The sequence below is a fragment of the Misgurnus anguillicaudatus genome, chromosome 9, assembly GCF_027580225.2.
Source record: "Misgurnus anguillicaudatus chromosome 9, ASM2758022v2, whole genome shotgun sequence".
In the NCBI taxonomy this organism is placed as follows: Eukaryota; Metazoa; Chordata; class Actinopteri; order Cypriniformes; family Cobitidae; genus Misgurnus; species Misgurnus anguillicaudatus.
Genome location: NC_073345.2, coordinates 11253827 through 11325915, shown reverse-complemented (window position 1 = coordinate 11325915; position 72089 = coordinate 11253827). Strand labels below are relative to the sequence as shown.

Sequence of the window (72089 nt, the reverse complement as noted above, 5' to 3'; positions counted from 1 at the left end):
AAAATTAGCCCATGATTTACTCACCCTCAATCAACCCAAGATACATATTAGCCGATATATCGGGCCGATATTTGCTCGTTTTATGTGTATCGGCATCGGTGAACATGGCAGCTGATGAAACAAAAATCAGTATCGGCACTGAAAAATCCATATCGGTCGATCCCTAATACATATGTCCATTAGGAGTTATTTTAGTAAATGTCCTTGGTCTTCCAAGCTTATAATGGTAGAAAACAGGAATCAGGGAACAACTTTTGTCTTTAAACCCCAGATAAGAGCATTCATCCTTTACAGAGGTAATCCACATGGCTCCAACGAGATAATAAAGGTCTTCTGCATATAATCAATGCAATTTTGTATATCCATATTTCAAACTTTATAAAAAAAAAAAAAATAACTACCTTCCGGTATTGACGCCATCTTGGAGTCAGCACAGTGAATCTCGTGATTCCAAGATGGTTTGTCTGAAAGGTAATTGACCTGTATGTCTTGAATTGCTTGAGGGTGAGTAAATCATGGGGTCATTTTGATATTTGGCTGGAGTATCGCTTTAAATCAATATATGTAAATGTAGATATTTTATAGATATTAACTTGTAGGTTAATAATTCCTTAATCCAAGTTGAAAGTGTTGAATATGTTTGGAAATAATGCTTATATAATTTTCGTACTATGGTAAGAAGAAATATAAAGTAATTAAAGTATTAGAAAGTAAATATTGACAATAAACAGTTAATGATACAATAAAATAAACACAAAGAAACAAATTACAAGCAAAGACACAAAATACAAAACAAATATTATAATTTAAAAAAAGTAATCAAATGTAAAATACAACTATAAAATTATGGCATAGTCCTCACTATGATTTTTTAGAAATCGACAAACACATTACTATGATGATTAAAGCAACTCTGTAATAAAAGTTCCTTCATTTTGTCTTTTATTTTTAATTTTAGCATTGATGTGCATTTGACGTCACTCTTTCTTAACTTAAATATAAAAAAATCTGAAATTCATCAACAATGCTTAGTGTCTCAAAATGTATTATGGCCATGAGCTAGCTTAAATAAAGTTTTTCGATTTTGGCATCGAAAAAACATCAATGGTAGGAGAACATTTAACAGTTTATGATTTCCTCCCCAAATCCCTAACATCAGCTGACAGGCGAGCAAACGCCTCTTGTCACAGGATACAGAATTAATCATAGCAAATGTTATTGTGGATGAGAGCGAGGCTAAGCGCATAGCCAGATGGACGTCACAGTGGCACTGGGAACTCACGGCAAACCGCCCCCAACCTGCATCCACAAAGCTAACGTCAAACCCTGCCTATCCAGTACTCCTCACTTTAACAAATCAAATTGTGTGTTTATTTGAACAACTACAATATGAAATTGGCGAGCAAAATAGGATTAAAATTTGTTAAAGTAAAGGTTGGGGGTATTTGAAGAAAACAAAGTCACAAAAATGCTAAAATCAATTGTGCGAGGTAACTTGGGGTGACTGAGATTCATAAAGATTGTCTGATAAATAATTTTCCGAAGGAAAATTGCTAAAGATAAAATACTTTTTGCAATGACATTCAGATTTAAAGCTCAACTCTCCTCCCCTGTCTCAGATAGTTGAGCTTTCAACCAACACCCACACTAAGCAAATCATTTCCTATAAATCCCTGAGCTTTATCCACTTACAGGAGCCTGGTCCCTGTCAGAGACGTAAATATACATTTTCAAATGGATTAAAGCACATTTCTGGTCACAGATTTCATTTGCAGCCATCATGATATTTTGGAATATAATTCACCACAAAACTGAAACTGTAACTGAATTTTACTAAATTAGTGATGCATATGATTTCCAAAAGTTAAATAATTGTACGCTAGTTGTCCAGGTTGATATATTCCAATAGACTGAACGATCGCATTACGTTACGCTTATACTGTCTGGGACTGAGACTCAATATGTTTTTTACATCTCAAATTCAGAACGTGCTGACTACCATAGTTTCCCTCCATCAATCAGATTATGACTTCCGGAATGATCACCGTAGTGCTGAAACAGGATCTTTGTGCGAACGGTTTTTGAGATCGTTCATAGAGTTCCTGTGATTACAGAATAACTCTAAAAATAGATCCAATCTCAGTAATGCAATGATGTCCACATACAGGTGCTGCAAACAAAGCTATGGACAATTTAATAATGTAGCTCACTTTCTGCAAATCAACTTATTGAAAATCCATTCTGGGACCAATCTGTGACACATGACAGTTATTTCAATGACATTTTCTATTTACGTCTGTGCCACGTAAACAAAACTAGTGATAGTCCGATATATTGCCCACTATTTGAAATTTTATAATTATCGGCATATGTGATAATTATAAAAAACTCATCTCTTTTGCACAGAGGTTAACAACTATAAAATCCTTGTACTGTAACACTTTACAATTAGGTTACATTTGTTAACATTAGTAAATGCCTTAGCTAACATGAACTAACAATGATCAATATAGTTTTTCAACATTTACTAACCTTTGTTAATGTTAGTTAATGACAATACAGCTATTCATGTTAGTTCATGGTGCATTACTTTTAACTATTTAAATATATTAGTAAATGCAGGGTTCCAACACCTTAATTAACTTCAAAATTAAGGACCTTTCAAGGACTTTCCAGGTCCAATATCCTTAAATTCAAGGACTAAATGTGGGGACACATTTCAAGTGAAAGGTTATATCGTGTTACCTTTTAAGATACATTGTTACAGTTCCCTTTCGAGGGAACTCGCGTTGCGTCACTGCGGTGACACTTTGGGGACGCCTCCAGGGGTAAGTGCGTCTGAACGTGTAAATCAAATTCAACCAATAGTGAGGCTTAATGACAAAGACAGGGTGACGCGGGAGACAGGAAGTATATCGCTATCTGAAATATTGCCAAAGACGGCGTTACAGGGACGCAGGAAGTATGGCGAGGAAGACGCAGCGTCTCGTGCCCTTCTCAGGGAACAACAGTTACATATGTAACACGAGACGTTTTCATGTGTCAAATACAAAAAAGCATTTTGGTATGAATCATCAACATTCACATACAGAAGATATAAGCATTTAAAGCAAACAGTGTAGCACGTGTGCTTAAAACGTGACGTCTAGAATTTTTATGATATCCTACACTACACAGGGAATAATATGGATTTTTTTCTAGAAAACTTCTTGCATAAAAAACATTCAAGCACTTTCAATGACCTATAGTATGTATATTATCAAAAACTTCCCTGGGCCTTGAATTTTTTTCCCAGATTCACAAACTTTCAAGGATTTCAAGGACCCGTGGGAACCCTGTAAATAACATGAACTAACATTAATAAATGCTGTAGAAGTATTGTTCATTGTTAATTCATGTTAGCTAATGCATAAACTAACAAATAATAATTTGATGTACATTTTAGAATATAAAATTAAGATATGAATAAAGTCAATATAATGAACAAACATCTGAAGTGGGCTAAATGGGTACACTAACATTACAACTTTATTGTAAAGTGTTATCAATAACCTTTAATAAAAAATATTTCAAATTTATTTGGCTAATAATCAGGAGCTTATAACACTTGTTCAATGTTAGATGTAGGAAGTAAAATGTATTTTGAACAAAGTTAATTATTGCCAGGAATCCGTGTACGGTGTATTGGTTAAACTGGAAATTAAACAAGCACAAATATTGACAGGCAAAGGTGACAAGTATCAGTCGACTGTTCACTGCTAATATTAATCCAGCTAACAAAACTGAAACGAATGGAAGAATCAGTGCCAAAGAGGTTTTGATTTTAGGAGCTGCCAGTCAGGAGAGAAACTGGGAAACCTATTTTAGCAGAAGAGTTTCCTGATGGGAAGCTCCAGCAGGTTAGAGAACCCAGCGGGACCTCCTCTCTGAAAGCTTATTTCTGTCTGATCAGATTCTGGATGAATCTTTCTTTTAAATATCAAATCATCATTTGATTAAATCAGTCCTCAATGGCTTTTTGGTGCTTTCAAGCTTTTTAAGAAAGATTAAACCTTTTTATTATCAAACGTACAGCAAACTTGGCTAATGCATTACCAGTAGACAGGTTTTACGGTTACAAGCTCCTCCGTGAGTTCAAAGACTCAGCCTATGATCTCCATACAAACACATTTGTACAGCTGAGTTGTTTCCATCCAAACATTTAGATATGACCGATGGTACTTCTGCCTATCTTTCTATCCAGATGTTAATGGTACTCGTCATTATCAACATGATCATTGTGGCCTGGCTTCACTATGCAAGAATGTACGACCAGATGTTCTGCCCCATGCAGATATGAGAGGCCATGATGAATTCCATCTGAGATGAATCATTTAACTTGGCTCAGACCTTTATTAAACATTATCTGAGTGAGCAAGATTTGGTGATCTACGTTTTCTGGAAATGTCCCTCAGCAAGACACCATTAATGTAGAGGAAACCAGGAAACCATAAAACTTAATGGTTATCCCACACAATGTCCACCTTTGTTTCATATTCTCGAAATGTGCAGCATCTTTGGGAAAGTGCGGACAGAACTGTAGCAGGCAAAATTTGATTTTGCCAAAACAAACACAAAAGCTTAAAGGTTTAAAGGCCTTCAACACAGTGATGTGACTTGTAGACACATATATTAGTAAATCAACACGTAAAAATATTAGTTGGTAAAAAGGAGTCATAACAATCCATAACCAACACAACAACCAAAAAAGTATACTTTTTAGCTTGGTTTCATTTCCAGTTGATAACATAGAATCCCATTTTCTAAAGTTATGACAACAAATAAAACTCCCAGAGAAACTCCCTTTTCAAAAATTTGCGGCTATCAGCCTGCATGCTTTCGTTATTGCTTTTAAAACTAAGCTGCTGAAAGAAATAACTTGTTTGATTATTTGTATAAAATAAATGTATCTGTATCTGAATTTAGTTCGAAGCCAAACTGTATTTCCAGTATGTCTGCCAAACAATGTGTGAAAGCTGTCAAACAAAAAAATCTTATATTGTACGCAAGGAAAGATTTAAAATATAGACATATAAATACCAGAACACACAAACATCCGATCAATAATGACATTTTGTGTCAGTTCTTTTCTTTATAGATTTTATTAAAGATCACCAATTATCCGATTCACAATTTTACATTTCCTTTGGTGTGTAAGTGTGTATTAGTACATGTTAACGATATGCAAAAGGTACAAACCCCAAAGTAAACAAAGACGCGAGTTATCGTCTCCAACGTAAATCTCTTTTCTTGGAGTACAACAAATACACAGATTGTAGGCAACAGTTTACTTCCTGGGATTGGTGATGTAGGCAAGACTCTCAGCCTGTAAGTTAACTCCTGTTAGCATTGCATTGTGAACGAATCCTTCAAACATGGTAAGGAGCGTCACATTTCCGGCTGATGTCAAAGGTATACAGATTAGCTGGCCAATCAGGGACACAGCACTTTTCAAATCGAAGAGTTTTATTTAAAATAAATGCATTTCAGGAAGAGAGGGATATCTGGAGCTACAAAAATGTACGGTATGTTGAAAATAATGTGTTTTTTGAACCATAAAACACGTGACTACATTGTATTACGTCCTTTTTTAACAATGAAATAGGCGCTCTTTAATATATCACTGTAAAAAAATTCTTCTAATTCTCCTTTTAATTAAGTTGAATTAGTGAAAGTTATTTCAACTTTATTTTTGTAATTTATAGCAACTCCTCACTAGTCAAGAAAGTTGAAATTAATTGTAAATTCAAGTTTCAACAAGGAATTCTTACAGTGTTGTCATTGCAGCTTTAGGTATAACTCCATAAATGTGTAACAAATAAAAGCTGCACTTTTTAGTAAAAAAATTTGTGGAAATAAACTATGCAGCGATTCTTACCAACTGTGAAAAAAGCTAAAATTTGAACAGATGTAACATGAGAAAGCTGTGGCCTGGATCTTATCACAGCTAGGAGGTGGATGTGTTTGCCCTCCTGTATTGTCGAGGGTCAAGAGGCAGGATAGGAGCCGCCTTTGTTATTAAAATCTGCTTTTCACAGGCTCAGGAGAAGGAAAAGTAGACAGCCATGATCTGAATCATCTGCCTATCACAAACAGCCTTGAGTCCATCAAAAGAGTAGCCAAAGTATCATCTACCCACACAGCACATCACTGTCTGTCTAGTGATATAGCACTGCATTTATTCTCATCATTTACTCTACACTCATACTGAAGTTTATATTGTATGCATTACTACTATGATTATGTCCTTTACTATACTTTCAATAAAACGTGTGCCTACATATAAAGGGGACCTATTGTCTGATTTACAATTTAACATTTTCTTTGGTGTGTAAGTGTGTATTATGGCACTTTTCCATTGCATAGTACCCCACGGTTTGGTTTGGTTTGGTTTAGTTTGGGTCGGGTCAGCTTACTTTTGGGAGCTTTTCCATTGGGTGCAGTATGTGGTACCCGATACTTTTTTTGGTCCACCAAAAGCGACCCGAGCTGATACCAAACGAGACGCGAAAACACTGTAGGTCACTGACTGGTCTGAAAGAATCGTCACTACAGCGTCATCGCTATAATGTAAAAGATTAGCTTTAGCTTACTGCTAGCTTGCGCTGTCTCGAGCAAACATGTTGTCATCTGTGCTCTGCAAACTCCCTTTTAGCGATGAAAAACATCCACAGGTTGAGAATCCGGAACACCATAACAGTTTTTTCCAGACTTGCAGTTTGTGGCGGCACATTCGCTACATGCACGTCCACATTATATGCTTAAATGCAACTTCAATGAGGCTCAGCGTCGACTGACGCCACAGGTGTTTGAACAGAAACTGTCATGTGAGACAGAGGTAGTTATGAACACAAACATCTATTTGTGGTGGCCAATTTGAATTTTGTGGCGGACTGAGAAATAAATAAATGTATGGGAATGTACAACGACGCTCTCACTTGTATGATGTCACAGCAGTAGGCAGCGCAAATATAACGACACGCCTATAATCCCTCCCACTGCGAAGTGAAACTAAACTCGATGGAAAAGCTAACCACGCCAAAGTGAGGTGAGCTGACCCAAGCCAAACTAAACTAAACCGTGGGGTACTATGCAATGGAAAAGCGCCATACGTTCATGTTAATGATATGCAAAAGGTACAAACCCCAAAGTAAACGATGATGTGAGTTATCATCTCTAACGTAAATCTCCTTTCTTAGACTACAACAAACACACAGATTGTAGGCAACAGTTTACTTCCTGGGATTGGTGATGTAGACAAGACCGATATTATCACAATTCCTCCCGCTTGGACTCACAGCCTGTAAGTTAACCTCTGTTAGCATTGCATTGGGACCGAATCTTTCAAACATGGTAAGGAGCGTCACATTTCCTGCTGACGTCAGAGGTATTCAGGCCAATCACTACGTACAGATTAGCTGGCCAATCAGGGACACAGCGCTTTTCAATATGTGGAAAAAAATGTTTTAACCATAAACCACGCAAACACATTGTATTATACCAAATACACAAAATAACGTTTTTAGCAATGTAATAGGTGCCATTTGTGCACCATTAGTGCACGCCATTAGTGCACGTACAGCCTGATCACACAGGAATGTGTGTTCATATGATTTCATACTAAATGAATTGTAATCGAAAATGTCTCATTATTAGAAAAAAACAATAACCCCAACAGCACAGGGACAAATCGTACAAAAACTAATGTGGTCATACAAATTAATACGAATTGGCCACCTCGTAAAATATATACGAATTTCCATGAGATTGTGTTGGCACGTCACAGTCGTCGTCAATGTTGGGGATCAATAGAAATCTAACTATTTTTTCAGTAGCGTAACTAGTTTAGCAAAAAGCTTTTCAGTGGCAACAAATATTTTCAAAGTATTTGCATATTGGTTTGTTTGCACGATTAACTTGAAATTGAACGATTTGCTGATCCGTTTTATCCGTTTGTTTTATTTTTAATTTCGATTATTCAGAAATGTGCATTATATTTAACTACTTTAAATTATGGGTAAGTTGTTGCTTGGCAACCTAAAGTTTCAAAGTAACTTCACAACACCGGTTCATCATGATAAATGGCTGTATAGATGATTAAGATCCTGACCTGATTCAGAAGGAATGCAGGATTCAGACTGAGACTTTAGAGATAAAAACTCCCTGCAGATAAGTTTTCGCTTTGGAAGTTCAAGCCACACATTTAGGGAAATGGTTTTTATTTTATAGTCTGGTACCCCATGTGAACTGTGAATTTCCAGTGCTCACTCTGGTCTGCCTAACATTTCCTGGCAACCAAACCCAAACAGGAGAGTTGTCTCTGAGGTTCGTGTGTGCTTTGCGCTCAGAAGACTTAAACAAGAACTAAAAAGGTCTGAGCTCTGCTGAACAGACAGACTTCTTGCTGAAGAAGCTATGCTTGCGTTTTGGCAATGGCAAACGCTTCTGTCGGTTTCGTTTGGAAAGAGATGCGAGTCGCAGCGCCAAAGTGATACTCAGCCGTGGCTTCCAGTAAGCATATCTGTGGCGTCATCGTTTGGAAAATCAATCTGTGTGAAAAGAAATCTCGAATGGGATCTGTTTCATTTCTCACATGTTTGCAATGAGGTCAAATGGGGACATCTGGTCAAGTCGTCTTTTCTTCCAAAAAAAGACCCTAGTAATTTACGTCTGTAGTTTCAAATGAGACACCAAACAATCTCATAAACTATACATTCTGTGAAAATATAACCTTGATATCTTTAACTGAGATCATAATATATCAAAGATTGAAATCAATATGTGAGATGCTCCTGACCTCCTCATTAGATTATGAGATTTTAGCTTTACTTTATAGACAGAGTCACATTTGCCAAGATGCTCAAGTCAGCAAAATTCCATTAGAACACAAACGTTTCTACTAAAATTGTTCCAAGACCAAGCTATGCTTTGCCTAAGTGTTTCATTTTTGTGCCACTTAGTAAACAGAACTGAAAAATGAAGAAAAAAACATTAACATGTTTCACCTTTTTCTCTGGTAAGGAATCAACAGCTTATGTACAGCAGAGTATAGTAAATGAGTATGGTGAATTGCTTTTATCTACCAATACCGATTATATGTCAATACATTACTGTATTCTTAATTTATATATCCCTATAGCTTGCTATTTCAGCAGTAACAACATAAACTAATGGCTTTTTGGAACACACGTAACTTCATGTAAACGCCGCTAAGAATCAATAACAACAAAATCTTTTTAGGGTAGTTTATGTCTGATAACAAGCAAAATAAACAACAAGTAGATTGTTCATATTTCATATCTAAAGCATATAAAAAATGACACTGAGCTTATGTTACTGTGTAAAATGTGAACTATATGCAATGTAAATTACATTGCCGGCTGCCAAACCTCCCTTTACATAGCGGTGATCCATGATCGCCATTTCCCCTTGTCTTCAGGAAACCAAAACATTTGTTATTTCTGACGAGGTATTTGTTCCAGAGTTAATTTTAGCCACTAGTGAGACCATTAAACAAACACAAACCGTAAGTAAAATCCAACCAGAAGTGTAACCTTAACAACGCATGTGCGTCCGATGAAACCGTCTATAACAAAATTATCGAAATAGTGCAGATGTGCATATGAAAATTTGCAAATCGCAATAGGCAAGGAAGAATTGACGACAGGCCGTTGAAATATTAAAAAATAATGCACACCCAAAGTGGCAATGAGACACGACACGAAGGGAGCGTGTCCAATATTTTCATTTATACTACGGGTCCATTGAATGCTTGAATCTGATTGGCTGATGAACGTTCTAAGGTGTGCAATTCTTTTCTGGGAAACGCACAGTGAACGTAGTTCCAGGCAGCTCTCTTGACCGCATTATAGTTCCATATCACTTTGCATAGTTAACTGTAATAACAAAAACAACATGACAGACGATTTTCCAAGCCAATAACAGCGCTGGTTTGAGACGCACAGAGCAGAGGTAGCCTTGTTCAAATCTCTCGCTCACCCTTTCTCTCTCGCTCTCTCTCTCTCTCTGTGTCTTTGTCGCTCTCTTTCTAATAACTTCATTAATAATTGCATTAGAATGCTATCAACGGCCCAAGCCTCCATTGCCAGCTATAAAATGACGTTTTGGAACAAGCTAGAGAGCCGTTGGATGAGACGCGAAAGAAATAGTCCTACTCACAATAGCTATTTAAGTACAAAAATCAGACGAATCACTTTAAATATATCATGTGATTGATGTCTAGAGGTGTGGTAACCATAGTATAAGCGGAATAATTGACTCCGGGCCATTGAATTATTGAAATTTTTTTCTAATAATTCAACGGCCCGTCGTCAATTATTCCTTACATAATTCAAAGGACCAGACTTAATAATCCGCTTATACCACAGTTACCCCAGACATTGCTCTGGTGGTTATTTTAAGACATTCGACAGGTCAGGTGTGCGTTTATCCAAAAATAATGCATACCTGTAAAACATTTCTCAACCAATCAGGATAAAGCATTCAACAGCGCTGTGGTATAACTTGCAATAATTCATTACCTTTAATACTTGCAAAGGTCAGGTATGAGTGCTTGTGTGTGTTCTGACATGTGAAAGATGATCAACGATCAGAAAAAAATATATATAAATCAGTTTTTGAACAATTTAAATAAGATCAAAATGATTTTACAAGTTAATAGCAAGTTAATGCATATCGCATTCTTATTCAATACCGTGCAGGACATGTCCATTATTTAACAACAAGAAGCAGGATCTGTAAGAATTGTTTTTCCTGCTGCAGTGTTACACAAGACATCCTGTGCTGCGATGCCCTGCAGTGCGATTAGATCCCACAAATCTACAACAGCACTGAAGTTAAAGGAAACTGTGACTGCTGCTCCTCGGCACTGCTGCTATGCTACACATTTGTTTTCGATTAAATTTTAACTTCAATCAAGTACAAGCATTTAATCATTTACATCAACCAAGCTACCAACTTTAAATACGGAAAATGCACAATGCATTAACAGAATCGTTCAGAAATGTTGCTTGTTGTTGTTGGGTTGTTGGTCAAATATGGACAAACCCAACCGTTGAGTTAAATTTACTTACAAAATGTCCATATTTGACCCAGCCATGGGCTGAAAACCCAGCAGACGTGTGAAAACTGGATTTCCTCACAGAATGATTCTTTATAACAAAGACAGTTGATATAAACTGACACAAGCTACAACCTTCACCACAATTCAGTCTGCATGACAGATTAATCTTGAAGAGATGACAAATTATGTAGCTCAGATGTCTATGCTTTCTTCAGATCTTCAGCCTAAACTTTCTTGTGGCAATTCTTGTTTGATATTTGAGAAAGCTCTGATATTCAACTCTATCCCAACTGGCCTTGCATCACCTTGCTTTGTCCAACTTCAAAAGCCTGTCTCGCGTAAAGCCTACAGCTCTCAAATGCTTTAAAACGTTAACGGCAGTCCTCTAACCAAAGAATGGCATAAAACCAGGGCAGAACCCCACAAAAATGTAACCCTGTCAACAAGCCATCGACGCTATATGCGGACAAGAACTGTTTGATTCTGATGTCTGATGTGTCTCATCCCATTGGATTAAGTTGGTTTATCTCCAGTACTGTTGGGGAAACATAGCTTGTAAAGTGCTGATGACCCTGTACTCTCGACCGCAGTTTGCATTGTGTTCAGGTTACAGAGATACGGGGGTTTAACGCCACACGAATGAATACCAGGAAGAAGAATGCGAGTTTGCTCAAACAAGGACAGACACACTCTGTGAGGTAATAAGGTCAACTATGTGGGTATAGAAGCCTATTATGAATTTTTCTCACAGGATATAGGACAGTCGTGTTTGGGTTTGGTATAGTTGAGTGTTTGCAAGCACGTAGTTCAGAGGCATTGTTTAGACTGAGGTTCAAACGTAAGCATAGGGGAAGGCAGGGGTTTACAGAGTCTGAGGGCGCACTTAATTTAGGGCGCTAGCCCATCTTTAAAACGGGCCCCAGCGTGATTGTCCCCCCTCCCTACTCCCTCAGAAGCATGCAATTACACTGCACTTTGAGCGATCCGATGATTCCGAAACAAATGATTTTATGTCCAGAAGAAATTATTGATTTTTTGTCCAAAGTGTTTTAAATGAATGCAAAATTGTACCGATTTTTTCCCCACAAGAATAATTAAAGAGTGCATCTTTAAACTGCACCATCAGAAATAAAGCTCCAAAGTTGTTACTGGGATGGCACCCTTTAAAAAGGTCCTTATATGTACCATTTAGGTACAGATATGTACCTTTGATGTGTATCTTTGAGGTACTAATATGCACCCTTTTCAATTGCATAGTACCTCACGGTTTGGATCGGGTCAGCTTACTTTTGGGAGCTTTTCCACTGGGTGCAGTACGTAGTGCCCGATACTTTTTTCAGTACCACCTCGGTCAGGGTTCCAAGCAACCTGAGCTGATACCAAATCGTGACGCAAAAACACTGTAGATCACCGATTGGTCTGAGAGAATCGTCACTACCGGCATCATCGCTATAATGTAAAAGATTAGCTTTACCTTCATGCTAGCTTGCGCTGCCTCGACATGTTGTCATCTGTGTTTTGCTGTAAGTTCCCAAACTGGGGCGGGGTACTATGCAATGGAAACGCGCCAAAAGATACACTGGTGAACTTTTTAAAAGGGTACCGCTCCAGACAACTTTTGTACCTTTATCTCTGAGAGTGTGGATATCCTATGCATTTATATATATTGCATATATAACACAATATACATAAATGCATACTATATAGAACTGAGGTTTTTAAAAAGCAGCATCATTGGTTCATACGGTTGTTGTTAGTGTATACGTTTTTAAGTGGCCAATGGCAATACTGATATATTTTGCAGGGTGGTCAAGTTAGGGATAATGTACAGTTAGCCGCATAGGGGGTCTTGTATTGCCCTGAAGGGGTATATTTTGTGTTAAAAATGCTAAATGTATATCACTCTACTCATAACATGGCTATATCCGGTAATGGGCGTGAAATTGCATTGGTAAAGTAGACCGGATGAATTGATATAATTTAATACATGTGGATGTGTAGTGGTCATATTAGAGCATTAGATGCTTCAGATGACCAATCAAAATCAAGTATATAGCCAATATTATTCTTAAGCATACGCTCTATGGTTATATTATTATTGTACACCTTAGTGCCGGTCATTCAGTACCAAATATGTTCTCATTTTCCAAAAATGATTATCCCAAAACAACATGATCTTAACACCAGTCCTGCAGGGGTGCTCAACCCACAGCGCCTTACTGTCCACGTGCTCACATTGAACCAAAGATCTACAAACCAGTTTCATTATAACACAAAGAGAAAACATACTCGGACAGTCACAGTGTAGGGGCCGTGGGGACCTAAACCAAACACTCAAATATAATTTGGTACAGCTATAACAGATGTACCATTCCAGTAGTACAAAGAGGATGAGCTCACACAATAAAAGAATAGATTGACTGACACCTCTTGCCTCGCCCATCTCTGGCTGTGAAGCAAATGGAGAGGAGGTGCACTGACAATTATAAACATATACAAACAGGATGAGTGAATAACCAGGGCTGTAAATATTTGGGTTTTCAGGATCGTCTGATCATGCTTTCTGTACTGACGAATCACGAGAGATGTAGTAGAGACTCCCTTGAACTGAGCAAATAGTGAAGAATCCCTTGCACAACTCTCTGGAGGTCACGGCATGCAATGCAATCGACTGTAAGCGCTGGTGTACAGCAAATAAACACGAAATTCATCCGAAAATTAATTCGTGTGCATTTTTTGGAGAAAAAAATAATCTATTAAATATTTAAAAAGGCGAAAACGTTTCATTTATTAAACAAAATACAAATACTGAGTACTGAGACCATAAAAATGAAGATTCAGCATCCATCCCGTTCTAGCCCAAGCATCCGCATAGAGTTACGATTGAAGTTCAATTCTTTTCTGGGTAATGCAGTAAAATCCTACTTAAACGAATCATTCAGGTGTGATTTATCTTACCAGTCGGTTGCTGTAGCTTCGTCGATCACGTCCTGATAAGCTGTTAAGAGGGCCAGTCTGTTCTTACTGAGATTCACAGCCATGTTGCGCTCATCCACACCAGTGTAGCGGTGATGATGGGAGCGCGCGTGATAGTCACTGCGGAGCGCGAGGACGAGAGAAGAGATGATGCGCGCTGAACAAAGACACGAGGCTGCCGCTCTGCGCAGAGCTGCGCGGTCCTAGTGCCGAGCATAGATATGTATAAAGGCTAGATGGCTCAAGGCGGAGTCCCTAACGGCATCACCTGGCGGCCATCCCAGGACAGGGCGCTCGCTCACTCGTAGCATTGAGTTTAATGGTGCAGGTACTTTTAAATGACCATAACTTGCTCAATTTTCTACCGATTTTCAAACGGTTTGGGTTTTTACAAACGTTATTAACGTGGCTATGATTCTGGATGCTTTAACATGTTTCATGAATTTATTTTTTATTTTTAGTATATGTATGCAGTGTCATAGGTACATCTTTGACGTTTATAACAAACCAAACCGTTTGAAAATCGGTAAAAAATTAAGCAAGTTATGGTCATTTAAAAGTACCTGCATCATTAAAACTCAATGCTACGAGTGAGCGTAAGATGGCCGCCGAAATGCGGACGTTGCACTCAGTTGGCCAGCAGCGCGGACGAGCCATCTAGCCTTTATACATATCTATGGTGCCGAGTGTGTACGAGGGGTTTTGCTTTTAGACATCAAAACACTTTCTTTTATTATATTTTATCTGTGCTAATAGTTTGTGTAATATAAATATTAAACGTCCCTATTTAAATAAAATAACAATAAACTGCCACAATTCATTATTAATAAATTAAGTAATATTCTAACGATGGTTTCAGCAGTAACAACATAAACAAACGGATTTAGTGGAACAAACGTAACATCCGGTAAAGAGTAAAGAGTCCTTTAATAGTAGTTTATTTCTGATAACAAGCAAAATAAACAACAAATAGATTACCATAGTTCATATACCATAGCTAAATCATATCAAAAACTGCACATTTTAAACTTTTTATAGTGTAAAATGTGTACTATATAATGTATACAATCTTATTTACAGATCGGCTGCCAAGCCTCCCTTCACATAGCAGTGATCCATGATTTCCGTCTCCCTTCGATTATCTTTAGGAAACTAAAACATTTGTTGTATTTGTTCCAGAGTTCAGTTTAGCTAGTCAGACCTTAAACAAACAGAGACAGGAAGTCAATTTCCGCCCAGTAACCGTGACAATGCACGTGCGTCCTATGAAACTGTCTATTGAAAGTACTTTAGACTTTATTTTATAGTTTTATGAACATGAATATTCTAAAAGTAATAAAAACCCCCCTAATTTATTATTAATAAACTATGCAAGATTTGAACTAGAAAAATAACTATTAAAAGTCAAATTCAGATATTGAAATATATTTCTCATATTATAAATACTAAAAATGCCTATTCTGAAAATAATAACAGCCTTTATATAATATTACTAATAATTTATATAATAATCCAACTATAGAAACAACAGATAAATTTATTCGAAATGTTACGTCTTAATATAGACTTAATAGTTTGATAGAGTTTAAATTCTGTTATCGTTTTTGAGCACCACTGACATCCATAGTATTTCCTTTACTAGGTGTGTGATGACAAATATCTCTGTGTTTAGCAGAACGAAGAAATGTATACAGGTTTGGATCAACTTGAGGGAAAGTAAATGATAAATAATTTTCCTTTTTGGGTGAACTATCCCTTTAAATCAAGTCGAAATGTAAAACATTCAATCTTAAGCCGAAATAATAGTGACAAACCGCTTTAGACCAAAGTGCATGAATCAATCATATATTCAAAATCATTCCGAGATAAGACGCTTAGAAGCTTTTGGGATTAATATTTCCTGTATGATTTGTGATTTTGATGGAAGGGGCTGTTCATCTGCCTATAAGGAGGAGGCCACATGGCTGTCCTAAAACACATCCTTGGGTTTTAAGTCAGCTCAACATAATCTTTCAATGTAAACATGAACTTTTTCTACCATCTGAGATGTTGACAGCTGATTGTGATCTTTTTGCAGGGAAGCCATTTCATGGTTTTTGGCTCTCTAAGTGTAAAATGTAAAGTAGATAGACTCATCTTAGGCCCGCAGGCACTGTAGCTTTAGGCTTCTTTCAAACTGAACAAATAGCTGGCAGACATTGTCAAGTCTGATGCAGTGTTAATGACACAGTGCATTAAAGCTAAAGCCACCAGAAGTTATCTAGTTCATGATAGAATGACTGAAAAGACCCCATCAGATCTATATAATAAGATGGTGTTTCTTTTATATAATATCCATGAAGTTTAGCACATTCATTTATATTTAGTAAGTAATTTGCAGGAAAAAGTCACATTAAGCTGCGAACACCTCCATCCCTTAAGGTGTAAATAAAAAAGCACACCTTATCCTATAGCATTTTGTACAACAACAGGATCCTCTCCAATCCCATATCATATGGCACAAGGTCAGGATCTGCCGGTCACAGCATGGGTCAGTGTGTGTTGGTTATGCATTTGACTAACTAGAGCACAGATTTCACCATAGACACACCTCAAGTTGAAAACTTAATTTCAGTGAAACTGCAGCAAAATTTCCTTTGCCTCACACACACAGAAATAAGCCAGAGTGTTTAGCCCTTCACCCTCCTGACAGCCGGCCCAGCCTCCACAATAATGGGCCACACACAAACATACGCACACACATTCACCTTCAACGGCAGTCTCGTCCAATCAGGATCTCCGTTCGACCCGGAGCTTCCCCTCCCCCTGGTTACCCACTAAATGGGTTACCATTAATTAATTCTTCTCACTCATCTGCTCCTTGGCGTCTCCTACTGCCTACAAAGGTAGCGATTATATTCGGTGGTGACGAGAAGGGAAGACATCTGTCCGGCAGAGACTCCGCAGACATCCAATGCTGGCACGTGAGGAGAGGTCAGCCATGTAACGTTAGCAAAACAACTTAGCATAATACTAGTTTCCAACTTTTGAATTAAGTTGAAAAAGATGTTAACAATACCAAAACAAGACTTTAGTTTTTCACCAAATATGTTTGCTAGTGATTATCTAGCTCCGGAATGATTGATTCTGATTGGTCAGTGGCATTCCGAGGTTTAGCTTATTCGATAACACAGCACTCATTCAGGTAACGTTACTGCGAGTCATCTTGATGGGTTCACTTAAATGTTTTCAAATTAAATTCGTATAATTAAACAACATATGAGGTTATATTTATAAATTATTTTTAATCAATTGCTTGCTCATCCTGTTTGAACTTTGCATCTTAGCTTCGATAGTTTTTTTTATCGCAAGTAAATCTATTTATCTAGTAAATCCCAACCTTCTGGCTGTACGTTATCCCTTAGCTACTAACCTTAAAGGGATAGTTCACCCAAAAATGATAAACCTATATAAATTTCTTTGTTCTGATCTCAACACAGAGAAAGATATTTTGAGGAATGTTTGTAACCAACCCGATTAGACCCCCATGCAATGACTTCCATAGTATTTTATTATCCTACTATAAAAGTCAATGGGGCCTCTGATTCAGGGCCGGCGCCACGAGGGGGCGTGAGGGGGCGTCGCCCCCTCACCGGCACTATCTCGCCCCCTCAGACCACCATTAATGTTGAATGGGATTTTATTTTAATGATAATATTTTATTTAAAAATCACATTTGCCTTGTGTATTGTCTTCCTAAAGTGAATTTTAGAGTCTAATTATTTAACAAAACCAAAAAATCAAGTGTGCATGTATTCTACCGTGACATAATAAACACACGCCCACTTCATGGCTTGTTACACTTCAAGCGGCGCCACTAGAACTGTGAGGCGATGACGTCAAAGCGCCGCGAGAGCGAGACGAAATTACACTTTGCATGATTTCTCGAATCGTTCTCGCGGTACTTTGACGTCATCTTGCAGCGCCGCATGGAGTTGAAACAAGCCTTTTGTGTTGACTGCTTGACGCACGTCGACAATGAGCCCGCGTCAGTCTCAGCGGGAAATCAAGATGTCGAAGTGCGAGAGTATATCAAAAGTTACAGAAAGGAGTGGGAGAGTGACCCGGGCCTGCCCTGTAGCAATGGATATATGTAAAATAGGACTGCAAATTCTGCAAACCGGACTCCGGATTATCACACGTCAATTAATGCCGTGGCATGGATTATTATCGGAGCATTTCAGGTGCACAGAACCAAATGTTCGGCTGTCATGTCAATTCTGGCACCATGAACAGCCAGACTGTTTTGAAAAGTTCAGATGTTTATGTTCTTCAGCATCCTTGCAAGTTAAAGTACAACCAACCTATTATTATTGTTCTGAATTTAACGTTAAAGGTAAGCACCCAGCAAACACAAAAACGTTATAAAAACGTTTTTTTCACGTTGTGAAAAAGTTTTGATAACGTTATTTTCCGACGTACTTAATACGACCAAATGTCGGGTTTTTTGAACGTTATAAATACGTATTTTCACAACGTTGCAAAAACGTTTTGATAACGTAATCTAAACATTTTTGCAACGTTGTAAAAATACGTATTTATAACGTTCAAAAAACCCGACATTTGGTCGTATTAAATACGTCGGAAAATAACGTTATCGCAACCTTTTCACAACGTGAAAAAAACGTTATTAATACCTCTCATGTTGCACGTGCTGAAACGCGTTGGGCGTTAACAGAAAGAATGCGTTATCATCAAACCTGTGAGCTCTCAATCCTTCTGGAGGTAGACTTGAACTGTAGGTTCCGCAAAATCTGTCTTCCATTATTTAAGTGAAAAATGTAGATTTCCAGTAGGCTTTGAACTCATGTTTAACACAATTCTTCTGAGGACCCGTTAGATACACTGACAAATCACTGGAGAAAATATCTTATGCTAAGAACAACAAGGATTTAATTTAATGCAACCTAATATGACAAAACGTCTAACTGACACAACATATAATTGTAAACATTATGAAATAATGTAAAAAAACGTTAGTCAAAGACTTCATAACAGACATTTCAAGTTAAACTAATAGTATACAAACACTGGAAACGTTTACTCAAAACAAAACTAAACAAAATGCCAAATCTCAGTTCTCAATAATGATATATTAATTTGTCAAACAAGTATACGGATTTTAATAATTATTAAATTCATACAATGGTCAAGCAAACTGTAATTTAACGCATTTGGTTTATTTTCTGGGCTAATCTGCTTGGTATGTTTTACCAATAAAGTGTAAACAGAATTTTATCTTTTAATTCAACTTACATATCTTAATGCATTAAGAATAAAGGCCTGGTTTCACAGACACGGCTTAGCTAAAGCTAGACTATGCCTTAGTTAAAATAAGATGTTTAAGCATCTTTAATAAACATGCCTTAGAAAAAATGTGTTACTGGTGTCTATCTTAAAACAAATCACTGGCACTGGCTTATTTTAAAATCTCACATTGAAAGTTCTTTTCAATTGAGACAGCTCAAACATCTAGGACTATAGTCAAGGACTATGGGCTTAAGCCTTGTCTGTGAAACTAGGGATAAGCATAAATCTCATTAAGTAACGAAGTGATGTTAATACAGCAATCATATAGCTCTAAGATAACACATGCCTTGTATTAAGTCATGCTCAGTTAAACAGACAATTATGATTATAGAGGAAGTTTACAGATTTCCAACCCACTTTGTATTGTTACAATGTCTGTAATATATGTAATCTGTCATCTGGCAGAGTATTGTCAAGAACTAATTGGGAATTTAAGTTAAAGCGTTAACATTGTCCATTCAAATACCCCAATTTATTGTAAAAATATAACGTGGGTTGAAAATCTGCAAACTTATGCTTTGAGGCAGTGAGTGCAATATATATATAATGTTTGGCAGTCTTGTATGTCCATCTAGTTGCCATCATCTGAAGTCTCTGAGAGTGTAGGCGTCATCTGAAGTCTTTACAAGTGAGGCTGGATCCATACTGGAGCTTCTGTAACTTGTATGGGTATCCTGATAGAAACAGGAAAGCAAAAGGATTACCATAGCTGCTGTTCATATTATTTCAAGCAAAAGATGATCATGTGCACTTGTTTAATACTTTTCATAACTTAAGAACAAGGTTATAAAATGTGTTATGTGAATGCTTGGCTAAAAAGGTAGGACTTTTTCTAGATTTACACTGAAAGAGTTTGGGAGTAAAATGTGAAAAAGCTCTGCCTCCTTTGGTGGACTTAGACTCCTGGGTACTACCAAGAAATTTGTGACCTTATTAAGCAATTATCTGGTTCAAATCACAATCAGATTTTTTCTGGATTCCTTAGTAAATTTGTCCTCATTATTTTGGGAACCGAGACAGTCTCTATGGAACAAACTACATATGCAATAGTATCATTAAGTTGGAGGAACAAGCCATCATAACTATAATTTACAATGCCATTCAAAGGTTTAGGTTCAATTTTTTTACGTCTTTTATTATATGAACAAATTGTAAGTTGTAATTAATGCTGCCTTCACGTGCTATCGTGATTATGGTAAATAGCAAAATCCCACTTGGAAAATGCACATGAACACCCCTCATGTGGTATTTTCCACTGGGCAACTCGTAAAATATTTTGATGCCCGAGTTGCCGAGATGAGATTACCTTTGACCTTTTCAAAATGGCGGAGAGCAGAAGCAACGTCGTGAATGGTTGAATGACAACAAAAGCAATGGTAAATTCTAGTTCACAAATGAAAAATGCACTTGAACACAACACGCTGGTAAATACCAGTTCACAAATGGAAAATATCATCTTTCCCATAGCACGTGAAGGCAGCATTATTCCTGTGATTAATGTTGAATTTTCAGCATCATTACTCCAGTCTTCAGTGTCACATAATCTATCAGAGTTCATTCTAATACGCTGATTTGCTGCTCAAGAAATATTTTCAATTATTATCAAAGTTTATTGTTGTGTTAACAAATTGTTTAGTTTTACATTAAAATGGTAAGTTGCACTTCTGTTTGTTAGAAGTGAGAGTAAAGATTTTGTTTTGCATCACAGAAATGACACTTAATTGCATATTTTCAAAGAAAACAGATCATCTACTTTGTGATAATTTCACAAAATTTCTGTTTTCACTGTATTTTTGTCAAATAAATAAATCACAGCCTTTTGAACAGTAGAGTTTAAGTTTGAGGTCTTACTTACTAGCCATATGGTTAATACATAGCCCCTTAGAGATGTTTTCTGACAGGTTTGCTTGAACTCTGCTGCATGGCCATCAGCATAGACAAATCTACAAACATAACATGCAACTTGTCACAGAGCAAACAATATTTAGGATGCAGTACAAAAGGAAACAAGAGTAGAGTTGAAACGTTAAAAAGGATGGTATACAAAAAATAGAATACACAAAAAATAGCTGAATTTTATGTTTTTAGGTTTATTTATTCATTATATATTGCACAGTGTCACTCACGTTTGTCAAAACCTTCTTTAAATAACTGTAATAATTTTTTAAAGGAAATAACAAGATGCAAGATTACGTTGTGAAGTGCATATGTGATTGAATGAGCTTTTTCAACTCACCTGAGTTTACAACATCTCTCTGTCAGCACTGCAGCTCCATTCGAAAATGCAGAAATCTTGAGCTTATTTTCTATTATGGGGTTATTTTGTCACTTCTGAAATCAGAGAACAACTTATATTATCTATATTGGTTTACGATAAAACATACTTTCAGCTAATTTTGACGTCCTAGAAGTTGCTACTGCCTAACGTAGCAGTGCATCCATAGACTGTGAGTAAATCGCATATTTTAGGATAAACAAATTAACATGCTTCCAATAATGCATTGACACCCTTTACAACGCTTTTAAAACCTCCCAATGACACATTTAGATGTTCTCAATCGCCCAAACTGTCATAAACAAGCGCTAAAACTATAGCGCTAGCACCATGCTAACGGATATGCTACCGGACTTTTCTCGAAGACACAAGCCATTTCAGTGAGGTAAATATTGAACAAAAGCGTATCAAGTAGGTGTCAACCACAGTTGTGTGTATTATTTTTGTAATTTGAGAGACAAAACTTACCTGAAAAAGTGAAGAAAACCATAAGAGACACGGAGCTTTGTCGCTTTCTGTTGTTCCTAGTAGCCTCGTTTCCATGGTAACTCACGTCACTCCAACGGATTTAAAGGGACAGTAACGTTCAGCAACCGCAGCATACACACACAGCATTTACATAAATAAACATCTTAGAAAACTACATAAACATTTTTAATCGCATTAAATTATTATTAAATCGTGAATTTAAAACTTTTGGTTGTTCTATGTCATATAGGACAATTTAATCTTTTTCTATTTAATCTTTTATTTAACTTTTTTTTTTAACTATTACGCTACTATTTTCTAACCCTAAGGTTCTAAACCTGTATAAATGTATTTGCTCTAATGAACACGCTGGAATTTTGAGGAATGTTCGTAATTTAACCGTTCAGGAGCCACATTCACTTACATAGTATTCTTTTGTCCTACTATGGAAGTGAATGGGGCTTAACAATTAAATTACAAACATTCCTCAAAATATCTTATGTTCATCAGAACAAATACATTTATACCAGGTTGTAGCAACATGAGAGGGAGTAAATGATGACAGCATTTTTATTTTTGGGTGAACTATTCCTTTACTGCTCAACATGTTATGGAGCCATATGCACATGTTGTTTTTCCATTTCTGAGTTGGGTGTGTCACCAAATCGAACTTTATATTATCTTTTTATCTAAAATATAGTACAATTTTGTTCTATTCCAAAATCCTACAACATGCCCAACTTGAAAACTTTTCTTTACAAAGAAAAGTTAAAGTATAACATAGTGTTACAACTAAACCATAAGTTTACAAGATAATGAAAGAAAACAATGTAAATTTCATTAATCAAAATAAACTGTAAATACAATATCACATAATTGACAATTATGATTTTTTTATGTGTGTGTGGCTATTTCAAAAATACTTTTCATATGCCCTAACCCATAATAGAAGAATGCTTATGAGGGAGACATGGATCGCTACAGTGGATATAAACAGAAACAACATTCACAATTACATCTAACATGTAGATAGATAGTATTTAATTATTTGTGTTTAAATCCCACCCATGGGGTTCTCTGTAATGTTTGCACTTCTGTCAGTTTAGCTAAATAAAAATATATCTGGACTTTATAAGGACTAAGTATGCATGCACACGCAAAATCTAAGCTGAGCCAGTTCATATGAGTATACTACTGTTGCTGCTCATCGAGATTTGTTTGAGAGTGAAGGAAATTCCTGAAAAATCAGCATAGAACAGCATCATTCCCATGTTGGTTTGGTGCTGGTTTAGCTGGTGGACACCAGCATATCAGCACCAAAACACAAAATATGCTGGTCTTGCTGTATTTTTAGCAGGGTATGCATGCGCTCGCGTATTGAAGTTGCTTTATCGCATAATGCGCCCTCGGCATTAAAATAACAGAAGAGAGGTATGTTATATCTAAAAGCTGCGAGTGGGGACCGAGTTTGAGCGTCACCTTTGCGCTTTGGTCTGCCCATTTTGAGAGAGAGGGAGTGATAGAGAGGGTCATTTAAGCGGAGCTAGGCTACTTGCGTCTCTGTGGCGCGTGATCAACAGAAGACAAGCCGCTGGCACTGCATGATGGAGCAGTCCATGGCAAAAAATCAATGCCGTATCGGCCACCAACATGCGTCGGCCCACCAGCAAAATGCCCAATTACCAACACAGTCATGCCTAAAAAAACAGACGTTATAATTACGTTTTATTCCAACGTTATGATTACGTTATTTTGACACCTAAATAAAACGTCTCACAAATGGTTTATTTTGATCTGGTTTTATTTTCGTAGTAAACAGACGTGATATTTACGTTTTATTCCAACGTTATAATTACGTTATTTTAACACCTAAATAAAACGTCTCAAAAATGGTTTATTTTGGTCTGGTTTTATTTTCGTAGTAAACGGACGTGATATTTACGTTTTATTCCAACGTTATAATTACGTTATTTTAACACCTAAATAAAACGTCTCAAAAATGGTTTATTTTGGTCTGGTTTTGTTTTCGTAGTAAACAGACATGATATTTACGTTTTATTCCAACGTTATAATTACGTTATTTTAACACCTAAATAAAACGTCTCAAAAATGGTTTATTTTGGTCTGGTTTTATTTTCGTAGTAAACGGACGTGATATTTACGTTTTTTTACTACCTAAAAAAAACGTACTAATTAGGTGCTTTTACAACGTATTAAAAACGTCCTTTTTTGGTTACATTGTTTTTCTAATTTAGAGTGTCGTTTTTAAAACGTTTTTAAAACGTTGTGCTGCAACATTACCTAATTACAACCAAAATACAACGTTGTGAAACGTTGTAAAAACGTTTTGTGTTTGCTGGGCATACTATCTCTCTCTCACACACACCTGTTTATCAGAAGTAAAATACGTGTATTATTATTAATATTCATAGATAAAAAACAGACATTGAATTTATAATCAACGAATAGGTATTTGAATTAGCCTATCCTAAAGCATAGCTAAATGTGTAAACGAGTTATTGTCATTTTGCTATTGTGGTTCTCTATCTGCTGGTGTTTAATCGTTATAGCTTATAGTGCATCTTGTGGCAGTTAAAATAACTACGTTAAATTATCAAATTGAACCAAAATTTTGATAAAATGTTGCGTTTGGACCGTTTTTGCGCTAGAAACCATTTGCAAACACTGTCCCCCACCATTACGTAAAAATGATTTGCACTACGGAAAGCAAACACAAAGTACGAACATTTCATAATTTCAGGGTATTATATTGCATTAACTAATTTCACAATGGACAGTCGAAATGGATTAAAAAGAAACTACCTCTGGGTCTGAACTTCAAATGAGCAGTGTTGTGCTGTTAAGTAATATTAGGTATGCTTTTTTGTTGTTGTATATAGTAAAAGTGTTCAGATCATGTACATTGCTCACTATAGCTGTAGTTTTTGTGGTTGTATTACAGAGATGTTTGTTTATAACACGTTAAAGCTTAAGGGACGTACCAAAGCTATATGTATTTTTTCTAGCTTGGGGAATTAAATGCATTTTGTGTGATCGCCCCCTCTGGTATTTAAGACGCCCCCTCATCAGCGCTCGGCTGGCGCCGGCACTGCTCTGATTGATTCGGTTACATGATCAAAGACTATCTGAGAGGTAAAAAGGTGGGAGTGGGGGGTAAAACCATAGATATAAAGGCTAGATGTCTTACGGCAGAGTCTCTAACGGCATCACCTGGCGGCCATCTTACCCCAGACAGCTCGCTCACTCGTAGCATTGATTTCATGAATTTTTTATTTATTTTTAGTATAAATATGCAGTGTCATAGGTACATATTTGACGTTTAAAACAAACCAAACCGTTTGAAAATCTGTTAAAAATTAAGCAAGTTATGGTCATTTAAAAGTACCTGCATCATTAAACTTAATGCTACGAGTGAGCGAGCGCCCTGTGGTAAGATGGCTGCCAAAATGCGGACGTTCCAGTCAGTTGGCCAGCAGCGAGGGCGAGACATCTAGCCTATATACATATTTATGAGTAAAACATTCTCACATGAAAAACTATAGTAGATACTGTAGTATTTAGTCAACTGCAGTCATAGTTAAATGAAAATATTTAAAGGGGCACGCCACTTTTTTTTTGAAAATATGCTCATTTTCATCTCCCCTAGAGTTAAAAATTAGATTTTTACCGTTTTGGAATCCATTCAACCGATCTCCGGGTTTGGCGGTACCACTTTCGGCATAGCTTAGCATAATCCATTGAATCTGATTAGACAATTCAGCATCGTGCTCAAAAATAACCAAAGAGTTTGGATATTTTTCCTATTTAAAACTTGACTCTTCTGTACTTAAAGGCGGAGTCCATGATGTTTGAAAGGCAATGTTGATATTTGAAATCACCTAAACAAACACGCCCCTACGCCAATAGAATCTGGACCTTCTGTTGATAGACCCGCCCCACACATACGCAACCCGGCATTTGATTTGATTTGAGTGGCTATCAGTGTGTTTTGGTAGTCGGCCCGTCTCCTTCTCCAAACCGTTTTTAAAACATCGTGGACTCCGCCTTTAAATCGTGTACTAAGATCGACGGAAAATTAAAAGTTGTGATTTTCTAGGACGATATGGCTAGGAACTATACTCTCATTCTGGCGTAATAATCAGGGACTTTGCTGCAGTAACATGGCTGCAGGAGGCGCAATGATATTACGCACTGCCCGAAAATAGTCCTCTGCTATTGAAAGTTACCATGCTACAGCAGCAAAGTCCTTGACAGTGAACTAATGCAGACCTCACGCAAAACCTGTTAACTTTCGGTTTTAAGATAAGACAAGACTTTCACATACTGGCTCTTTGATCGCCCCCGAGTGGTCATAAACCCCGCCCTCTCAATGCAAACGAACGAGACTCAAAATAAAAAAATAAATGACACTTCCAATACAATTTTTCGAAAGTTGGTTTTGGTCCTTTAAGGTAGTTGTTATCATGCTGAAATATGTTCAATTGTTTATTTTTGGGATAAGTTTCATTTTAGCTAGTAATTTGATGCTATAGAAACAGGGCGTGTCGTTATGATTATGATAACTAATTTTCGATTTCTGTGTTTTTTCACTCCGACAAAATTAGTTATATTTAACTTACCTTATTTTAGCAAGCCAGACAAATGAGACGTCCAAGGGGTGTTGTTGAATTGGGTGCGCGAGTGTTTGGGGGGGGGGGGGGTTGATACCGCAGCTCCGCCTCTGGCTCCACGGACCATTCCTTCTGCGCACGCCTTGGCTCTAAACTGACATTTTTGCGTAACATGGCAGTGCCCATGGTCGGACATTTTGCCTTAAATTCATTACAATGGAAGGAAGCGACGTCGCGTCATCCATCTTTTTTTACAGTCTATGGTTTAATTATTTGTAAATATAATATCAAATATGATATTTAAAGACATATTTATATTTCATTTATTAATATGAAAATGTACCTGTCAAAATGATGTGTTATAAGTTTCAGTTGGTTCTTATCTCTAAATAACATACATTGAAATGTGACTGGCCAATAGGAATCAAGCATTGAGTTCTGTGAAATAAGAAGTATTAAAGCATTCAGGTCTTCATAGATTAGGTAGCCTTTAACAGCAGTTACTGATGAATTTATGGCAATATCTGTGGACTTTTAACCTAACTTTGTTGTTTTTTTGTCTTTGTGGCACTTTATTCTATTTTAGTACTCAAATGTCAGTGAGAAGAAAAATTAAAAAAAATTAAATATCAATCTGTATACATGATGAACATCGGTTATGGTTATCTTTGATTGCTTTTTTGAAGGCATCTTGAGTTAAACATCTTCATTTTATAAAGCACATGCAGAAGACATGAATCAGAAAAGATGTTTCACAAAAAAAAAAACATTAACATTCATCATGGCCCTTTCAAGAAGCTCTGCTTCCTGTTCTCATCCCTCTCTGTATCACAGGTTAAGCTACTGACAACTAGTGGCTGGAATATAGTATTACAACAAACCTAAATATTTGTATAAAAGTGACAACACTGTACTCTTTTTAACCCATCTCTTCATCCCTGTTGTCTTATCAATAAAATAAAACAGGTTTTGGATGCTTTTTAATAATGTTGAATATATAAAGCAATTGTAATCTGATTTTTTCCCTTTTATTTATATATCTAAAGAAAGACCTACTGCATGAGCTGGGGGTCGCATAATGTATGACTGTGATGTAAAATTACATGTTCTGAAAAGTAAGAGAGCAGTTATGGTTCCAGGAAATTGGATCCGTTAAAAGACATTAATCCCCTACTCATTCATACTCCGTAAGCAAGCACACTACCCTTGTCTCCTACCATGAGGGAAAACAGATGACTCATATACTAGAATATGGTCACAAAAAATGAATATATTGTAAATAACACTGTATGAATAGAAGGATGGGGGTATGAATTTGTGCATGTTGTTATTTTCAGACTACTATAAATTTATGTACAAATGTAAGATATTTAAAAATAGTAAGACATTAGAGGGTTAAAGAAGCACTGTGGCTTTGTGAAAATACGATCCACATACCAGACATATGAAAGCAAGACCCATGGAGAGCCTTTTAAGTTAAAACAAAGAGTCTGACCAACGGAAAGACCTGAGAGTCATTCAAAAAAAAAAAAAGGAGGGGGTGGAAGAATATTAACTATCCGATTTACTCTATCCAATAACAAAAATCTTTTCCTTAAAAGTAAGTCCTGTTCTTTGTCATGTCTTAAACACTTTGTGGAAAAACTAACATAACTTGTTCATGTTTAAACAATGGTATTGCTGGAATGTCTTCTTGTTTCTCCCATGTCTTTCACTTTTGTAAGTTTGATAGTCAGTGTTAAGTCCAGAGACTGGTCTGAATAAAACCAAATCAACAGATTTCAATTAAATGTCGATTATAGCTTTGTAGTGTTTATCAGGGGTAGTTTACTAGTTGAACTTGTTGGAACTATGTGTTTTCAAAAATAAGATGATGCTGCCATCTGCTGGTCACTGCACTTCCATGAAACATAATAACATTGTAATAAGCTCAGAGGCAATAAACAAATAAAAGTTTCTGTAGTTAGTTGATAACACACAAGTGCCATCTTAAAAATGTAAACCTTTGCGAATTTCAGAAAAACATCAGTATACCATTTTTATTATAAATATTCAGTGTTCAAACACGAGTCTGCAATGAAAAATCAATCACAGAGTCCATGTTTCATTATCATAAGCATGCACAATAATAAGAAAAAACACTTTCTGTAACCTGGTGGTACTAAATAGGAGCATTAAATAAAGATTAGCGTTCTGTTTGGCATACATTCAAGTACACAATTAAAATTAAAGGGAAAGACAACCAGCAAATTAATAAAGACCTGAAAATTACTTACAGTTAGCGAATCGATTGTATATTATTAAAAACGTGTCATCTGTAAACGTGTGAAATACATTGCAAATAAGAGAGGTCAGTGTTAAAGGAGTGAAAGGCAATTTAAGTTATCCATAATATGAGCTTCTGTATCAGTCTAAAAATATTATTTCTTGATTTATCAGAAACACAAAATGTAACTAATATATATGTTCATAAAATACGCTTCAAAACGAGAAAAGAGTAACACTTTACAATAAGGTTGTATTGGTTAACATTAGTAAATGCATTAGCTAACATAAAGTAACGATAAGCAATACTGTTCATTGGCATTTATTAATTTTTGTTAATGTCAATGCAGTTAGTTCATGGTGCATTAACTAATTTTGATTTTAAAAATCGATTAATTAATGCTAAAAATTAAATAAAATAAGATTAATAAATGCTATACCTTTGTCAGTTGAATTTACTAATGTTAACAAATACAACCTCATTGTAAAGTGTTACCGAAATAATTAAAACAAAAAGGAAATTCGCATTGGGACCCTCAATACGCATACAACTTACAAACAATACAGTACATTGTTTCAAAATGAAGGAAATATGGTAGCATTCAGCACAGAGGTCATTTTGTGCTCTGGTCTTAAATAGTTAAAACACAAACAGCTAAAGAAGAGTAAAGTAAAATTTAAAATAAATGTAAAGAATAAGCATATTAAGAAGTGACACTGATAAATAATAACCGCATGACCGACCCACATCCACATATGACACTGCTTTCATTACAGACTTAAAAAACATTTATGCTAAGAAAAATACAGTAGCTTACCGGTTCAACAATATTAAGGCTGGAAAAATACATACTTGAAATTTTTGTATCATCTGTAATCAGACTTAAATACCATGTTCATGAAATTGTTACTTAAATAACATCTCGCACCTCGGTTTCAAAGAAATCGAAAGCTCTGTGATTCATATTAAATGTCTTTTTATTGGCCGGCCACTTGGTGATCCTCTAACTACAGCATAGGTAATGTACTAAAACAGACTCATTAAGGCACCTTATCTTTGGTTAAACCATGACCACCTGCATCAGTTCAAAGTAGTGTTTCAAAAACAGATGACGCATGGATCTGCACAATTGTCTCTTTGATCATACACAAACACGTGTTTTGGGATCAGATGATGGGCAGAGTAAAAAGGAGTGACATAAAAGTTAATGCAGTGGGGTTTAGATGGAAACCCAATCCAATCCCTGCATGCTAACAACTTTGTGATGGTTTGGAAAGGAGTGAACTAGAGAGTATTTTAAGAGAGGAAACCGAATCCGACTCCATTTTGATATCATCAGTAGGTACACGTTGCGAGTAGAGGTCACCGTTGGGTTGAGGTTCAAGATCAGGATCTTTCTTAATTGTCACTGCAATTGCACCGTTTTGGTCATCCTCTTGTTTCAGTTGATAAACACAATGTAGAGGATCTGGAGAAGCAATAATACTGGAGGGCTTTCCAGTAGGGACCTCTAGTTTGGGAATGACTTCAGAGTGAGCCAAGCTTGCCCTATCGTGAAGTAAAGCTCTGGCTCTGCTGGGAGAACTGAGGTCAGCCGGCTCTTCTTGGGTCAACGGCATCAAAAAAGACATGCCGTTCCATTTCAGAGATAGGCCGTGATCTTCTGTCTTCAGTCTTTTGGTTGTAGACTGTATATCCTTGCATGGCACTAAATCTGTGAGCTCTGCATCTCCAGCGGACCTCTTGGTAATGGCTCTCTTGCTCAGGTTGAGCGGGAGCGATTGACCCTGAGGGACACAGAGGGTACTGCCGTTGTGTTGGGAAGTCTGACTAAGATCTTGAGCAAGAACCTCTGTAAGACGCTTGGTGAAAGTGTTCATGTGTGATGAATCAAGGCGGGTGCGCATCAGTTGACGTACCTGCAGGCTGCACCCGATATCAACTGGGAGGATCCTGAGAGACGGCAAGGGAGCTTTGGTCATTGCGAGTCCTGCGTTTTGGGATGGGGTGTCTAGACTGCACCCCGAACACTGGTTTTGGAGACTCTCGGGAGTCTCAGGCGTACTGACTTTGGGTTGATGAATTATTATTGTCTGGTGGGGCGTGGAAGAATCTTGAGGAGTTCCCTCAAGACCACTCAGTCCATTGAGACCCAGACGGGCCCTGAACAGGTCCAACGGACATAGGCCTTTAGTGGGACTGAATCCCTCCAAGGATCCACCTGCCAGCAACTTGACAGGAGCTGACAGAAATGAGGGAACATCTACAGTCTCCACAATCTTCACATCTCGTCCCAGTATGGCTTGGTGGGACACAGGTGTAGAAGATACAAAGGACAGAGCTTGAGTGTGAGTATGGTTGGTAAGCCTCAGTTCTTGGAAAATAGGCTGCGGCTTGATCTCCTGATGGGGTCGTTCTGGTTTCTCAAGGGGAGGTGGTTTGGGATGCAAAGGTGGTCTTCCAACCCTCCCCTTAGCCAGAACCTTAGCATTTCGTTTGCCAGGTGGTCTTCCTCTTTTACGTACCACAACACCATCTGGAAGAGATATCTGAAGAGATAGTGGGGAAAGAAAGCTTTTTCAGTCAACTTTGTTCTGAAATGGAGGCAGCATTTTAAGGCTGTTGTCAAAGGTCACATTTTAAGAACAAGGCAATCCCAGAATGCACTGCAACGAGCTCAGTTAAAAGCATTAACCCATTAACTGCTGTTAGCATCCACCCGCTAAGAAACAGAGGTTTTGAAACGTATAGCTTAACGCAGCAATACCTTTGAAAAAAAAAAAAAACTGAAACCTCAACTGGCCGGTAACTGCATTCTTTTGGCTGTTTGATAATCCTTTACCCAGCCCAGTCTTTTTGATTGTTGTGGGTGACACAGATGTTGCTCTGGGCTTGCAAAATTCTGGATTTTCTCCCCTTATGTGGAGTTCATAAGGCAGCATAAGCCTGGATTTGATCGACAGAAAAAACAGGCCACAATTAGCTGAGCAATGGGAATGAATCGATGTGGTAATCTAAGCTTAATACTCACTTTTCATAATGCCTTCTGGTGCAGGTGGCAGCGCTGGTACTTCCCGGGCTTCCACCCAGCTCATTGTACACAGCCTTCCACAAACGCTGTGATGTTACCTGCAGGCCACAGGAAGGACAATGGGTTTTTACTCACTGTACTGAGATCATCAGTATTACTTTCACGTCTCTATGATGGATTACAATTTATGGCCAGTGCGACAAACTTACCCTTTCGTAGCCTCCAAGCTTCTTCACAACTGAATACATGAGGAAGAGGTCAACTGCGAATAAATAAGCAATCAGTGTGTCAAGTAAAAAAGGTTAAATTGAACAATCTATATGCTTTAAGGATACATTGATACAATGATAAACAAAACAAAAATAGTTTTTACTTTGTGTTTTTGAAGCCAACAATGTTGCCAAAATGATCCCATTTCGCACAGATCTGCGAATAACTAAAACGTTGTATTACGCATGCCAGGCCAGTAGTTGGCGATGTCACACAATGTCAGAATAAGGGTGGGTCTCATTTCTCTGTCTTACCCCTTCCCCTTACCCCTACCCCTCGGTTTTGCGCGTTCATGTGAGGTGAAGTGGCGTCTCAATTCTCCGTTTGATCGAGGGCTAGGGCCAAGGCGTAGGGATACATAGCCCTTGAAACGAAGTGTGATAAGGACCACACTTGAAAGAGAGGGGTAAACGTAGGAATTTCTCAGGAGAGCCGGCATCAAGATGTTTTATAGCTGAACGTTGAACTGGCAAGGAGTCGCACAAATGAAAGTAACGCTATTTTCGGCAGTTTAATTGAGATTATATTATGACACACATGTTTTATGGTACTTTTAATAAAATGTTCAAGCGGTTTTCTTTGTAATGTTTTTGTTTTGAATCACTAGTTAAGGCGCTAGCTAGCAGCTAAGTTATGCGCTATTTGTTGAGCTCAGCTCAGGCAATCGATACCACACCTGAGACGACGGTATCTTCTTTGTTTATGTCAACGCTTGTCTGTTTACGTAGCACCCAGTTAGCGTCAAGGGAAGGTGACGCAAACGGTAATCGAGTGGCGTCTCATTTTTTAGACGAACGATCTGTCTTACCCCTTCACTCGATTTCGAGGGGCAAGGGGAAGATGAAGACAAAGGGGAAGGGGTAAGACATGGAAATGAGATTTGCCCTAAATAAAAATTCACTTAATACACACAGTTGTCGTAAATTAACGGCTAAAAGCATAACAAAAAAACATTTTATACATTCTGAAGGGGCAGTCACACTTGACGGAGAGCGCTTCGTCAATATAATTTCTTTGGCTTTGTCCATCTTTGCTTTTCAGTAGAGAGAAAGCTCACGCTGTGACGTACCATTTTTTACTAGTAATTTATCTTCACTTGATACGAATTCGCAGGTCATAGTTCACCAGACTTGAACTTTGGTACGCAACGAAATATCTTCACATGAGTTTTGGGTTTTCTGATGCATTTGCATGCGTATGCATAGAAGTCAATGGAGCGAAAAGTGTGACGTAATCGCCCCCATCAAAGATTCAACAGTTCAGCTTTTGACAGATTTCAAGCCGGCTTTTTGAACGACTAGGCGGACTATAATTGGTAACGTTACTGCCTGCAAGAAACCTGACAAATCTTCAGAAAACTGAGGTATTTATGTATCAAGGTTTCTGTAATATGCTGATTTTGATAGATACTACAGCTTTTTTGAGCATTTAAATGCACTCAATGTTTAGTTGAAAACTGTGTCATGCAACCAACCGCTGATTCAGGGAGACAAAGTGATTATATAGTGGCTGGTGCTCAGTTTGAACAATTTGCAATGACATGAATGAAGGCGGTCATGCATACATACTTTTTTTAAAACCCAGGTTGGGAACTTTGCTAATAGGGGAGCCCCTGCGTTCCATAAAAAGATACAGCTGATCCAGGAACAGCTGCTCTTCTGGGTGTGGGAGCCAATTTCCATCCCATTGCATCTCCACACTGCCCATCACATTCTCCTACAGAAATAAGTTACAATGAGTCACATAAAGAGTCGTCTTCAGCAGCTAAAATGGGACAAGTGTATTTATGTAATATCAAAAAACATAAGTTATTTATAATTTTAATTGTTGTAATGAAAATTAAAATCCACCCACACAAGGGATTTTGGTCTAACAAATGAAAATGACAAATAAAGAGAAAAATAGACACAAACTGTGAGAAAGGAAGTCAAGCGAGTAAAGTTAAAACAAAACAGGAAGCACAGCGACATCACAGCATGTGTTTTATGTGATCTTAAACATCCTGTTGAATATATCAGCTTTGCATTTATAAGCATGAACAAACCTTCATTCTTTCCATCCATGACTCTGATAGTTGATTTTGGTTTTGTAGCTCTGATCCGTTGCCATCTCTGCCTCTTCTTTTACGAGGCCGCCCCTTCAGGCTGAGAGAGGAGCAACCTGGAATAGAAACTAAAACATTAGCCAATAATATATATACAGCATATATTAGCTTTGGGTAACGTGTGTAAATCCACGTTGAGAAAGAAACTGAACATATAATCTGTATAATTTACGTTTTGTCAAGATTTCATGTATTTCACAGAGACCAAATTTGTTATAGTTGCTTTATTTAGGATGCATTTACACCGCAAAACCATCTGATATTTGAAGGCGTATCTGAAAACCTATTTTCATTCATTTAAAGGATTACTCCGCTTCTATATATATAAAAAAACTATATTTACTCACCCCATGGCATCCAAGATGTTGATGTCTTTCTTTGTTCAGATGAGAAGAAACCAAGTTTTTTAAGGAAATCATTTCAATATTTCTCTCAATTTAACAGACTTTATTGGACCTCAACAGTTCACAGTTTCAACGCAGTTTAAAAATGCAGTTTCAACGCAGCTTTAAAGGGCTCTAAACGACCCCAAATGACGCATAAGGGTCACGACATCCAGGGGGCGGGGCTGGATCCAGGTCCAGAGAACTTTTTCCACTGCGTTTTGATTGGTCGGCAGTTTTACCAAAAGACATGTCATACTTCTTGTTGCGTTACCATTTCCGCATTGAGTCGTAACTAAATTAAGTTATTCTTTTGACGGAAAAACAAACTTATGTCTAAAAGTAGTGCCTTTAAGGTGAAATGTAAGGTTTTTTGCTATAATGTTTTGCAGTAAAACATTTCGGGTACTACGGGTAATCTTACCACACGCAGTTTAATATCTATGAACGTATACAGTATAAATATGCATAATTATTAACATATATGGCATGTTATTTAGAAATGAATAAATTGAATGTTTATCTTTTAACGCGTCTTAAGCAGGTTTCCCCTCACAAAAGGATTACTTTTCTTACAAATGTACTAATAAAAGAAATTTATTAATTGCAGGCTGCAACAACGCAAATATATTGGTTCATTTGGCGGAGCAAAGTGTATAAAGTGGGAAAAGTTGGATCTAGATCCAACCTTGCCCCCTGGAAGTCGTGTTCTGCAGTGAGGACCATCTCAAACAATTGGCATTTTCGGCAAGAAAAATTAAAAATATGTACTTCTCATCCTGCACTAGCCGTGTGATGCGACAGCGTGACCTTACGTATCACATGATGCGAAACTACCGCCCCAGTACAAGTGTGGAGAAAGAGGACGGTTCCAAATTTGTTGTATGTGGAATGATATTAATTAATGTCTTTGTGTCAGTTTATTGTTTAAAATGGTCTGCAAGTGTGCGTTTCACATATGTAACGCGTGACCTTTCAATGCGATTACGCAATACGCGTCACACAGCTAGCGCAAGACAAGAAATTGTGGTTTAAAAGAACTTTTTTAATTTATTTATTTGCTGAAAATGGCAATCGTTTCGCTAGATAAGACCCCTATGCCATGGTTGGGATCGTTTAGAGTCCTTTGGGACTCACAAAAGCCCTAAAGCTGCGTTGAAACTGCAATTTTAAACTGTATTGAAACTGTAAACTGTTGGGGTTCAATAAAGTTCACTTTATGGAGAAAAATCTTGGAATGTTTTCCTAAAAAAAAAACGTAATTTCTTCTCGACTACACAAAGAAAGACAAAAATCTTGGATGACATAGGAGTAAATTATCTGGATTTTTTTAAGAAAAGTGGAGTAATCCTTTAATCCAAAATTGACAGTTTTTAATGAAAAGTATATCTGTGAGTGCTCTTTAAAGAACTGTTTCACCCACATACACATAACAGTGTTAAAGTCTGTACTACCAATACAGCAGAAAGACTGGTATTGTTACATTTTTTGTATCAACTTACCAAAGGATTTAAACATGAATTACAGGAATGTCATTTTAGAAAGAAAGCATATCCATTTCAATAAAAAAATCATCTAAAACATATCATATTCATTAACACTAGGAAAAAAGACATCCCACATAACTGAAGTATTGCGAGAGCGTCTATATCAGACTACATAGATCATAAGAACAGAAATATCTCTCTTACACACTCCACAAACTTTTAAAGATATATTTTTGGTTCAGTACTAATTAGGTATGCCATGTACTAAAAATAATTTCTCGTACGTTAGCATGCCGAAACAAATGTGTTTCAAGTTTGCATTTAGAGCGTCTACCGGTTGTCCCGTAGTAGGTGCATTCCTGTAGACATGTTGTATATACACCCTACTACCCTAGGATTGAAAATTAACTCTTACACAGAGCCAAATGAAAGTAATACATTTCCTTTGCCGGAGGAAGTCAACATTTGGCCGGTAACTTTATTAGAAATGGCAACATTCAAATGTAAGAACAAAAGCCGGACCCTTACTGATACAAGCGTCTACTTAAGAAAACTTCCTATCAGATGTTTATCTAGAATACTAAAAGTTGTTCTCCCCCGATTTCCACATTGCGACACATCTGTGGAAAATTCCTCACATTAAGCCAGCAAACAGAAATAGGAAGAAAAGCGATCACATGTCTGTATGTTTTTGCTAACTAGATTATACATTTCTCAACGTTGGATAAAGGTTTGTTCATTTTGGAACCTGTATACGTCCTGTAACATCAAATTTGCATTTCTTAATTCATTGTTATTTCAATTGTCTTTACTGTAATAAATTATGGGAACTAATTTGCATGTCAAAGTACATTTATGCACACTTTTATCCAAAGCAACTTAACAACTTTAGTTGAATAGTTAAAATTAAAATAATTTGTTAATTATTATGATTTTACGTTTTGTGCGATTTATATACTTTAATTTATTTTCTTGTTTGATGTTCTTTTTTCATAAATTCGAATACATAAATAAATAATAATAAATAAATAAATAAAAATGCAACTTAACAACTAGGAATCGGTTAATGGGTTGACTGGGAATCAAACCTGTGCTACGCAATGCTCAACAGGTACACTTTAAATCTAACAACATCAAGTGTAGTACTCACCAAACTGTGTCATGAAGCTGGCACTGCTGTCTAGGGTAGGGTGGTGGAAAGTATCCCGACAGTACAGGACACGCGTGTTTTGAAGGGTCACCTTTATTCCACCTAAAGCCAGTAGGTGAGGATCTTGCTGATCGGGGCAACTAGCTTGATCCGGGACTCGTCTCTGTAGAGAACGAAAGCGACAATACTGGGGATAGCTGAGAACTTTAACCTTCTGCTGCACATCCGTAGACTCATCTGCAATTCGACAAAAACACAAGCATGAATTTATGTGATGAGAACTAAACTAACTTGTACATCATTCATGCAGTCAAATGCATAATCATAAAAAACAATTACTCATCGCTACTCTCTGTTTTGCCTTGTTTTGGAGAAGTAGCGTCTTGCGACCAATCAGGCTTGTGAGGTCCGTGAATGTTTTGACTGCCGCACTTCCACCGTGGCGGTTCCTGACAAGTCCACTTCACCAGATCCTCCACTCTCACTACAATTTTTTTTGACACGGCGAGGACTTCGTCCTGTGCACATATAAATGTGAAAAAGCTGTGCATTGAATGCATTTACATAAAACTTTCTCAAACCCTGTAAGTTTAACACCTTCAGTGAAAGCCATTGAGAAGCCACTACCCTTTCATGCTTAAGTAGTTACCAACAGGTCACCCATCACCTCAGGCAAAATAACCTCCATAAAAGGAGGTGAAAAGCCCAGGTCTCATACTCAAATACAACTTAGAGATGACTCTAGGATAGGCATTTATTTAGTTAGTTACAAATACTAAACACATGAAAAAATTAACACAAGGGACATTAAGGTCATTAGTTTAAATTCTTGATCTAGATTAGCCATGACTACTGCATACTTGTAGCGCTCTACTACACAAACAGTGTTTTTCCAAGTAAGAAATAAAAACTATAACTATTCAAGTCTCATTTGGATGGATTCTAGCAAATGACCTAGAAAAACTAGTTTAGCTAAATACACACAATGACTATTTCAGCAGATTTTGAAGTAATACAAAGTATGTTTACAATACAGTAAGTTAAATCATGTTTGTACAGAAAAGAAAGATTAACTAGATTTTCTCCTCTCTCACTGATGTCTGTGTATTTATGATATTTTAATTCGACTCCCTATTTAAGTGAGAGTTTCCACACACACAAAAAATTCAAAAGCAGATCGAATGACGGATAACATTTGGTGTTTTGTTATTCAGATTGAAGTTACTCTTGCAAACCAGTTATACCTCTCTGATACAAACACAAACAGATGTGAACCCTCTTATACTTTAAATGTTTTAATCAAAATTATATAATAGATAAATTACATAGAAAAATCTACTAGATTTTAATAGTAAACTGCAACAAGTGTTTGGAAAATATATTGATATTTTTAACTGACATGCTAAAGCAAAATATAAAAAACAAAAGGAGACATTTCAAAAGACTTTAAGATTTCAAATAAATCGTTGGTGTCCCCAGAGTACATATGTGAAGTTTAAAATATCATATAGATAGTTTATTACAATATGTTAAAATTGCCACTTTATAGGTGTAAGCAAAAATATGGTGTTTTTGGGTGTGCCCTTTAAAATGCAAATGAGTTGAGCTCTGCACTAAATGGCAGTGCTGTGGTTGGATAGTGCAGATTAAGAGGCGGTATTATCCCCTTCTGTCATCACATGGGGAGCCAAATACAATGACCTAATTTTTCAGAGGACCCATTTATAGCACTTAAACATGGAAAAAGTCAGATTTTCATGATATGTCCCCTTAAAAAACATTTTTGGTAAAGCACCTAATGTGCCCAAGACTTGTAAAAACAGGTGTTTCAACTAAAAAAAAGTAAGTTACCTAGTTGCCTCAATATTTTCAGTTAATTCAGCTTAAAAATATTAGTTGATAGTACAATTATTACACAGCCTTTTTGAGTTAAAGGTGGGGTGCACGATCTCTGCAAGCCAATGTTGACGTTTGAAATCAACTAAACAAAATCACCTAATGTCGGTTAGTAGACATGCCCTTACTGCTGATTGGCTACTCGTTTGTTTGGTACTCAGCCCGGCTTCATTTCCAAAGCGTTTCTCAAAAAAACGTGCACCCCGCCTTTAACTAATATTTTTAAATTGAATTAACTCAAAACTTTAAGGCAACCAGGTAACTTACTTTTTGATTGGCACCAACAAATCTTTTTTATAGTGTACTAGTTTAGTGGTTCCCAAACTAGGATACAATATGCTTCAATCAAATAAATTGCAATAAAGGTCAAATAAAGATGCTTTAAATGTTCCACTGCTAATTTTATATAAAAAAAGTTTACACTTTTATTTTTAAATCACACTTACAATGTTAAGATAAAATTATTGATGAAAGTAGATGGCTGGGGGAATCAGATTGTCGTGTATGTACGTGGGGAGGCACAATGAAAAAAGGTTCAGAATCACTGCACTAGTTTGTAGTAGCAAAGAATGTTTTCTTTTTTTCTTTCTGTCTTTTCTTTTAAACGCAATGAAAGCTTCTAAGTCTATATTTATGACGAGAATAAAGTCTAATTATATAACCTAAGATATTTTAAAATTATCGTAGAACTGTTTGGATTAACTTGTATCTACAAAATAAAAAAGGTTTCTTAAAGAATGTTTAAAGCCAATACATTATAAATTTATGAATTTATAATAAAAAAACATGAACAAAAAACGTATTGTGTCTCCACACTGGTTCGGTCTATATTACTCAACAACACACAATTGCAAAATAATATAAACGACAAAATGTTGTGGCTGTTCACATTCAGAGTAAGCAATCAAAATGATATCCACTATAAAAGACAACACCGAGTGATCTTGAACAGATGCACAGCTGTAGTCATTTCTCTACTATGCTCAAAGTTTGATAACATGGATTCAATAAGAAAAAAGTGTTAATGTTTACACAATTGATTTATGATTGTGTCTGTTCTCGTGCCGCACCTCTCCGTGTTCCACTGCTCTGCCCTTCGGGGTGTCTTCAGGTAAGAAGTAAAGTCTCGAACTGGCCAGCAGGTGGCGCTGTGTCTGATCTTCCCACAGTAGTGTGACCTCTGCTATGCACACAGGCTCCTGAGGGCCACATCGTATAAAGTAAAACTCTCCAAGTTTCCAGACCTGAGGCGGAGCCCCGGACTCCTGCTTGCAACTCACTGACTTGTAAAAGGCAAAGGAGCCCCGAAGGCAGCTGGGGGAGCCTAACCACTGTTTAAGACAAAAGTGTACAAAAGTGTTTTTGTAAAAACTACATACACAAAGCGTTTAGACAGAAACAAACTACACATTTGACTAGATATAATGAATAAGAAAACATAATTATAAGTATTTAGAATGGTTTGCTGTATTGTATACATGTATGTGTTCTTGGAAAAAAAACTAAACTTGTCATTTCATAAACTCTAGCCCATTTGAAATTTGTTCCTGTTCATATATGGTAGGCAAATAAAATGGTTGTCTTACACAAACACTTTAGTACTGTCAGCTTTCACATGATTCAAATTATCTGAACAGTAAGCATTGCAGTCTACTTAAAGGGATAGTTCACAAAAAAATGAAAATGCATTATTTACTCATTCTCACCTAGTTACAAACCTGTTTAAATCTCTCTGTTTTGATGAACATGAAGAAAGCTACCCTGGGGAACGTTTGTCACCAAACCGATCAAAGGCAAAAGAATCCTACGGAAGTCAATGGGGCCTCCGATTGGTTTGGTTACAAACACTCCCCAAAACATCTTCCCCTGTGCTCATCAGAACAAAGACATTTATAAAGGTTTTTAACAACTTAAGGGTGAGCAAATGATGACAGAATTTTATTTTTGGGTGAACTATCCCTTTAAATCAGTTTTTCATTTCTTAAAGGGATAGTTCACCCAAAAAATAAAATGTATTATTTACTCATTTTCATCTAGATACAAACCGGTATAAATCTCTTTGTTCTGCTAAACACGAAGGAAGATATTTTGAGCAATGTTTGTAACCAAACAGTTTTGAAGCACCATTGACTTTTATAGTATTTTTCAGACTATGAAAGTCAATAGTGCTTCTGCTTCCTGCTTGATTATAAATATATTCCTTTGTATTCAGCAGAACAGTAAAATTTATAAAGGTTTGTAACAACTTGAGGGTGAGCAAATGATGACTGAATTTTAATTTTTAGGTGAACTATCCCTTTAAATCAGTTTTTCGTTTCTTAAAGGGATAGTTCAACCAAAAAAAGAAAATGTATTATTTACTCATTTTCATCTAGTTACAAACCTATATAAATCTCTTTGTTCTGTTAAACACGAATGAAGATATTTTGAGCAATGTTTGTAACCAAACAGTTTTGGAGCACCATTGACTTCTATAGTATTTTTCTGACTATGAAAGTCAATGGTGCTCCTGTCAATGGTGCTCCTGCTTCCAACTTGATTATAAATATATTCCTTTGTATTCAGCAGAACAATAAAATTTATAAAGGTTTGTAACAACTTGAGGGTGAGCAAATGATGACTGAATTTTAATTTTAAGGTGAACTATCCCTTTAAATCAGTTTTTCGTTTCTTAAAGGGATAGTTCAACCAAAAAAAAAGAAAATGTATTATTTACTCATTCTCATCTAGTTACAAATCTGTGTAAATCTCTTTGTTCTGCTAAACACGAAGGAAGATATTTTGAACATTGTTTGTAACCAAACAGTTTTGGAGCACCATTGACTTCTATAGTATTTTTCCGACTATGAAAGTCAATGGTGCTCCTGTCAATGGTGATTCTGCTTCCTGCTTGATTATAAATATATTCCTTTGTATTCAGCAGAACAATAAAACCTATAAAGGTTTGTAACAACTTGAGGGTGAGCAAATGATGACAGAATTTTAATTTTTAGGTGAACTATCCCTTTAAATCAGTTTTTCGTTTCTTAAAGGGATAGTTCAACCAAAAAAAGAAAACGTATCACCTACTCATTCTCATCTAGTTACAAACCTGTGTAAATCTCTTTGCTCTGCTAAACACGAAGGAAGATATTTTGAACATTGTTTGTAACCAAACAGTTTTGGAGCACCATTGACTTCTATAGTATTTTTCCGACTATGAAAGTCAATGGTGATTCTGCTTCCTGCTTGATTATAAATATATTGCTTTGTATTCAGCAGAACAATAAAATGTATAAAGGTTTGCAACAACTTAAGGATAAGTAAATGATACCAGATTTTTCAAATTTGGGTGATCTATCCCTTTAAGGAACAGACAAATTAATTCTGATTCAGTAACAGCATTTTTCCCTGAATAATCTAAAACAGCCAAAAAACCTCACAAAACAAACTATTAAATGAAATTAAAAAAGATCATTAACAAAACCAGCTCAGCACTAGTCCTCACTGGTAGTGTTGCTTCGGTTAAAAACATTCCAGTGCTTTAATCTACTTAAGAATGGCCTGATAGCAATGGAAAAATGCATACAAAACCTTTGTGGTAGAATAAACAGGAAAATTCCACAGCGATGAAGCCAAAATGTGACTTGGACATATCAAATATAAATAAGTGTTTGTGGTAGATTCGGTAAATAATAAATAACTTACAACCTAAAGACTGATACATAACAAATACATAAAATTAGACTAAACATGTATATTTCATTTATCTAAACCCCACTAAGGAGTATTTTGTAAGAGCACATGGTGCATGCTATTATTTTATTAGTTTACTACCTTAAAGTATTAATGCCATTATCATTTTACGTAGCCTATTACAAACACAATAAGTTGTTTGTTATTGTAAAATTATATTACAGTTTCAGAAAAAGCAATGAGTATATGGAAAATCTTTCATTTCATGCATATTTTTGTAATCTGACAATCAACACATTCACAACATATGTTGCTATGGTAACTCGTGAGCCTGACATATCCGCACTTACTTTAACTTAATATGTCCATCACAGAGCGCGTTCATACATTCATGGGTCAGTCAAGTCACCCCGCCCCACCCCCACCGGTAGCCCACATATATCCACCAAAAAAACAGCCAATCAGAAGCCACGACACTCGGCGTCCACATGTCGAGCGCCTACTGGTAAGAAAAGTCTTTACAGTCAAACCACAATACACAATCGAGTCTGTGACTAAACTTTATTTTACTTCATGTACTTCAAGCACCAAACTGAGACTGAGTCTGTTATGAGTAACTACTGACACACAAGGCTGAAGAAATATTTAGAAAGGCAAAGGCAAAAAATAATAAATGACCTTGGACCTTCTCAATGCTGTTTACAGTTATTACTATAATAAAAAGTGCGAAAAATATGTTATTAGAGTTATTGAGTTTGAAAATAGTTAACTTTATATACACAACTTACTCGATAACAACGGCATAAAACAACATCCTGAATCCGGGTGCTCTCTGAGTCTTAATAATATTGCTATTCATTCAATATGTACAAGAGAAATCAAATATTTGAGGCAACTTCCTACTGCCACAAACGTCTCATATATCATGACAAGAATGTATTGTTATAGCATAGCATTCCTAGCCTACACTTATGCCTAATAAACATTAATACCGTGTTAAACAAAACGATATTACATAATTCTAGCCAAATGCTGCATTTTAAAATGAATATCACAGCCCAAGTAATAACAAAATAAATTTAGCATGATGAAAAAAAATCTATAGGCTGAAACAAAATCAACAGCACCACCAAGTTTACCTCTTCCTAGAAGTTTCAATACCACGTCATTTTAAAATCAGGGTTAATATTTGTAATATTTCATCGACGTGTCTGGCTTAAGATAATGGCGTAAAAATAATACGACTAGCCCTTTAAAATCGCGTATCTAAAATCGTATCGTTTTAATAGAAAATAAAACAAAATCTCTTAGGCATATGTGAAAATGTGGGGGTGGGGGCAAGAGGGAGAATCTAGGTAGTCAACACGACACACAAAGAAATTAATCATTAACAAATAAATCGAAATATAATATACACGCGTTTTGATACAGCGATTAATCCGCATAAAACCGATTCGAAATCGAAAAAATAGAAAAGCGCTTCAAAACGAATAAAAGTTTCTCGTTCAAATACGATTCAATATTTTCAAGGCTTCGTTGGTTTGATTGGTCAGGAATCAATTCGGCATTTTAGCTTCCAAATATTACGACGTGTCAGAAAAGCGTCGCTTTAGAAATTGCGCTTTAAATTTTTGAATTCACGCGAGCAAATATCTCGCGCTCGCGACCGTCTCGAGCCGCAACAAAAGTAGCAGTTAAAAGTTGTAATTCAGTTTACCTGTATCGTACTCTGCTCCATTGCAACTCAACATTCCCTTATCCCTCTCGATGCCCCCTATCAAGTTACACAGCCGGGTACTAACAGCACCGGCACACACATACACATACAGCTGAAGAAAAGCTTGGCTTTTTGTGAAAATAGGGCAGGATCTAGGTGTGGCTTAACTCCATTTGCCAAAAGAACTTTTATATATTTTCTTCATTGTGCATACAGTTGCCTGTGGTAACACGTTTGCTGTTTAATATAACCCGATGACTAACAGTGAAGATTAAATAAAACGCAAATTCAATATGGAGACTCGAAATTAGCATTTCAAGACAAAAATCTATATGTACAGTACAGAGCATGCGTCAGAAGAACAAAGTGTTCTTCAATAAAACATTTGAATGATTAATAGATTATAGAAATTCACAAAGATAGCAGTAGTAGTTTGACGAGGAACCTAAAAATATATATAAAAATTATATTTAGTAAATCGTTGTTTATGCATTTCATATAATTTCCTTCATAAACTGTTTATAATGTACAAACGGTTTTTTTTGTGCAATAGTGTTTTTTTTTTTAGTAAAATTAGCTTTTTAATTTATTCATTAACTATTTTTATAATGCTTAATCTAAACTAGTTATTTAGTTTTATTTGATTTTGCTCTCCAGCAGGGGGAGTTGGCACGTGACTATTTCCACGAGACAATGGCCATGGTCCGTGACGTTTTAATTTTTCCCTTATGGAATGACATCCGAGCCATTACACGCTAAACTCCGTGATCAGCATTAGTCTTTAATACAAAAATATATATTTACATAGTAACTGAACTATCTTCATATATCATGAATGTTATTTAACATTTTTAGATTTAATATAACACTGGGGGTGGAAATGTTTATTTTCTTGCATTATTAATGGTATTGTCGTAGCCTAATATTACAGACAGTTTTTAAGTTGTAGCAATATGCCCTCTTCTGTGACCTATATACTGCCAAAAGTTGTCCACCAGACTTCTGGAAGGATGTGGCATATAAGGATTTTCCCTTGATTTTTATCCGTTCAGGTCATGTCTGATGCATTTCTGTTAGAAACAACAGGATATGGTTTTCTCATTTGGTAAAGGTTTCAAGAATCCATAATAGCCTACATCATAGTTTTTTGAAATTACTTTCAAAAGTATTTTAAGCTGCAAATTCTCTGCAATTTAAAAAGAACAAACTAGCATAAAGAAAATGTATCAAATATAAACTTTTTGTTAATAGAAAATAAATCACAATATCATTGTTATAGCATTAACTGTATTGCCAGTATTATTATTATTTACACATTGTGTAAATGTACATAATGAATTGCTGTAAACTGGATTCAAATAATCGTTAATTAAAAATAATATATATATATTTCCAAGTGATCTTTTTTAAAAACATAAATATGCAGTACTTGGTGAGTGCAGTACATAGATTAGAAAAGACCCCACGGGGGCGCTGTTGCTTTTTAAGACGCTTTTATTTCACAACAAATGGATCAGTCATGTCTCTTTCTCTCAGTGTAGCACACAAATCAAATGTGTCTATATATTTGGTTGGAAGGCCTGTACTTCTTTCTTTCTCCCTATGTTAGATCATTTCATTTATCAGGTGTTGAATTGCGAAGTGCTTACATTCTTTATCAAACTCGTACTAATTTGTGCACAGTTCATTCTTCACATAATGTGCATGTAGTATGATAAAGAAAATAGTCAGTAAACCCTAGATACGTTATGTGATATAAACACACATGCAATGAGAAAAAAGATTATTATTATTATTGTTATGTTAAATATAGTAGTTTCTATCTATACAGTCAGCATGTAGGTTAAGTTGATTTCCTGTTTCTCTCTGCTGATAATGGTGCAGCCACAGCTAGTCATGGTATCCTACTGAGTCATTCACACTGTCTACACTGCCATTAACAGCTACTACAGTCAACAAATTTAATTAAAAAACACGTGAGGCTTATTCATAGCTGATATGCGCTAACCATTTATACAAGTAAAATCACAATAGTGAAAAAAATATTTCAGTGTTTACATGGTTTCAGTAAGATAACCTTAATTATGTGACTCATGGAAATATGCAAATTAAAGTAAAATAATTTAAAAGAAAGTCAAAACAGTCAGCCTGACTACTTTTAAAGGGGTCATATTATGATTTTTTTTTTTTAAAGATGTAAAATAAGTATTTGGTGTCTCCAGAGTATGTGAAGTTTTAGTTCAAAATACCCCACATATAATTTATTATAGCATAAAGTTTCCATTTTGTAGGTGGGAGCAAAAATGTGCCGTTTTTGGGTGTGTCATTTAAAATGCAAATGAGCTGATGAAATGCAAACACTGATCACAATGATGGTAGTCTGTTGCAATTAATATTCAATTGTGCTGTCAATTATTTTTTCTCTCTCTCTTTCTGTACTAAATGGCAGTGCTGCGGCTGGATAGTGCAGATTAAGGGGCGGTATTATTGTAATTGGCCTTACTACCTATACATCAAAAAACACTGCAAAATCTGAACAACCTAATTTTCACATGCTTGCAAAGAATGGTTTATCAAAACTAAGTTACTGAGTTGTTCTTTTTTGGGGACCCATTTATAGCACTTAAACATGGAAAATGTCAGATTTTCACCCTGTGACCCCTTTAAAGGTAGAAACAACTGCACTGTAAAATTACCTAAATTGCTAACACCTAAAAATTTAAGTGTTATCAACTTTTTACTTAAAGTGTTTGTTTTATTAGGTGTTACCAATTGTAATTTTTTTAAGTTAACGTTCACTTTTTATGTTCACTCTTTACAGTGTATTTTGTAAATGCTTATGTTATTGAAAAAACTTTACATCAAAGTATATGATTACATAGAAACAATAAAAGAACAAAGACAAGTGGACAAGAAAGGTTACTGTTATTGTATATAGATGACTCTTTTGTTATGCAATTTAAGCAGGTTTCATCCTAACATGTGATTCAGGTAATTCAGCTTTGTAAAGAAGGAAATCGTTTTTTTTTTTACCGTGGCACAGTAAAGTAGTTTTATATTAAATTCTCTGAACCTTTAAAACTAATCAAAATTTAAATATATATAGTGCAGAGGAGGCGCAGGCAATAACATTGGACTTAGACACAAATGAATGTTGTTTCTTTATGTAAATTGCCCCACATTCAACCTGAAGAAGACCATTAAATGAAAACCATGGGCAACCAGGAAAAAAACTATTTTCAGCATTATTCAGGAAAACAGGTTTTATTTTGCTTGTATCTTTTACAGGATGTTGCTCACACAGATGGACTTACATGTGTATCTGTCTACAACAAATCTGTTTATTAAGATGTGGGTGGAAAGGCCAATATCAAGTGTTTAGAAACCAACAAACAAATCCAAAAATCCCTAGAGATAAAAAGTTATTTCTTATGCAGAAAGCTTTGCTTTGGGTTGCTAAATTGGCACTAGATGCTGGAATGCATTTGATTTTTTTTTAAACAATAATGCAAGTCATTCAGACAACTTTTTAAAGTTTGACTAATTAAATGCACTTAAGAGTTCCTCATGGAAACTATTTAACTTTAAACCATTTGACCCAAAATATTTTGAAAAAAAAAAAAATTATGCCGATCATAAAATCAGTCAAACACTATATTATGTGGTGCTTTGTAAACTTTTAAAACCAGTGCTATCAACACAAGCAGCTCATATATCCAAGAGAACTCTGGGTTGTATATAACGTATCGTAAGTATTTCATATTTATCTTCAAATTATTTGATGTTGAGAAAGTTACACCATAACAGAAAACAAACAACGTCTAGGAGAGCCAAACAAAGAAAACATTCAGTGTCTAAAATCCTTGGAAAGCTTGCCGGACGTTGGAATTGTGTGAAGGTCTGTTTTAATTTTTCTTATTTTGACATTGACTGACAGTAAACTAAGTTGGTCAAGATGTATGTGCCATTGTGAAATTAGATAACATTGCAACATCTTTTCTTTCACAACATATTTAAAAACAATCAAGATGTTTTTCTTAAGCTACATGTGTATATTTTTAAAGTGTGTTTGAGGCGTAATCTACAGAAAAGCTCAAGTTATCCAAGGGCCCTTACATTTATACAGAGCCCTTGAGGCGAAGCGTAGAAGGCCACAGGGATTCTGGGTAACTGATGACTGTAAACAGAAGTGTGCTTATCTGATAATCCTGGATAAGACAAAACTGGATCTAATTTAGCCGTTTTTCCTTTCAGGGGTTCATAAAGTGAATGTGATTGCTACATCTAACAAAGAACGATAAGGTTCAGCAAGATGAAAATATATATAACAGGTCAGAACTCTGTTTCAGGAGCTTCATCATATCAATCCAAACAAACGCACTGTACACTTGAATATAAATATGTGCAGTGTAAAAAACAATTGTTGGTTCAAAGTTAAAAAGTAAGCTTAATATTTTTAAGTTAAATTATTTTTTTACAGTGTGTAGGATCAAGAGCGGTAACATACAATGTCCACAAGATGGCAATGTGACTCAAAATATGCTTTCATTTTGTGCTGCAAAACACATCATACATATACTGTACATTATCTACACGTGTAACTAAAAGACTAAATCAGTATAATTAACATAGCATTACCTTATTCACATGCAAGATAAGCATTACTATAGCCTGACTTGCAATTCAAATATACATTTTAGACTAGACAAGGAACATTTTATAACCCTTTTAGATACTTCACTGTATTCTCTTATATGGCTTAAAATCACACAGCCATCAAAAGAGACCAAGTTAGTTTAAAAGTAAATGTTTGCGCGATGAAGGGGGCAGCAAATGTTTAACAAACTGTACCAAAGACTTTAAATACATTCTTTAAGTTATTGTACATATGAATTAAGTCATACAAATATAAAAGCATTGCAAAAGGACAGACACCGGTGTCAGTGAAACTAAAAAGAGGACACTATCGTTTGAATTTTCTCTTTCTTGAGAGTCTTTGGCTGTTCTTTGAAAAGTCCTGCTGTTGGAGATCAGTATGGCAGTCTGATAGAGGAATGCAGGCATTAGAGGAAGTCGTAGCAGAACGCTCTTCACTTCCTCCGGGTGAATCTGCAGAGCCACTGGGGAAACATTAAATATTCGATGTAACAATCTTGATGTTGTCCTATGATGGTTTAAATGTGAAATTGCATAAAAAAACAAAAAATATAATAAAAAGACACAAGGGGTTAACATGTGTTGGCATTAAATGCATGCAAAGAATTCAGATGCAAAACCCTTTAAGTGTGTCTGAATTAAAAAAATTTATCAGGCTTAAGGTTAGGTATCTTAATGGCAATGCAAAGTGTATATATTTGTAGGGTATTGTGCTGTACCTACTTTTCAGGAGTCTCCTCTGGTGGATCTCTTTTTGCCCTTCTCCCTCTGATAGCTAGAAAAAAGTAGTAAAATACTGTATTTAAGTATCTTGGATAAAAGCATCTTCCAAATGCATGCATGGGAAAATACACAAATGCAAAATGACAATAATGTAACAGATGCGCTGTAAAACATTAGAGCGTTCCAACCGAGTGGAAGATCATCAGTAATTTAACTTTAATTTCATCTATTTATATTTATGTTTTAGAGTCACTTTGCAACACAGACCTTGCGATTGTTCTCCTTGGTGGTTGTTGTCTTCTTCCCCATCACAGAAGGCAGCATGCATTTCAATTTTGCTGAGCGGGAAAAGCTTTGAGCACATGGGACACGCCATCTTCTGATTGTGAGTAAGTCCTATATCTGTTGGTACATTCTCCAGTTCCATCACCACCTCTTCTGGACCAGGAGCACCTTCTTCTACATCCACGTCCATAACCTCACTGTCAGCACGAGACTCAGGCTTTAAATAAGGGAGATTTTAAGTTAGCAATGATTGTGCTTCGCTTGGATTATGGTCAAATCTTAATGAATCTAGCATTTGATGTTGTTGAAGATACTCTTGTCTGATACAGACTAAATTGACATACAAACATGAACCCCCTTTAATTAAGGTAGTACTGTACACAAGAATGAGATGCACGGATATGAAAATATTTGCTGACAACAATAATATCGGTCAATACAGCACTTCAGATTAGACAAAATGTTAAATGCTCTTTTGTTTGTAAGTCGCTTTGGATAAAAGCATCTGCTAAATGAATAAATGTTATAGATATTATTTAAAGTTAGAAGCCAATAACCGATATATCGGCTGATAAATGTAAATATTGAAAAACTTTTTAGGCCTAAACAAAAAGCAAACAAATATAGTGGACCATTGCTTTCATTGAAAAACACTGAACACACATAAATAAACGTAACCAATATTTATATTAACCCAGAAGCTGATAACCGATATATCGGTTGATAAATGTAAATGTTGTCAAAGTTTTCTATGCCTGAAACAAGAAGCAAACAAATAAAGTGGAAGATTGCTTTCATTGAAAAACGCTAAATGCACATAAATAAACGTAACCAATATTTATTTAAATTCAGAAGCAGATAACCGATATATCAGCCGATAAATGTAAATATTGTCAAAGTTTTCTATGCCTGAAACAAAAAGCAAACAAATAAAGTGGAAGATTGCTTTCATTGAAAAACGCTAAATGCACATAAACGTAACCAATATTTATTTAAATTCAGAAGCAGATAACCAATATATTGGGCGATAAATGTAAATATTGACTATGATTACTAGGTCTGAAACAAGAAGCAAACAAATAAAGGGGACAATTGCTTTCATTGAAAAACGCTAAATGCACATAAATAACCCTAACCAATTATTATTTAAATTCAGAAGCAGATAACGGATATATCAGCCGATAAATTTAAATATTGAGAAAGTTTTCTATGCCTGAAACAAGAAGCAAACAAATAAAGTGGAAGTATCAAAAAGATGAATCCAAGGCACTCTTCTTCAATGAAAAATTTAAAAAGCCTTTATTAAACTGGCTACTTCATATTAGAAAGTTAAAAATACATGGGGTAAGGAAAACAACCCACGCGTAGCGGCACAAAACAGCCTTCTTCAGGGTATGTAAGTGGAAGATTGCTTTTATTGATAAACGCTAAATTCACATAAATAAACGTAACCAATATTTATTTAAATTCAGAAGCAGATAACCGATATATCAGCCGATAAATGTAAATATTGACAAAGTTTCCTATGCCTGAAACTAGGGATGCTCACATTGACCGTTTAACCGTTAACCGAAGGTAAGAACTTATGACCGATTAACATTATCAGTTAAAATAAAAAAATATTTGTTAATACATGGTGCGTGTCCTCATGAGCCGACAGACATTTCGCCATTTTTCTAAGTACTATTCGGGCGGGATTAGTTTTACATAGGAAGGTGGGGTAAAGCAATTTTTATCAGAGCTTCTCAGTGATTTTAGTCCAGTCCGAATGTTCCATGTGTCAGTAATCATTACGGACAATGTCAGTAAAGATTACGGCGACTTTTACCTTCTGTAAAAAGGTCCGGAGAAATTACGTTACCTCAGGTAATACTAATCCAGTGCGAATAGACCAGCTGTAAATATCCACGTAAATCGCGTCATTTCCTTATAATTTGCGGGTTTCTTTTAAATATAAAAGCGCTTAAAGAAGCATTTACTTGCGTTCTAGGCGGAAAACAAGTGAGTTACAAGTCAGTTCCTGAATAACACGACATAAACTTTTTAAAAAAAAGTCACATTTACTTCTCAGAGGCACGGAACTGTTTATGAAACTGACGTTGTCCCCAAACTGAAATTAAACACAGTGTTTCGCGTTTTCCTCGTCTGTGTCATGTTGTTTGCACATCTGATATCAGAAAGCAAGGTAATATGCACGTGAAGACGGGAGGTGCGCAATCGAGTTATCCCTCCCACTTCTGAATGTTTTACTGAGATTTCTAATCCCGTCCGAATTGACCATTAATATAACAGACGTCCTGTGGTAAAATTACATTACGCCATCTACCCCTGTAAAACTAATCCCGTCCGAATGTTTAATTTGTGAATGTCCTGTAAATGACACAAATAATTGCTGCCCTGACGGTCTGATAAAGTAATCATTTGTATGAGAAATCATTTGTATGCGTGTTTGGAAGCTGAACGGAGACGCGCGCGTGTCCGCGCAAGATGACGCGTCCGTCTTGCGCACATCCGGACAGACGTTCGCTGATGGCCTCTGACCCTAACCATAAACATCTAGCTCTTTTTGGACAAACGGAGAAAGACGACGCAAAACCAAAACTTTCTGAAAAGCGTCCTGCTTTAGAGATGACCACTGTGGTAGATGAAACGGAGACATTCTGCCCTTTTGGATATTAATCCACTGGACCGATCGCGTGCTTTTTAATAAAGTAATGTTGCGTGAATATCTGATAATGTATGAATCCTGGTTCTGTTGTTGATCTGTGGCTGCTGTTTGCACGACGCAAAACCAAAGACGACGCAAAACCAAAACTTTCTGAAAAGCGTCCTGCTTTAGAAATGACCACTGTGGTAGATGAAACGGAAACAATCTGTCCTTTGGATATTAATCCACTGGACCGATCGCGTGCTTTTTAATAAAGTAATGTTGCGTGAATATCTGATAATGTATGAATCCTGGTTCTGTTGTTGATCTGTGGTTGCTGTTTGCACGTTCAAATTAAATGTTTTGTTTTTACTAGTTCACAGACAACCGTCAACTGTATTTTACTCAATGACAATTTCATATTAAAATCTTATCAGTTAACGGTTAATGTTCGGTTTAGAAGCTACGGTTGTCGGTCGGGAAAATTAACTGATATGAGCATCCCTAATTGCTATTATGAACAAAACATCTAGATATTTATCTTAGCATACACTAAAGGGTATTTAAAATGTACATTCCCAAATTAGGAAATTATGGAGTTTTGGTACAGCGTTACCTTTATGGGACTGGCAGGACTTGTCATCATGAGCTCTGGCGAGTTATTTTCACTCATTTGTGTCTCTGCATCGAAGATAAAGCCATAGACAAAATAAGTTACGAGCTGAATTATGCAGAGAAGTGTTTAAATCAGTGTTATCTTGCAAACGCTATAAATATTTATTCAGTTAAGAACACAAGCATATACTTATTTTCATTTTTCTAAAACTGCATATCCCCTAAATGCAAAAGAGGCCAAAATTTATACCCATCTATTGAACTTGTTAACTAATCTGTAATGAACAAGCGCCATAATTTCTGGACTACTTAGTTTTTGATGTACAATATGAACTTGTGTACCCGGACAAATTATATCTTCATCCTCAAAAAGTTTAGGATTCTGGACCTCCTCTTCATCATCTGCATGCTCAATCTGAGTGTTATCTGACGCATCCCTTGCATCATTTCTGCCAATGACATTTGTTAAGACAGCATTAGACTGAGCTCAACGTCAGCTGATGTCAGTCAGGAGGAGCTCAGAAAAGTCGTGTTTATTACCTGATTGGTGTATGTGCAGCAGTTGTCTCCTGTCGGCGAAAAGGCTTCTTTGGCTGTTGAGAATGCAAACACCTTATCAGCAACATCTGTCTTTACTGTCAATAACTGACGTTAAAGAGCCAGTCAGATTCAGTAACGAAAATTACCTTAATTGAACTGTGTCATGTAGCTGCCCATCAATGTAAGCGGTGTGCAAGGTTGTTAACCCAAAAAGTGCACAATAAAAAAAAAGTTATTGGCAGGGATGCAAACTCTTCACGGGTGAAAAAAGCTCTCTCTCTGTCTGAACTACTTTCTTCTGCCACGGATTGGACTTTCAGCCGTACGTTTTAATGGTCATAACTCAATAATGTAATAGCCGTTTCTCAATATTACCGTTTCTTGGTCACAAAATGTAGTTTTAAGATTAGGTTATTCGAGAATATGTGTGTATAATATTCAAATGTGCAATTAATTAGTAAAGATAACACCCATTCAAACATTTGCTTCAATTTTTTTTTAAGGTGGTTTGCACACCAAAGCTTTTAAACGCGCCTGAAAATGCCAGCGGATGCCGACTGCCAGCTTTCTTCAGCTGAGCGCTTTGGTTGCTGTGATACTTCTGCTTGGTTTGGCAGTCATTGTATGATGCGCCGGTTGGTTGTTGTGATATTTGTCCCATCCCTCCTCTACTGTGATTGGATGGCCATTTGAGAACTAACATTGATGAGCTGAGCCTTTCACTTAAAGGGACACTACACTTTTTTTTGAAAATATCCTCATTTTCCAGCTCCCCTGGGCACAATGATATTACGCAGCAGCCGAAAATAGTCCGCTTAGTATCTTTCATTTTCGGGCGCTGCGTAATATCACTACGCCTCCTGCAGCCATGTTACAGCAGTTAAGTCCTTGATTATTACGCCAGAATGAGAGTATAGTTCCTAGTAGGGATGCACCGATATGGAAATTTTGACCGATACCGATAACTCTTTAAATTTGGGGGCCGATAACCGATATCTATAGGCCGATAAATATCCATATTATTTTCACAATGAAAAACTCGCAGACCGCGGACATCTCGTCTTTGTGCTAGACTAGCATACTCTTCTTAAGCCCGCAACACGTGTCATCTTCGTGCTATGTCACAGAAAGCACCAATCAAAACTCCACATGGCCAGCAATGAGCAAGCGAAGTGGTTCAACAAACCAAAATAATCCATCATTTATCGGCTTTCATTTATCGGCCTAATTTTGCTATCAGACCGATAACCGATAATATTAAAAATAAGCAGTTATCGGCCGATAACGATATGTCGGCAGATATATCGTGCATCCCTAGTTCCTAGACATATCTGCCTAGAAAATCGCAACTTTTAATTTTCAGTCGGTCTTAGTACACAATGTAACTACAGAAGAGTCAAGTTTTAAATAGGAAAAATATCGAAACTCTTTGGTCATTTTTTAGCACAATGCTAATGGTCTAATCAGATTCAATGGATTGTGCTAAGCTATGCTAAAAGTGCTAGCGCCAGACCCAGAGATCGGCTGAATAGATTCCAAACATGGAGCTGGAAAATTAGCATTTTTTCAAAAAAAAGTGGAGTGTCCCTTTAAAGTTGAATATTCGCACTTCGGGATGGGGTGTAAACAGAGGCTCCGGATAAAGAGAGAATGGTTGTTTTCATTGCACTATTCGCCAAGTGTATTTTAATCGGCCATGTTATGAGACACAATCCCAACTCCCTCAGAAGTTTACGCAACACCCTTTGAAAAGAAATGGGCATAGTGATGATTCATTCATCCAGGGACTCATGACCTAGGGAACTGATTGAGACACGGAAAGTCTTTAAAAACAGCGTTTTAAAAATAATTATGTAATTTGATTAAGGCAGAGATTTTGTGTAAAATGAGTAACATGTGTTACACATGTTGCACTACTGTTTGACTGTGCTAAAAAACAATCACAACTTTGTTACAGATATTAGATTTATATTTTGAGAAAATTACTATTTTTTGACCTTGCATGCATTTAAACTTGTTGTTAGAGACATATTAGAAAGATTAGAAATTGGAGCTGACTGGTACTTTAAAGAGTATGGTCCTACCCCAAAAATACACAAAACCTTAACTAAAAATGATGCACAGAAAGATTTAAATTAGTCACATTTAATTAAACTTCCGATACTTATGCAAAAACAAAACAGAAACCGTTTACAATTAACAACTTCCGCTGATCTCCACAACAAACAAATCTCAAAGGAAATCAATCTGAATTGTATAATTACAAATATTTAATAAAAATGGACACCCACCACATCCTCATCTTTAGTCTCTGGAGAAGACAAAACCACATATGTTGTTTCACTCTGCCCTCCAGCACCATCCTCTGAGCCCACCACAGACTCCTCCCTGTCTTCCCCTTTCTCTTCCTCCACCTCTTTTCTTTTATTCTCCTTCTGTTCATCATCTTCATTCTGCTCCTCATCCTCCGACAGCTGAGGAGCTCTGTGGCGCTTCAGTCTCCTCAGGCTAAACGGCCTCTTTGGTGAATCAGGAACCACCTGGAATGAAACATAAATGATAAATTATATATAGAGTTGTTCCAATGGGACCTTCCAAAAAATTCACACAATCTAACAAACAAACTATATATTGATTCAAGTATGTGCTTAGTTATGTAACTGTCTCGACTAAATAAATGAATAAAGGTCATGTATCACTAAGGAATCAGTTTGATTGGCAGCTGTCACTCACCGGCTGACCCCACTCCACCTTACGCAGCAGCTCTCGCTGAGCCTCTTTCAGGCTCTTCTCATACACCTCCAACTGACACATGATCACACGCGTGTACTCGTCCGGGTTTTGGCCCACCGGACAGAAAGGCACTCCCCAGTAGTACGAGACAGTGCATTCTCCATTCTCCACTCCAGTATGAAGGGTTTTGGAGTGTAAAGATTTGGATTTGAGGCCTTTAGAGTCTTCCTGCAAGGATTTCTGTGTGTTCTGTGTAGATGAATCTAGGTCAGAGGCAGCTGAAGAGATGCAGGGTTGGATTGAAGAAAGCCTTTTGCCTGCTGTTTTGTCGGGAAGGATTGGGCTCGGTGAGAGAACCTTAAAAAGATGCCAGGAGAAACGGACACAATTATAAGAGCAAGAACCAGGATTGAATCTGTGGCATATAGGACAGAGACCCCACGCACCTCATCACTGCCATCATCATCATCATCATCATCTTGTAAGTGCAAAACCATGTGACTGGTGAACTCATTCAAAGACCGAGTGTTTGAGCAGCTTTCTGCAGTTAAAAACATGATGACAATGGTTAGGATTAACCTCAGGATTAGACCTATAATTCATAGATAATATTAACATAGGAAAAAACAAGATTTGCGTTTCTTAAACCCTTAACTGGTGCAGCCCTTTTTGAGTGGGATGGGGAGTGAAAAGGTGATGTATACCTTCAAATTAATATAACTATAGCATTTCTTTGGTCTAAAAGGCTAATCTTGGTCTTGTTTTAAAGAAGACACGGAAGTGACTGGAGGTCAAAATATAATATAAAAAAGTGTACTGTTATAGTAATAAATAAAAATAATAGAGCGGTGTAACACCAACAATTTCCAATCCGATATGTATCCCGATACAAGGCCACGATACCATGTGCATCACGATAAAAGACTATTTTGAATTACATTTTTGTTCAGAATTTAGTAACATTATTATTATCTGTTTATTGTACATTGAATAAGCAGTGCTGTAACAGTTGTGTTTTTGCTATTTATTTATTAGCTTTTGGGGTAACACATAGAAATACTTAAAAAGTTAGTAGCAGTTTTACAGAGATAGTGCCTTACTCTAAGCATTATATTTGTCTCTCATTTTATTATTCTATATCTATGAATATATGTATAAGTACATGCAGCCAGACTTAATACTATTTAATAGAAATAAGATTATTAATGTAACAGCTATATAGTTTGAAGTAGCTCTGTATCTCTTCTCTAGACATACACTTTATCTCTTTGTCGTGTTTCTTCTCAATGCGTTAGTACTGTTTTCTAAGAGAGTGGCTAATAAAGCCCTTTGCAGTAGTATAGGCTAAGATATCTGCGCTTTCATACTGAACTCATTGATTTTTAATACGAACACGAGTGAGCGAGCGAGCGAGACGCAGCGCGCAAGTTGTGCAGACCCATGCGCCCGCGAGACGGACACGGAAAGTGAAAGTATACCCCGCTATCTTTCACTCTACGTACTCCCGCGAGTCACATGTGTCCTTTCCATATGGATCATGGATCAACAGCGATTCGTCACGCTACTTTTTGTTTTTACAAGTGCATCCAAATCGCTACGGAAGTTGCTGTATCGATGCGCGCATCATCAGGCGTTCATGTCAATGTATCGTCGTATCGATATTTTAAACACAGCATTTAAAAATAATGCAATAAAGTATATATTTTAAACATAAAATTAGGTTTGTGTTACACTTTTAGTGGTTTTACCAACAACGGCCACTAGGTGTAAACAGTTTGCTGCATACTCTTGTCATAAGTTAATTAATTACTGTCACTGCATTATAATTACTGCTATAAGGTTTTGAAATATGAAAACTACATTCTTAGACCTTTCCAACGAGATACAGTATGTCACATGATAGATCAAAATTTACATTCAAAATAAAGTCATGTGTCCCGCTCACAGGACAGCGCCAAGAAATACCAGTGCTTGTTGGACAGCAAATGAACAATGTCATAATTTTATGTAAGCTAGATGTGGTGGCAGTAATAAAAATGTGACCCTGGACCACAAAACAAAACCAGTCATAAAAATATTTTTTTTTAAATTGAGATTTAGGGTGTTTTCAGACCTGAGCATTTGTTTTGGAACCTGGTGTGTTTTCTCCCTGGTTCGGTTCGTTTAGGTATATGTCAACACGGCAATCGCACCTGGATCTGCACCAAAACAACCGACCCGAGACTGCCTGAATGAGGTGGTCTCGGCCTGTTTGCAAACGGACTCTGGAGCAGTTCTGTATAAGTCTGAAAGCAATCCAACCCAACAGACAGGATTTTTTTATTGTTTTTTTAACCATGAACATACCTGATAGCTCTTTGGTGATCTAAAATGACTTCTAATTGCTCTTCCCCACAATAGGTACATGGTAAGAATGTTGTCCCCCTAAGTTTTGATTCCTGCTCTCAATAATGAAGTAATATAACCGCAGATAGGCCTACTAAAAAGCCACACAATAATCCCACAAATTGTGTCTCAGTCCTGATGGATAGCCTAGAGCGGAATCACGAAAAATAAACAGATGCACTCTGACCAATTAAAGCAGAGTTTACTCGCACTTGACTTTTGTACTAGTCTGGTTCGGTTGGAATTATTGCCTTGTGAATGCAAACCGAGCCAATATGAAATTGCAACATTTTAGCTATTTATACCCGGTTTCGGAACAAAGCAATCGATCTACAGGTCTGAAAACACCCTTATAAAACATTTGGAAAATTAATAAATAAACTTTACGGTAGTAAATTTACAAAATATCTTCATGGAATATGATCTTTACATAATGGCCTCATGATTTTTGGCATAAAAGACAAATCTATATTTTTGGCCCATACAATGTATTTTTGGCTTTTGCTGCAAATATACCTGTGTGGTTTTGTGGTCCAGGGTCACAAATGGTGCATCAGAGCTGTTGTTGTACCATAAAGCACAGAGTAAGCATAAAGGTAGGGCTGCAAGATTTCCCATTGCGGTTATAGATGCTAATATTGCGATGTGCTGTTGCGATTATAATAAATGGTATCATGAGTCAACTTGATGGGTTTTAAGGAAAATCCACACACAGTTTAGTGATAATGCTAAAATGTGTATTTGTAAACCTAGAAATGTTTTCGAATTGCCACGTGATGTAGCAACTGCTCAGTGTCAGTAATCCTAAATCCAAAATACTGCCATACAACAGACGTAGAGTTTTTTTTAGCTACCAGATTACTGTCAATCTCCTCTGCATCCATCTTTGCTATGGTATTTCCGCGCTGAGCACACACAAGTGACGACGCACGCCACACACGTGCATGCCACACGTGCACTGCCTTTTTTGTTTGTTTTTCTTTCTTTTTCTTAAACAGCAAGGAAAATCATCAAACTGTTATCAGAAAGTTTGTGTTAACAAGTCCACACATTTATTTATTTAATATAATTGCAACATTTTGCTGTCATATAATTGCACAGGCTGACATTGCAATTGCAATGCGATTAATTGTGCAGCACTACATAAAGGCGGTGTTATTTAACTAATATGAGAAAAAAGAAAGGCTAAACTAATGGCCAACCATTTCTATATGCAGATCAAAAGCACTAATGCACATTAATCTTTAATTTTGCAAGTATAAAGCATAAAAAAACCTACCAAACACTATGGGGTGGTTTTTCCGGACAGGGAACTAGTCCTAGACTAAAATAAATATAAGAGCTGTCCACAACTTTGACATCTCAAAATTCATCAGTGCTCTTTGTTTTGCCTCAAAATGCACACAACAAGTGATGTTCTTAGTAAGGCATGTGTGTTTAAACTAGTTATATTCCTGAATTAAACTAAGGCCTAGCCCTGGCCTAAACTAATCCCTGTCCGGGAAACTACCCCTATGAGCTGAATTCGAAACAGAATATGTGTAACACATATGTTTCAAAAATATTACAAGTAATTTCTAAGTGTAAGACATGCAAAATGTGAAGAAAGCATTGCAGCAAGTAGTTATTTACAATCTATTTTTTATATTTTCTTTTCATGGAAAAGATCCCTAATAGCTTTTACCCTGTTGCAAACCCAAGATCTACAAAAAAAAAACCCTACAATGAGTGAAATTATAAAAATCTGTATGGAACCATCGCACAGAGAACCCATTTACTTGACAGGCCCTGTCGGCAGGAACCAAAATCACTCTGTGTGGTTCCAAATACTGCACAACACTGCTCAGTTATGCAGCAATAGAGGAACCACACATTCAACCTGATGCATGAAGAAGCTGTTCACTCGATTGTCTGCTTTATATAACCGGTGTAAACAGGGGTGTGTGAATCATAGTACTAGCCAGTGCAAACAGTAACTAACAGTATCTTAAGCGTCATACCAGAATGAGCTGCTACGTTCCCAACCTGAGAGATCTGATCCTTTACTTGCTTTGCATCAGGGGCTTTCTGTAAAATGACCACACAAGAATTAGAACCTAAAACCAAAAGATTAAAGTCACACCCCACATAACAAACAAACCAAAATGTCCTACTTACACTTCCCGCACTAACATCTGCATTGGCATCTTCAGGCTCACACTTTGGTCTCAATGGCTGGATTCTCCTGGAAGGTGTGGGGAATTCATCTGAATCATTGTTTTTAGGAGACAAACCTTTATGTTCAGGATACGCTGATAAATCGGATATTTGAGTATTGGATTCATTGCTCGGTGAAGTACACGGGTCATGTTTGTCCTCTAGCGGATCAGTTCTTTCATCAAAATCATTCGGAGTGAAAATGTGACTCGAATTGTCCTGCGATGGAAAAACGCTGGGACCGACTGTGCTGTCCTGTGTGTGAAGGTGGTCCCTCAGGCCTGTGCTGGCGTTGATCAGATCCTGACTCAGTTTCTCCACACACACCAAAGGCTGGCGAATAAAACTGCTGTGTATGGGAATGGCAGGTGAGCGCTGTGGCTGCGAGTCAGACTGGGAGAGCTTGTCCGCTTCGGAGTCACTGATGATTGGCTGTGACATCTTATCCTGGGACGATTCCTGATCATGCTACCCAGAAAAAGAAAGTAGGGCGGTTACCATTGATAAAGATCACCTGACAACTGTCATGCAAATAATTGTAACACCAATGATTCAAGTTAGGTACACACCAAGCAGTTTGCACTACTTGGTTGGTTTTGTTTGGTGTGTCCTCATCCTAAAGAATAATTCCCACTGCCCCTTCCCCAATATAACATTGCTTGTATATATAGGCAGTCCCGCCCCAATCTCATGCTATTGGTTGGGCGAAAAGCTGATTGTAAACAAGAACGTCTGTGCACATTAAACTCTGTAAAATGTGATTTTACCATGATATATAAAATACATGGGTCTTACCAATTCATAACAACTAACCTGAGAGGATTTGGGAAGCTCAAACACCTGAGCTGAACTATTAGATGAAAGTGAGGCGGTTGTCTCTGATAAATTAGGCATTTCTGGCAGTGGACTAGTGCTTTCCCTCTCAGTAACATCACTTCCACCCCGTGTCTGATTTTGGCTGGGGTACATAAGCTTTCGTCTCAAACGTGATACACCTGAAATGCTCTGCTGTGGTTGAGCTGCAGAGCTGGATGTTTCAACGTCGCCATCCTGCAGAAACATACAACAAATTTTTCATTCATTTTTTTTCCTGTCGCTGATTCATTCACATACGTTAAACTTGACTTACATGTCGGTAGACTGGTAAACTGTCTGCTAACATATAAAAGTCATACTAACCCTATCAGCAACGTTAAGACTTTCCGCTATGGCTTTTTGAATGTCATTGTCTTCAAGCTGTCGTCTCTGGTTTGCTTCTTGAGCGCTCAGTTTCATGGCCAGATCCAGCATCTCATCTTCTGTCATGTCTGATATCATAAACACATGATGTAGTTCATGGTCATACAAGTAAATCGCCTCAAACATTGCATTTTAAGTACAATTAATACATTTTAAGTCGTGATACCTTGTAGTTTAGTCTGGTTTTCCCTCCGTTTAAATCGGGCAGTTCGAGAAGACCGGTTAACGGAACAGTCTTCCTCCTTAAAAGGTAAAATCAGACCAAAGTCAATCAGTCTTCTACTAATTGATAGATAGATCTCCCAAAAGTTTCATGTTTTAACTTGCAGGCAAGCCACATAAAAACATGCTGCGGCAGACATTCGACAGATATGGCGGAAGGCAAGATCTTCAATGCATAATGACTTACATTTATGCATATGGAAGGTGCTTTTATTTACAGCGATTTAAAGTGCATCCAAGCTATCCAGCTATTGTTCACTGGCAGTTTCTATGAAAGGCTTTACTGGATGGATGTGTGGATATAGATCATGGCTACATTTGTCTGATTTACTGCGTTTGTTCCAGCTGTTATGCATCACCTAACTACACAAATTATGCCGGTCTTCTTGGATTTCATAATAAACATTAGGGCTGGGCAAAAAAAAATCGATTTTTCGATTAATCGTTTTTTAAAACGTGGTCGATTCAGAATCGATTCTCAAAGAGCAGAATCGATTTTTCCCCCCATATTTTTTTGCAAACATTAACGTTAATCTTACGTTAATCAAATTACTAGTCTTCTCCACTAGATGTCACCCTCTTTTTTATCTTGCGCGATGTTACCAAGGAGCCTGTCATTCTTTCATTCAGTGCTTAAAATGGCGGTTTTAGGGGGTTCACCGACGTTGATGCTACCTTCACATAAAAAGTAAGAGGTATGGAAGCATTTTAGATTTTGCAAGCAAGACGACAACGATAGTGTTGTGGCTTTTAATTTCTTTTTATTAATTACCCACTTGTAAACTTCTGTTCACTGTTATTTTTTATTAATATAGTATTTGTATTAAATCTATATTCATTGAGTTCAATCAAAAATCGAGTATAAAAACCAACCCGAGAATCGGAATCGAAAATTGAATCGAGAATCGAAATCGAATCGATAGCTTGTGAATCGAAATTGAATCGATCTGGAACATCTGAATCGATACCCAGCCCTAATAAACATTAACCAACCAGTCAAAATGGCACACTTGTATCCCTCGCAATACAACTACCATTATCTTTACAGGGCTTGAGGCTAACTTTTTTCACTGTTTGGACTGGTGCGCCTAACTGTTTTTCTTAGGTGCACCAGAACAAAAGGTAGGGTCACCCAAATTTTTGACCGCATCGCATTTAAAGCCGCAGTTTTACAAGCACCCAACCCTGTTAACTCACACGAGGACACTGGCATCCTAAAGAGTTCTTTATAAACATGGATTCAAAGTTACTGTTAGTTTAAATGTACTTACCTCAAAAAACTATACGGCATTAAATGCGTTAAGACTTAAGATTCAGTTTTTGACCTTTATTTTATTCAGAAAATCCTATAGTGACAGTAGTGTCTTCATTTTTTATGAAAATGCGGCACGCGTATTTTTAAACGCACCCACACGTACAGGAATATATGGACCACGGCCAATCAAAGGGAGGGGTCCGCCCTTCACTATCTCATCGGGTTATACCACGACATGAACCCAATGTGCTTGTTGTTGAACCAAAAGGAGACTTTCAGAGACGGAGTTGTAGAGACTTTTAATCCGTCGAACGACTGGTCGCACTGGTGCTAATATATTTAAGGCGCACTATTGAGATATTAGGGATCAAATTGGTCGCACTTTCGAGCCCTGCTTTAGTGGCTAACCAGAACTCTTACACAAAAGGAGCTCAAAGATGGCGGCGCCCACATTTACGTAAAAAATAAGGTGGATACAGTTTGAGTGAAGCGATAAAAGTGCCCATTCAAGGATATCAGCCTTTATCAGTATGTGTGACCCTGGGAATCGAACATATGATCTTTGTGGTGCTTATACAATGCTCAATGCAATGTTTAATGTTCGCGATGTGCCATGTCCCATTACTCGCATGATTCTTTTTCACATAAGTAAAAAGCCATCTCAAGCAAACGCTAAACATTTCTGCAAATTAAGGGATTTTTATTCTAAATTTGGCATTTCCTTCACTCGTTTCTTCAAAATGTGCATAAAATCAGGGCGATGGAAACCAGCTATAATGTGAGTCTTAGAAATGTTATGGTACTTTTATCATCATGGGAGATTGACAGCCCCTGTCCCACTTTTATTGTATGTTAAATAGCAGCATAACACTCTTCAAAACTTCTCCTGTTGTGTTTCTTGTCATGAAAAATAAAAACAAATGGTGAAAAGACCAGCTAAAATCAGCCTAAGACAGTTTCAGCTGGTCTCCCAGCCTGGTTTAGAGGGGTTTTGGCCACTTTGTAGCTGGTTTAAGCTGGTCCTACAAGTCTGGCAAAGTTGGTCAGCTAGAAAGTGTCCAAAACCCCTCTAAAATCAGCCTGGTAACGTTACACCATCCTGGACAGCTTATGCTGGTTTTAGATGGTCTTTTTAGTAGGGTGGGGACAACAATAAAACTATGGACAGACTGCTGAAAGCTTTTACGCTGTTTGAAAGAAACAACAATAAATGCCGTAAGGTGTTTGTATTAGTGGGGTGGTTATTATGGTCAGTTAAAAAAAAACAAATCCAACTGACAGGCTTGTTTTGATACTAGGAGGTTGCCTAATCTATATACTGTAACTTACCTCTTCATTTTCAGAGTCAGATATGATCAGTGTTTCGTCCTCACTAAGCTCCTCAACTCGACAGACTTTAGCTTTTCTTCCGCTTTCACCAGACGTGCGCTTCCGGCGGGGCATCCTGCGACCTCAACCACATTAATTAACGTTACCTCACTATATACACACACGGACAACTCGCCTCATCTAGACGCTCAAATAAAATTTGCCGAGCATGTTCACTATTCGTATTCGGTGACAACAGTGCTTCAGATGGTCGAAAAACATGGATTTCGATTCGAAGACGAGAAACGGCATCAAAGTATCGCGGGAGCAATTCGAAGCTAAGATTTCGAATACTCTCGCGATACATTGACGTCATGTGCAGATTGGTCTGCGCAGTACCGCCTGTCTATTTGAGTACCGCTTGTTGAGTCATAGATGGACTCAGAAACAAATTCATAAGCAATAAAGATGAACTTAGATGCGCAAAATGATACATGTTCATCTAAAATTTGATATTTTAAAAGAAAAACTTTCCGCCATACTGTATTTAACCTATTAAGCAGTTTGTAAATCAGGAAGTTGCACCGACGTCCTTAATTATATGCAAAATTTACTAAAGAACAAAGTTTTAGGCGTGGTGACCAGCAAAAACACCCCCTAATCTAGTTCAGACGGCTACAATTAAGTAAATCAACAAGCTAGCATCAACAACGTGCCATCCATATTTATATATTTACCCTGTATAGCTAAGCTATGTCAGCTGTATGATATGCCCGTGCAACGCACGTCTCGTCTGAGCATGCGCGCTCCGCCTCCTGTCCAGCAAGCATCATGGCGCAGCAAGAGCCGAATGGAGATTTTCCATATTTACCTTCAGGGGCGGCCGAGGGTAAGAAATTGATAAAATTCGTCTGGAATAAACGAAACGAGGTTAAGTGCGTTATTTATAAAGTGAAACAGTGCAGTTTATTTGAGAACGCATGGCGCTTGAGTGGTTTCAATAGTGTGAAAGCATGGTAACCCAACTGAAGCCTCTCTGCTGATCACAGGACAGCAGATCTGTTGTCTGGGGAGATCAGCGAGTGTATTCAAGGTCGATGTAAGACATTGGGGTGGTCTGATATCTTACTCCGATGCAAAATCTGATTATAGTCCTTGAAGTCTATATTAATTCAGTACCAAGCGTTGGGTACTTTTACTGCAAATGACCCTGTCGTTTCTGTACGTGTTGCCTAGTAACTTAGAGAATATCTGTTCTCATCTCAAGTTTCTGGTGTTGTTTTGTCTTTCAGTGAACCGAATGATAAAGGAGTACAGTGACTTGTTTTCTGACTCTCAGTGTAAAGTATGTAGTGCTGTATTAATCTCTGAGTCCCAGAAACTTGCACACTACCAGGTAAGATATCCATCCACGTGGATGGTGTTTATATGCTTGCATCACTTCATTTATTCCCCAGTTTCTGGACCGTGCAAATGTGCTTTTTTGGGGCTGAATAAGTATTGAATTTGTTACCATAGACACACACAGACGCTGCATTGACTGATTCGGCCCGTTGTTGAGATGGGTCAACCGCGCCGCCATATTGCAAAGGGCAACACACATTCACACGTGAAATGGGAGCTGTGTTTTTTTTTACGAAATGTAGACTGTGTGTGTGTTATAGTAATAGTAAACTAATAAAATAAAAAATTCTAAACATTATTGAGAAATGTACGTGCTACTTTGCTTAAATTTAAATAAACAGCAGCACCCCATTCTTGTGTATGTGTTTATATGGCAGTCTTGCCCTACCCAATATGGCGGCCGGCACAGTTGATGTGTAATCAAAGGGCTGTCTGTGTGTTACCGGGTATGTTTAAAATTGGATTCAATATCTTTGCAATATGCATACTGTGAGCAGTATATGAATTTCTGTATAATCGAAATTCCACAACAACCTATTTGATTTTTAAAACTGTGTAGTATACAAAGCATGCATTGCACTCTGCTTGACTTCAAGCACTGTTTTCAACACAAAATTTGGTTAAATTGCACTTTTCATCTAAACTATAGTAATACCAGGATGACGCTTGGGCAAGTACATGCAAATGTCAACCTTAACACAAAAAGTAAAGTTTTAACTATGATATATTTGGTGGTTTAATGTTCATGCAAAGTCTACGTTTTTAAAGCCTTTTTTAATTATTCATAGTCAAGTGCAAATTTTAGAATTGTCACGTCCATGGAGAAATGTTACATCCATAAATGTTCTTTTTCCTCTAATGCGTAAACAAAAATTAAATTTAAATAAATATAAAATGTTCTTTGAAGAGCCATCCCTCAAATTTGTTGGGTATTATTGCTTCTGGTTTGTGCCTTTTTAATTCACAGTAATCCTACAAAGTATGTTGTCTCCCAAAAACTTTTTTTGTTGGTGTAAACCAGAGGTTAAATTTGCTAACAGTTACATACCGAAAAAAATCATCTTAGTTTTCTCTTTTTTTTTTTTGTAGAGCAAAAAGCATGCAAGCAAAGTGCGTCGATACATGAGCATTCACAGCGATGAGGAGCCCATTGCCAAACGGTTGAAGTCTTCAGATAATACTGTAAGTCTGATACATGGCCAGGCGCGATTGAAGCGTGGCACCTCTGTTGGTAACAGCAAACAGATGTATACGTATTAATGTCCAGTGTAATGTTTCACAGGGTAATGATGATGATGAAGGGGAGAAATACAAAGCCTGCCATGTGTGCAACATGACCTTCTCCTCTCCAGTGGTGGCACAATCACATTATCAGGGCAAAGTTCACACAAAGAATCTTCGGTTAAAAAACTTCGGCCCGACGGCTCCAGGTATGAACACTTAACTTTCTGTACTTCGTAAAAATAATGGATTGACCAAAGGAAAAAGCATGTAATTAGGATACAAAATAAGGGCTGACATAGTAAAGTGGTTGGTAGCTTCATCTGATAAGCTGACCCGCTGCGTCTTGGCTCGTCTCCCAGCGTTACCTCAGCCCAAAATACAGGTGAAGAAGGATGAAGGACCAGCTGAAGGTGAGCAGGGACCGGCAGAGCAAGATCCCAACCGATTCTGCTCCATCTGTCAGGCCTCCTTCAACAACCCGCTCATGGCTCAGCAACACTATGAAGGCAAGAAACATAAAAAACGTCTGACCAAACAGAAGCTGATGGAGACCTATGGGCCATCCACCGCACCAGGTGAGAGCTTACAAGTGTCCCATATGTCAAGTATGTCAATGACTTTCCTAAATTCATCAGTAACGTTACTGAATGTTACGCGTTTTGTTTTTCTCAGCCTCCACCGTAAAGGGCTACCCGTGTACGGTGTGCAATATTGAGCTAAACTCTGTGGAGCAGTACCAGGCGCACATCAGCGGTTCCAAACATAAGAACCAGTGGGTATCTCATCAGTATGGTGTTTGTATGCAGATTAAATGTTCATAGCCTAATAACACATTGTTTTGTTTCAACAGGGCCAGGTTTAAGAAAGGAGGAATTGCATTTGTCAGCCCCACTGAGAACTTCCAGTCTGATTTCCAGTACACACCCAGTCAGGAGGCATCAGATGCTTCGGGTGACTGGGACAACTTCAGCCAGGGCTGTGTGTAAGGAGATGCTCATTTGTGACAAGCTTCCTCTGTTTTGACACCGATAATATGTGCATCTCTAACATCAGCTTTTCACCACATCACTTCTTGTTCGCTGTATCGTGCTGTCGCTCACGGACGGTTGAGGGACCACAACAGACTTTCACAGTTTTTTTTCTTATCTTAAAACAGTCATTCTCAGTTTTTATTTTATGTGAGTCTGCGGAGTTTAACCCTGATGAATCTGATGTGTGCAAAGTTCAGAAATGTAAAGGTTTTTGTTTTTTAGTATATTTTTAAGTCATTCGACCGCATAGTAGTTTTCGTGCTTTTTACAAGCTCCTTCCTATTTCTATGTAAGATTTAGGAGCTTTCATGTATCGCCATACACTTAGAGAAAGTGGTGCTTGGGTGCAAACGTCGTGTTGCACAAAACCTTAAATTTGTCCTAGTGTTTAAAACTTTAAATGATAGAAAATTGTTGTCGGATCATGCGTGATATTTATTTAGTTTCCTTTTAGGAATAAACACAAGTGTCAGTTCTCATGATGTAGATTCTAGATCCATATAATGTGTAGCTTTTACCAAACCAGTTATAAACCCTCTTTTAGGGTTCGATGTGAAAATGCAAAGTTTTCGAGAACCGTCAAGCATAAATCTGAAATAACATGTTTCTTTGACTTGTATTGTTCAGTAACTTTGCGATTTCAAACAGTTATTCATGTAAAAGATGGACACTCATACAATGTTAAGATAAACCTTGTGATGTCAACTCTAATAATATTAAACTTCTTCATATTAGGCTTCAGTTAAGACTGCGATAGTTAAATCTTTAAATATTTTGAAAGGCTACTTTGTTATGAATGTTTTTGTTCACTTTATGTTGGTTGGATGAACAGCTTATTAATAGAAACTTAAAATGAAATTGTATGCACAGATAGCAGATGAACTATTGCAGATGAATACACACAGTGTTGCTTAGCTTGAAAGTCTGAGTTGTTTCGTTAGCAGATCTTGCAATGTTTGAGGCTTTTAAGCAGCATAACAGCAGTTATATGCTGGACAGAGCCTTTAAACTTCATGTGTTTGGTAGCATATTTGTTTTCATTAGTCAGTTTTCTTTTCAACAGGCAGTGTGATGAGCCTATGATATGATGCACATTACATTTCATCCAGTAAAATGTTTTGAAAGGATAAGACGATGGTTTCATTGTGTTTGATCATTGAAATAGACTGTCTGGACACCTGACGTTTGTTGTGTTTGGACACTTTATGTAAAAAAATGTGCAGCATTTTTGTCAAATCAAAATAATTTGTAAGTTAAAGTAACATAAGTTAAACAATTTCCACTTGATGTTATAAGTAAGGTCAACTTTTCACAACCGAAAACTTAAATAGTAGGTTGAATTCACTTGCAAAACCAAGTGGTTTAAGTGTGGTATTATTTCAACAAAATCAATATTTGTGCGCACTAAAAATAAATGCTGGGTTATTTTTAAATAAGCTTTGCGTCAAAAGGGGATAAACCCAGCACCCTGGGTTTTAATTTAACATATGCTGTATTGTTTTAACCCATTTTTGTGTCAAATATTTAAAAAATAGGTTTTTATTTAACCCAATACTGTGTTGAAAATAACCAAGCCTATTTTTTTTAGAGTGCAGCATCTTTAAGTTAAGTGTAAAAATTGATGCTTAAATTTCTGTCGTAACATTTCACATTGATGATTTGGCAGCTTTATTTCATGGGGTGTAGTTGGACAGAATTGCTACATTTGTGATCCAGTCTGTGAAAATCGTTTGATTTACTATTTTCTACATAAAATCTTTCTACGTGAAGCTTATTGAGCTTAGTTCAGGAGAAGTATGGTTATGTGATCCAACCAATCAGCGAGAAGATGTGTATATAAAGTGGCTTGTTCAACTGTTTGCAGCGCTGGAAGAACCGACGAGCGGATGACGTCAAAGTACCGCGAAATCATACGGAAAAATCTAATGTCGACTCCTTCTCGCGTTAATATGACGTCATACCATCCGCCTGTCGGGTCCAGCGGCGCCGCATGAAATCGAACAAGCCAAGTATCCGTCCCTCACCTCTGTCCCGTGACCGTTTTTACCATCATCTCTTCTCCACCCATCACCTAACTCTCAGCTAGTTTCATCTGTCCCAGTTAAAGAGGGGTAAGTACTCTGGTTTCGGGTCGAAACCGTCGGACAGCACGCCAAATATGCTTTATCACATTTCCTATTGATTACCGTTACGTGTTTATGCGAATTTGTGAAATAATTTAAAGAACATTGTGTGAAATTATATCCTTTATATCTTTAATACTGACTGAGTAAAGTCATGTCAAACTTTAAATCAAACGTTGGATGCTCATAATCTCTTAGATTATAAGGCTTTAAGCTGAATATGACATTGTCCTCTAGATGGCGCACTTTACACACTCCTTAGCTGAGAATAAGGAGAATAGACGTGCTGTGCTTGTTTGCTTGTTACCCTAAAATGATTGGACCAGTACATACATGGCAAATTGCGTGCATACGTAAACATTACCAGTCAAAGGAAACAGTACTTCTTTATTTATAAAAACATTATCACACATTTTATAGAATAATGGTAAACTCATCAAGACACAATGTAACTATAAGAATTATGTTGTGACCAAAAGCATCCAACATAAATTAAAACTTGTTATATTTTTCATTTGAAGTGTAGTCACCGTTTGCCTAGATATTGCAAAATCATACTTGTGTTGTTTTATCAAAAAGCTTCCTGAGGTTTCACATTTAGATGAATTTTAAAGAATATTCACATCTATTCTGGGCTCTTATTGACTGCTTTGTCTTCAATATTCAGTCTGTGTCATCCAAAAATATGTTTTTGAAAATAAAA

The 72089-nt window shown here is 36.9% G+C and overlaps 4 protein-coding genes, 1 long non-coding RNA gene and 1 other non-coding gene across 13 annotated transcripts in view; 1 reads left to right on the top strand and 5 right to left on the bottom strand.

Moving 5' to 3' along the window:
• The window catches only part of dbn1 (drebrin 1), a 97854-nt gene extending 83609 nt beyond the window's left edge, over nucleotides 1–14245 (bottom strand). For 2 of the 6 annotated variants that reach the window (XM_055181197.2, XM_055181201.2), the window contains exon 1: nucleotides 14081–14244. In XM_055181197.2, coding sequence (XP_055037172.2) covers nucleotides 14081–14163 — 83 coding nt within the window. In that variant the 5' untranslated portion in view covers nucleotides 14164–14244. Of the gene's footprint in view, nucleotides 1–14080 lie in introns of all 6 variants that reach the window. The other 4 variants (XM_055181198.2, XM_055181202.2, XM_055181199.2 and 1 more) reach the window with 3 other exon arrangements.
• A 5512-nt stretch (nucleotides 14246–19757) lies between these two features.
• Nucleotides 19758–22327, bottom strand: LOC129445955 (uncharacterized). The gene is made up of 4 exons (XR_012371057.1): nucleotides 22191–22327; nucleotides 21684–21778; nucleotides 21303–21390; nucleotides 19758–20121 (listed from the first exon to the last, which is right to left on the bottom strand). It is a non-coding gene; the product is annotated as an uncharacterized lncRNA (long non-coding RNA).
• A 7719-nt stretch (nucleotides 22328–30046) lies between these two features.
• LOC129423106 (uncharacterized) lies at nucleotides 30047–45066 on the bottom strand. 2 transcript variants are annotated; one of them, XM_073871131.1, is made up of 10 exons: nucleotides 44801–45066; nucleotides 40479–40739; nucleotides 37874–38030; nucleotides 37513–37749; nucleotides 34433–34548; nucleotides 33957–34104; nucleotides 32328–32380; nucleotides 32119–32216; nucleotides 31889–32033; nucleotides 30047–31639 (listed from the first exon to the last, which is right to left on the bottom strand). In XM_073871131.1, the coding sequence occupies exons 1-10, from the start codon at nucleotides 44819–44821 to the stop codon at nucleotides 30338–30340; spliced, it is 2538 nt and encodes an 845-aa protein (XP_073727232.1). In that variant the 5' UTR covers nucleotides 44822–45066; the 3' UTR covers nucleotides 30047–30337. The 2 variants fall into 2 exon arrangements, with proteins under 2 accessions (XP_073727232.1, XP_073727231.1); XM_073871130.1 differs by having other exon boundaries at nucleotides 37513–37750; nucleotides 37857–38030; nucleotides 44801–45065.
• A 3814-nt stretch (nucleotides 45067–48880) lies between these two features.
• On the bottom strand, nucleotides 48881–66483 carry uimc1 (ubiquitin interaction motif containing 1). Of its 2 annotated transcripts, XM_055179248.2 has the most exons (16): nucleotides 66342–66483; nucleotides 65626–65747; nucleotides 62986–63061; nucleotides 62760–62887; nucleotides 62394–62630; nucleotides 61542–62048; nucleotides 61385–61451; nucleotides 57446–57540; nucleotides 57000–57356; nucleotides 56558–56806; nucleotides 54267–54319; nucleotides 54069–54175; nucleotides 53728–53792; nucleotides 50447–50681; nucleotides 50180–50231; nucleotides 48881–49920 (listed from the first exon to the last, which is right to left on the bottom strand). In XM_055179248.2, exons 2-16 carry the CDS (start codon nucleotides 65737–65739, stop codon nucleotides 49764–49766), a joined length of 2499 nt encoding a protein of 832 aa, XP_055035223.2. In that variant the 5' UTR covers nucleotides 65740–65747; nucleotides 66342–66483; the 3' UTR covers nucleotides 48881–49763. The 2 variants fall into 2 exon arrangements, with proteins under 2 accessions (XP_055035223.2, XP_055035222.2); XM_055179247.2 differs by lacking the exon at nucleotides 66342–66483 and having other exon boundaries at nucleotides 65626–66255.
• LOC129424557 (small Cajal body-specific RNA 14) lies at nucleotides 61128–61254 on the bottom strand. Its single transcript, XR_008638099.1, has one exon.
• On the top strand, nucleotides 66359–70393 carry znf346 (zinc finger protein 346). The gene is given in 8 exon segments (XM_055179249.2): nucleotides 66359–66421; nucleotides 66424–66493; nucleotides 66897–67000; nucleotides 68098–68190; nucleotides 68291–68438; nucleotides 68592–68807; nucleotides 68905–69004; nucleotides 69083–70393. Coding segments are annotated over 8 exon segments (915 nt in total). The 5' UTR covers nucleotides 66359–66373; the 3' UTR covers nucleotides 69219–70393.
• Nucleotides 70394–72089: the final 1696 nt, after the last annotated feature.

Coding starts and splice junctions, on each gene's coding strand:
- LOC129423106 (XM_073871130.1), bottom strand. CDS start 44,821: ATGGAGCAGAGTACGATACAG. Junction 37,751..37,856: donor AAGGCAAAACAGAGAGTAGC/GATGAGTAATTG, acceptor TGTCGAATTGCA/GATGAGTCTACGGATGTGCA. Junction 32,217..32,327: donor AGCTTGGAGGCTACGAAAGG/GTAAGTTTGTCG, acceptor TGTGGCCTGCAG/GTAACATCACAGCGTTTGTG.
- uimc1 (XM_055179248.2), bottom strand. CDS start 65,739: ATGCCCCGCCGGAAGCGCACGTCTGGTGAAAGCGGAAGAAAAGCTAAA. Junction 62,631..62,759: donor GTCTTAACGTTGCTGATAGG/GTTAGTATGACT, acceptor ATGTTTCTGCAG/GATGGCGACGTTGAAACATC. Junction 50,682..53,727: donor GTCCTGCCAGTCCCATAAAG/GTAACGCTGTAC, acceptor CCTTATTTAAAG/CCTGAGTCTCGTGCTGACAG.